The sequence below is a fragment of the Lepidochelys kempii genome, chromosome 9 (assembly GCF_965140285.1).
Source record: "Lepidochelys kempii isolate rLepKem1 chromosome 9, rLepKem1.hap1, whole genome shotgun sequence".
Taxonomy (NCBI): domain Eukaryota; kingdom Metazoa; phylum Chordata; order Testudines; family Cheloniidae; genus Lepidochelys; species Lepidochelys kempii.
Genome location: NC_136388.1, coordinates 28641951 through 28698130, shown reverse-complemented (window position 1 = coordinate 28698130; position 56180 = coordinate 28641951). Strand labels below are relative to the sequence as shown.

At 41.8% G+C, this 56180-nt stretch overlaps 2 protein-coding genes across 2 annotated transcripts; both read left to right on the top strand.

Annotated features, from left to right (window-relative positions):
- Nucleotides 1-9122: 9122 nt before the first annotated feature.
- LOC140917273 (tubulin alpha-3 chain) lies at nucleotides 9123-17335 on the top strand. The gene is made up of 4 exons (XM_073359717.2): nucleotides 9123-9284; nucleotides 13066-13214; nucleotides 13830-14510; nucleotides 17039-17335. Exons 1-4 carry the CDS (start codon nucleotides 9164-9166, stop codon nucleotides 17333-17335), a joined length of 1248 nt encoding a protein of 415 aa, XP_073215818.2. The 5' UTR covers nucleotides 9123-9163.
- A 7469-nt stretch (nucleotides 17336-24804) lies between these two features.
- On the top strand, nucleotides 24805-55931 carry HPS3 (HPS3 biogenesis of lysosomal organelles complex 2 subunit 1). Its single transcript, XM_073359715.2, has 17 exons — nucleotides 24805-25158; nucleotides 27300-27794; nucleotides 28880-29066; nucleotides 33197-33285; nucleotides 35188-35380; nucleotides 35622-35703; nucleotides 39000-39154; nucleotides 40510-40618; nucleotides 40849-41030; nucleotides 41340-41520; nucleotides 42194-42424; nucleotides 44446-44631; nucleotides 46204-46392; nucleotides 47390-47494; nucleotides 48594-48800; nucleotides 51651-51741; nucleotides 54704-55931. The coding sequence occupies exons 1-17, from the start codon at nucleotides 24936-24938 to the stop codon at nucleotides 54829-54831; spliced, it is 3033 nt and encodes a 1010-aa protein (XP_073215816.2). The 5' UTR covers nucleotides 24805-24935; the 3' UTR covers nucleotides 54832-55931.
- The last annotated feature ends 249 nt before the right edge of the window (nucleotides 55932-56180 follow it).

Below are 56180 nucleotides of genomic sequence, written 5' to 3'. Positions count from 1 at the left end.
AGCCAATAATAGGAGAATGACTATAACTAATACATACAAAGAGCTCTATTGCACACAAAGGGCTCTATTGTAACTTGTAATTGGGGCAGACGGGAGAGCTTCTCTGCATTGGCAGATCCCAGAAACAAAATGTGGCTTTCTTAGTGCTGCAGTTTCAGAAACTCCTATTCTTGAGGATATTATGAGTCATTTCTGTCTGCATCAGCCATGTCACTTAGCAAATTGTCAGCTAAAGATTTTTGTGGGCAATAGGGTATTCTTACTTTTAAAAAATTAATGCCTATTTTTATTTTAATTATAGCATTAGAAAACCATATCTTCTTTGAATTTCTTGGGATGACTCTCCAATGTCATAACACTTGTGGGCTCATTTGCATCCTTCAGACTGAATTACTGCTTTCAATGCCTGTACTGGACATTTTCTTTTGAAAACAGTTATAAAAATTAGTCAGATTGCATTCTCCAGGATGAAAATGGGGACTTACAATTGTGATGGTAGAACACAATTGAATTGCCAGAAATAAACTCACAAGAAGGGAAGAAGAGGCCACCAACTCCACAAATTTCAGACAACTAAAAAATAATTTCTAACTATAATCTCCTTCACCCTATCCACTTTATTCCCTGAGAAATCCCATGAGTTCCATCACTCCTCTTTCAGACTGTGTAATTATCTGACAACTTATATTACAATTTAAATAATTTAGCACTCTTTTTAAATAAAACATAACATTTTAAAAGTTACAGTCATAGAACAATATTGATCCTTCTTTTAAAAGTTTTGTTTATTTTGAAAATTAAATTGAGAACCATCTGTTTGAAAATTCTTATTTTGCTTCAAGAAGATCTTTCCTAAGTGTTGCTGGTGTAAGTAGCAAAGATACTGGAGGCTCTTTGTAAGCAGGAACAGCAAAACTGAAGAAAGCCCGTGTTTCTCAGGATAAATAAATAAATAAAATCCTCTGGCAGCCAGGAAGGACAATCTCTGACGCGAAGCCAATGATCAGAGCTACTGCATCTGGTGTCAGAGCCACAGCAGAAGGGTTCTGGTTTGTAGATGATTTTTTTACTTATCACCAGAGCAGCAATACCTGTTAGGCTTAAGTGGGGTAGGTGTACAGATTCAGCAGGCAAAGGAAGGAAATATTTGGTTGCTCTCACAGTTACAGGGAGAATCTTAACTTCCGGAGCTTGCCATCACCAGAAAGAGGACAGGCTGGACATCCATATATTCATACCACTGGCCAGAGAGTCCAGGTTGCACTCGGTCCCCCAAATGCAGATGGAAGTTTGCAGGTTGCAGAAGTCCATAATCAGAGGAGCCTCTTGGGGAGATTAAGAGAACTCTATGTACAAGGATCTGCAAGGATTGTGGTCCTATCTGTAGTGAGAATTCAATTTAATTTTTAAAATTAAAAAAATTATGGAATTCTATGTTTATTGTGTCTGAATGTTTTGCTGATCAGATTTGCTTCATTTATGAATAAAAATATAGTTTTCCTAATTGCTAACTCTACAATTTCAGGGCATGATCTGAAAGTCAGGCAGAGTTATTTCTTTGTTATTCATGATCATCACCAATAAGAAAGATTTTGCTGACCAACAGTACTTTTATATAACTCCCTTGTCTTCAAATTATGTCTTCAATCACACATGTAGATGAAAGCAGAATGTGGCCCCGATTTATTTCAAAATCCATAGTAGTGCTGAGTATTTATGACCAATAGGAGTTTAGAATAGTCAAATCTTTTCATCACTAACTTAAGCAGATCTGGTAGTACTATTCAGCAAGGAGATGCCATTTTTGCATCATCACTTTTCAGAGATGAACTGCACTTTTAGAAAAATAAAATCAAGATCAGTCTTTGTAGCTAAACTTTCAATTTTTTTAGTTATTATTTTGAGTATAGCTTCTTTTAATGTAAATTGTTGTTAATTGTTGAAAAACTTATAAAAAAATAAAATAGAGAAGCTCCAACCCCTGAAATCTACAACTATTTTAAGCATGTCATTTTAATAGAACATATTTTATAAGACGTTTACAGCTCTGTAAAGTTTCAGGGTTTTGTAGTTGTGTGTGAATTTTTTTTTTCTGCTTGAACCCCAGACACACCATTTCCCATTTTGCAGACAGAGACAAACGGAACTGGCTGCCCACAGTAACCGGCTGAGATCAAGACTCACAGAGGCAGACTTCTAAAGTACAAGAATACCTCTTTTGCTCAGCTCAGCAGTCTGAAAATTCGTAAGAAACACTTTTGAATAAACTTTGACATTAAAAACAAAAAAACACACTGGTCTTTCTGAGTCAATGCTTTTTCCCATTTGAACTTTCAGGTTGCTCTGAGCAAAACGAGAAGAGCTTTTTCTTCTAATGTTTATTCCTAACACATTCTGCCATATATAGTCACACTAGGAGCCTAAAATTCTTGGACAACAGAAACTCCCACTAGGGTCCGTGCCAGGTATATTAAGATGTTAATGAGGTATAATCCAGATGAAAAAATCAGGTGATGACAGAAAAAAAGTAAGGACCCATTTAAAATTTCACATTTCAACTCTGCTTTCCCCTGCAATCTTGAATAAAAGTTGATTCAAATAACTAAACACTTTAATAACAGTCTGTATTTGATCTGAATTCTTTTGGATAAGATTACTTCTGGACTCGCTGTGATAATGCTGATGAAAAGCAATTTTATTTGTACCTAGTAGTGTGCTTAATAGATTCATTTACAGATTTTAAGGCGAGAAGGGACCATAATGATTGTTTAGTCTACCACCTGCATGACAGGCCAAAGAATCTCACCCCTTAATTTCTATATCAAACCTTTGTTTGAGCTATAGTATATCTTTTAGGAAGATTTAAAGACTTCAGGAGATGGAGACTCCAACATGTCCCTTGGTTAGTTGTTCCAATGGTTAATTACCCACACTCTTAAAAATGGTTTCAGAGTAGCAGCCATGTTAGTCTGAATTCGCAAAAAGAAAAGGAGTACTTGTGGCACCTTAGAGACTAACAAATTTATTTGAGCATAAGCTTTCATGAGCTAAGCTCACTTCAGCTACAGCTCACTTCATTGATGAAGTGAGCTGTAGCTCATGAAAGCTTATGCTCAAATAAATTTGTTAGTCTCTAAGGTGCCACAAGTACTCCTTTTCTTTTTACTGTTAAAAATGTGTCTTATTTTTAGTTTGAATCTGTCTAGCTTTAGCTTCCAATCCTGCATTTCATTATACCTAGTTCTGGTAAATTTGAGAGCCATCTGCTATCAGAAATCTCTTCCCCTTATTAGTAGTTGTTATACTTAACCTTGTCTTGGATAAATTAAATAAACTGAGCTTCTTCTCTCATAATGAGGCATGTTTTCCAGAGACTGAATAATTTTTAAGCTCTTTTCTGAGCCCTTTCCAATTTTTCACAATCCCTATTGCAGTGTGGATACAAGAGATGAACATAGTATTCCACTAATAGTCTCAATAATGCCATATACACAGGTATTACCACCTCCCTACTCCTACTTACTTATGCAACTAAAGGTCAATTTATGCAACTAAGGGTCATGTTCACCCTCATAGCTACAGTCTGATACTAGGTGCTTGTGTTCAGTTGGTTATCTGTCATGACCCGACCCCCCTCCCCACAAGTCCTTTTCAGTGTCACTTCACTGCATTCCAAGATACAGTCCCCGCATCTTGTAAGTGTGACCTACATTCTTTGTTCCCAGATGTATTACTGTAGCATTTGGCTGTAAAACGTATGTTGTACAAATGAGCCCACCTTTCTCTGTAATCCGGATTGGTCCGTCTCACTGACCTGTTCCCAGCATTATTTACCACTTCACCAGTTTGTTTCATCTTTTACATTTTACCAGCAATGATTTTATATTTTTTCCAAGTCATTGATAAAGATATTTAATAGCATAAGATCAAGAACAGATCCCTGTGGGACCCTACTGGAAGCCCCCCGAATGGATGATGATTCACCATTTACAATGACTTTTTGTGATCTATCAGTTTTTAATCCATTTAAGATGGGCTATATTGATTTTGTATAGTGCTAATTTTTTATATTAGAATGTCATGTGGGAATAAGTCAAATGCCTTACATAAGTCTATTATATCAGCACAGTTACCCTTCTTAACCAAACTTGTGATCCTGACTACCTGACCTCCTCTCCACCCATGTGCCATTCAGCTGAGACACTTTTGCTGACTACTGCTAGATTTGATAATCTGGGGGCAAGGTGTTCTTAGTGGAGGTTCCCTGACTCTAGAACTCACTTCATCAACTGGTCAAAAGAGCCAAAGAGTATTGATCTTCAGAACACAGTGAAAGGACCATCTATTTTCTCAGGTATTTCTATCTGAGGTTGGTTATTGTGTTGAGAGTGTATTGTTAATGGTGGATGACTTCCAATATTGACACTAGTTAACAAGTATTTTTGTGATGGGTGCTTTTACAAGGTAAATAAATATGTATAATGAAAAGGGGCACTGTCGAGTACTTTAGGCCCAAACAAGTGTATATTTTATATATAATGTATTTATATTGCTACATTCCTCTTGTGCTACACCCAATAATCACAACGGGGTGGAGAAGCAGAAAAGTTTATTTGAAGCTTCAAAAAGGTACAGGGAGATTTGAATCTCAAATCCTGTACAACAGAGCAGGAAGTTACACAGGCTTTTATATATCCTTTTTCCCAGCATACTTATCCAATAGCAAGCTGCTCCAAGTATCCATATAGCCAGCCAATCCAGTTCCCAGCTAGTTCCCTGATTCTCTGTATCATTTGTTAAACTATACATAAAGCTGCTTTATTCAGCATTGTTCTTCCATATCTCCCTTGTTTGGCCTTGCTTAGTTTCAGGCAGTCTGACTCTGCAGCATACTGTTGCAGATTCTCAGCATAACTGCTGTGTGTGCCTCCAGGCCGGGGGGCGGGGGCAAGGACACTTGGGCCTAGCACGCAGAGCTGCTGCGAGTGCCTCCAGGCGGGGGGGGGGGGGGGCCAAGGACACCGGGGCCTAGTGCGAGGGGGCTTCATCGACACTCGTGGTCTTCCATCCCCTCGAGTTACCTAGTGGCCATGCCCCAGTGTTCCCAACACTCTCTTCTGTTCCTTAGGCATACAAGTTACATTAATTCTTGTTTTATTAATGCTTAATTCTTAAACTCCCTGCCTGACTCTTCATTTTATGACCATGTAAGTGACTTAATTCCACTATGCAACTCATGTGGTGAAACAGTGTTTTAAGGGAGGATCTAAGTGTGTGTCAAAAGATGGATATCTTTTCCCTACCTAGCATCACAGCATCCTTCAAGCTGAAAGGTGCTATTACAAAGAGAGGTGCTATTTCTGTTGTCTTTGCTCTTTACACAACAATATGAGGAAACCACAGGCACACAGATTGGTTCCAAAGAACCGTGTTTATTAACTCTATACAAACATGCAAGGCCTAGTTATGTGTTTAAGTAATATGCACCTTGGCAACCTTCCAGCAACTTTTAAAATACAGGTTTCAGAGTAACAGCCGTGTTAGTCTGTATTCGCAAAAAGAAAAGGAGTACTTGTGGCACCTTAGAGACTAACCAATTTATTAGAGCATAAGCTTTCGTGAGCTACAGCTCACTTCATCAGATGCATATCGTGGAAACTGCAGCAGACTTTATATATACACAGAGAATATGAACCAATACCTCCTCCCACCCCACTGTCCTGCTGGTAATAGCTTATCTAAAGTGATCATCAGGTGGGCCATTTCCAGCACAAATCCAGGTTTTCTCACCCTCCACCCCCCCACACAAATTCACTCTCCTGCTGGTGATAGCCCATCCTTTCCAGGTGAGAAAACCTGGATTTGTGCTGGAAATGGCCCACCTGATGATCACTTTAGATAAGCTATTACCAGCAGGACAGTGGGGTGGGAGGAGGTATTGGTTCATATTCTCTGTGTATATATAAAGTCTGCTGCAGTTTCCACGATATGCATCTGATGAAGTGAGCTGTAGCTCACGAAAGCTTATGCTCTAATAAATTGGTTAGTCTCTAAGGTGCCACAAGTACTCCTTTTCTTTTTTTAAAATACAGAGTCCAGTTAGTGCCAGTAGAGGGCTCACAACTATTTAAAGGTATACTACCCTGTTCCTACAGCCTACAGCCATTAGAGTGAGAACTGTGGGAAGCCTCCCTTATGAAGAAGGGAAATGTCACCATTACAGAAAACTTGAAAGTGGCTATTATAGAGTGAGGTGAAGAGTAGCTATTGTTACACAGAAAGGGAAAGTGGCCATTACAGTTTGTTGATGATGCCTCCTAGAGCCCAAGGCCTGCAAGGTCACACTATTGCCAACTCTTGCCACTTTGGGGGGAGTGGTTGGATTTCAGAGGGTCTCAGAGCACTTCTGGCAAAGTTCAGCCGTGCTAGAAGCTGGTGCAGTCTCTCCCCTCCACTGGCCAGTCTCACAGGAGGGTTGGGGAGAGGTGCAAGTAAAGGACCTGCAGCTCAGCACAATTTGACCCCTTCCTCCCTTCCTATGAGAAAAACGGAGAGGCTGTCACCCCTGCAACACCCAGCCTAGTGAGAAGCAGAGGGGGTGAAGAGCTTCTTCTGGAGATGCCCCTCCCAGTCTGGGAAAGTGGAGATAGGGCCCTGCTGCAGCCCCCAGGTCTGGAATAGGGGGCTGAAGCACTCCAGAGGTGAGGCTGGGGGGAGGCTGAATTGAGGGGGGGGAGCAGAGTGGTCAGAACTGAGAGGGGGTGAAGTGATGGGAGCACAGAGAGGCTGAATTGAGTGGAGTGGGAAGGGGGGGCAGCTGAACAGATGGGGAGCAGGATTAATACACCTAACCAGCACACGTGGGAGACTGCGCAGCTGTAATTAGTGCGGGCAAGGGCACTTCAAGAATCAAAATGGAAAGACCAAAAACACAACACAGGACTGTTCGGTTTTTTTTCAAAAATCACATCATATTTGGGCCAACGGTCATTCTGAGACATGCTACCAACTGCCTCAGACCCACGTGGCAGAGGAATGCGCCCAGCCAATGAATGGGAAGGGGGCGGGGCACGAGAGACTGGCCGCCAACCAATGGGGTGATACCGCGTGGAGCCAGAAAGCGCGAGGCGAGGGGAAGTGGCGGTTAGCTGTTCACAGTTGGCGCGTCTAGCAAGCAGAGGCGGACGTAGGCAGGCTCGCGGTTTTGAGGCGTCCCCCGTTCACGAGGCACCATGGTGGGGAGCGGGAGCCTCAGGGAAGCGGGGTTTGGACCGCAGGGTGCCGCGGGGGCGGAAACCAGGCAGTCAGCTGGAGGGAGCTGCAGGCGGGGTTGAGGGGATGCGCTGCGTTTAGGGAGTCGCGGCGGCCGTCAGGTACAGCGAGAATGGGGAGGGGAGCAGCTTCCGCGGGCGTGAAGCGCTTGAGAGGAAATTGGGGAAGTATGGGCAGTCAGTGGGACGGTAGCAGAGTACGCAGCCGCGAGAGGAGGCTGTTGGCCTTTGGTGGTTGGCGCCTCGCGCGAGGCAAACGGGGAGTCTGGGTTGTGTGGCGCGCTGCAGCATGGTATGGGAGGACTGAGGCCGGAGCGGAGCACGTGAGGGGGCCACGAGGGCAGAATGAGGGGAAAGTGCGCGTGTACGGATATCTGCGCGCCAACCAAACGCCTGTATTCTGCGCTTCGGGAAAGTGCCCCTTTTCCCTACATGGGGAGGACCGCGCGCGCAGCCAGTCGTGGGAGTCTGCCCGACAGCCAATGGGGTTATTCTACGTGGGGCCTAGTGGCGGTTGGCAACTTGACGCCTCCTGAGGCGCTGGATGAGCACGGTCCCGGGGCAGATTCAGTATTTTGAGACAGAGGTTTTCGCGTCATGGTGGGGAGCCATTAGGGCAGAGGTCGCGAGGACTTGAAGCTGGGCCAGTGGTGTTGAAAAGGGGCTTGGAATAGAGTAGTGAGGGGAGCACTTGAGCATGAAAGCTCTTTGGGGAGTTCAGGAATCTGGAGTGAATGAGGTGGCAACTGGGGTGAAATCAAGGAGAATTTGAAGAGACAATGAAGCTATGGTGGAGCCAGGTGGAGAAGAGGGGCACAGGCACAGTGGAGCCTGCTTTTCTCCCTCCCAAAACCTATGTACTCCGTGATAAAGGGCCCTGGGGCCATTTAGCTGTTGGAGGAGGCTGATTTAAAGGTGTATGGGTGTGTGGCACAGAAGTGAGTTATGAGGTGATAGTTGTAGGATTAAAGGGTGCTCCTGAGCAGGTAAAGTGACATTCAGGGAGCTGAAGGATAACATTTCTAGATAGAGTAAGAGAAGGAGATTTGATGCCCTTTGGGGAGGGGAGAATATTTCTGAGCAAGTAGTGGTAAGCATACATGAGATTTGTTTAGATACAGCACGGAAAGTTAATGGGAGATTAGGCGATTTGTTTCAGGACCCTCAAAGGATCCAGTAGTGGAGCCACAGAATAAAGAATTGCCAGGCAGATGACCAGAAGGAGATTTAGTGTTCATAGTAATTTTGATTAAGCTAAGAAAGGGTAACTTGTTGGGTAGATTCTGATATCCTTTATCTAATGCATCATTAGACAAGAGATTCAAGGTTTTGGGGATCATTAATATAGACATTTCTGCCCTGAGAATATAATATTATTCAATGAAAAAAACATGAAAATTAAAGAAAGGTGTAAAGGAAGCTAACAGGAACACTTATCAATGATAATATGTATGCAGCATGCTGGAGGGGAAAGATGAGATAATTTAGTATTTGTACAGGTAATTTCATTCATAAGGGTTAAAACTGGAAGATGGAGGAAATTTTGCGCAATACTTTATTATTTAACCATTGGACCAACTTACCAAGGTTTATGGTGGATTCTCCATCACTGACAATTTTTAAATCAAGATTGGATGTTTTGTCTAAAATACATGTTTTGGGAATTATTTTGGGGAAGGTCTTTAGCTTGTGCTGTGCTGGAGGTCAGATTAGGTGATCACAGTGGTTCCTTCTGGGCCTCGAGTCTGTGAAATGAATCCGTTTGTTCCCCGTTTTGTCCTCTTTTACAGCGTGAATGTATCTCTATCCATGTTGGTCAAGCTGGTGTTCAGATTGGCAATGCATGCTGGGAATTATATTGTCTTGAACATGGAATCCAGCCTGATGGTCAGATGCCCAGTGACAAAACCATTGGAGGTGGAGATGATTCATTCAATACTTTCTTCAGTGAGACAGGGGCTGGTAAACATGTGCCCAGAGCTGTATTTGTGGACCTTGAACCAACTGTGGTTGGTATGTATATGAAGTTAAGAGATCTCTTACTTAAGAGTACTTCACTATAATTTGTTTTTCCATTTAGTTTTTCAAATGAAATGAGAACAGTCCACCTTTTAGATTGTGATAGTCTTAAATGGACACTGTAAACTTAAAAATACATTTCTGTCTGCATATTTTTACTGTTAAGTTAATAAGACTATTGTATTTAAAAGAGGCTGAAATGTTTTCCCTTTTAATTTGTGTGGATAGCAAAGATGAGAAAACACACTTTTTAAAAAAAAAATTAGGAAAATATGAAAATCCACAAAATATTGGTTGGGGGTTAAGAGGCAGGTATTGTACTGGAAATTATATTGACTGTCCACTAAAGTACTTTCAACTCATGTAGTAAAAAAAATCATGTTTGAAATGCTGTTCTTATGTACTTTTTAGAAACCATATGTCTGAAAATGCTTTTGCTGCAGTGAGTGTTTGCAGTTTATTTTGTCTCAGACATAGCTGGGAAGATACACAGTTGTAAAGACCTTTCATGAATAAGGTCATTTGAAGTGCACTGGTGGCATCTGAGGAGCATGTAAATGATACCTTGTTTATCTGAAGGTGATTACTACAATGCAGTAGTCTCCAAACTTTTTACACCCAAGATCACTTTTTGAATTTCAGGGCAACCCAGGATCTGCCCTGCCCTTTCCCCAAAGCCCTGCCCCACTCACTCCATCCCCCCTCTCTGCATCACTCTCACTCTCCCCTACTCTCACTCACTTTCACTGGGCTGGGGTAGGGTTTTGGGGTTTGGGAGGGGGTGCAGGCTCTGGGCTGGGGCCAAGGGGTTTGCAGTGTGGGAGGGGACTCTGGGCTGAGCCTGGGGTAGGGGCTTGGGGTGCAGGAGGGGGTGAGAGGTGTGAGCTCTTGGAGGGAGTTTGGGTGCGGGAGGGGGCTCTGGGCTGGGGCAGAGTGTTGGGGTGCAGGAGGGAGTACAAGGGGTTGGGTTGCAGGAGGGGGTACAGGGTGTTTGCTCTGGGAGGGGGGTCAGGGCTGGGGCAGAGTGTTGGGGTGCAGGAGTGGGTGGCGGTGCTGGCTCTGGGAGGGGGGTCAGGGCTGGGGTTTGGGGTGCACGAGGGGATATGGGGGCTGGCAGTTGGGGTACAGGCTCTGGGAGAGGAAACAGGGCTGGGGGTTGGGGTGCGGCCTCCTGCCGGACAGCACTTGCCTTCGTGGCTTCCACTAAGACAGGCTCATTGCCTACCCTTGGCCCCATGTCACTCTTGGAAGGGGCCAAAGTGCCCGTGGAGGCAGGGGGAGTGGGTGGAACGAGGCTCCTTGCATGCTGCCCCTCTCTGCACTCACCATGCCCGCAGCTCCCATTGGCCACTGCTCCCTGTTCCTGGCCAATGGGAGCTGCAGGCAGGAGCAACGTGCTGAGGGAGACCCCTGCCCCCCCCCCCCTGCGGGGCCATGCTGGCCACTTCGGAGAGTGGCATGGGGCCGGGGCAGGCAGGGAGCCTTTCCTAGCAGCAGTCCAGCTGTGCTGCTGGAGATTGTGATTGACAGGGAAATCCTCTAGGATCCACCAGCTGATCGCGATTGACTGGTGGGTGACCCCTGCTATAGTGGCTAATAGACCAATTATCAGACCAGATTGTAACTTGAAATAAAAACAGTTTGTATTTTTAATGCATCTTTCATTTGAGGATTTCAGGTTACTTTACAAAAGTGGGTAAGTAGTGGAATCTCCATTTATAGAAGGCTTTCCATCTAAGGCAGGGATGGGCAAACTTTTTGGCCTGAGGGCCACATCTGGAAATAGAATTTGTATGGCGGGTCATGAATGCTCACAAAATTGGGGTTGGGGTGCGGGAGGGGGATCGGGGCTGGGGCAGAGGGTTGGGGTATGGGAAGGGGTGCAGGCTCTGACTGGGGATGTGGGCTCTGGGGTGGGGATGAGGATGAGGAGTAGGATGCTGTAGGCTGAGATTGAGAGGGTGGGAGGGGGATCAGGGCTGGGGCACGGGCTTGGGGAAAGGCTCAGGGGTGCAGGCTGCGGGCAGCGCTTACCTCAAGCAGCTCCCAGAAGCAGCAGTATAGCCCCGCTCCAGCTCCTATGCATAGGGGCAGCCAGGAGACTCAGCTTTCCACACTACCGCCTCCCCAAGTGCCACCGCTGCAGCTCCCATTGGCTGCACTTCCTGGCCAATGGGAGTGACACTGGGGGAGGGGGCAGTGTGCAGAGCGGAGCCTCCAGCTGCCCCTACATGTAGGAGCTGGAGGAGGGCCATGCTGCCGCTTCCGGGAGCTGCCCCCGACCCTGCTGCCCGGCTGGAGCACCGGAGCAGGGCAAACCCCAGATCCCGCTCCCCAGCAGGATCTGGAGGGCCAGATTAAAATGGCTGTCGGGCTGGATCTGGCCCCCAGGCCATAGTTTTCCCACCCCGATCCAAGGCATAGAAAGGAGAAGTGACTAGACTAGGGTCAGACAAGGTTAATGGCTAAATAGGTAGAACTTGTGTGTTACAGGAATGTTATGACCCAGTGCCTTCAGCCTCCTGGGAAGCACACCCTCATCTGGGTTATTTCTCTTGAGCTTGGCTTCCTAATTTTTTTATTTTTATTTTTTTTTTCAATAAAAAAATATTTTTAAGGATCTTTATGGAACACATCCTTTGAAAAAGCAGCTCCTTAGAGCTTGACTGATACAGGAAGCATTGATTTCCTTTTGAAATGTCACTGCTGCTGTTTCTCCTTGCCACAAGATGGAAATCACTACTTCTTAGCTCCTCCCTGGTGCCCTACCCAGCATCAACGCAGTAGTAATATATCGCTTTTAAAATCAGACTGAAATATAGCATTGGGAGCTGTTCTAGGAATCCCAGTTTGCCTTCCTCAGTTATGAAGATTAAGTACAGTGGCCTGGATGAGAGGCAGATGCAGAAGTAGTAAGACAAATATAGAGGCAAATATAATGACCAGTTTTGGATCCCCTTGCTTATATAAATCTTCTAAGATTATCACTTAAAAATAAATATAAAAATCTTCTTTTCCCCTTATCCAAATTACTTCCATCCTTTAAAACAATGTGATTTTTTTAAAAAAATTTTTACTGTTGTCACAGCATTGAATTTCCATGGTTTAATGTATATCTACCGACTCCATCACTTAGCGTAACTATTGTCCTCCATGCTCTCTAAAACGATTACATACTGTTTGAGCCACTTACAAAATAATAATAAAAAAAAACTATTCTTAAAACCCTTCAAACAAATTGAAGTAAAATGTGAGATTTTTCTCTCATTAGAATATGGAGCTGTGTGTGTGAGGGGAAGTACAAAGTAGGTGTACCAGAGTTTGCAGTTGAGAAAAATTGGGCTTTGCATCTCCTATTCATGTTAATAGCATCTTTTTTTGTCCATTTGACATCTATGCTGAGCTGCAGGCAAAGTTCAACTCGGTCTCTATCAGCTCAGTCTCTACCAGCAATCTAAAGACTTGGGATGGCTCCCAGGGTAGGTCCCAGAGTTCCCGGTGGTCACAGGGCACATCTGCCACAACCACCTCTTTGTATGTACATCGTGTCTCCTGAGCAAAGGTACTGAAATTGTCAGGTCTTTACAAGAGGTGTGTATGTATATATGTATGTGTGTTTATAGCAGGGGAGGCTCTTTATGTCCTCTTCCCCTTCCCCACGCCTGTGCACCTACATAAATGTCAAGTAAGACGTAGTGCTGAGGTAGCACACCAAAATTATCCACAGAGAATGGAATAGACCAAATTTACATCTGAATATTTTGTATTTTTGTAGATGAAGTACGTACAGGCACTTACAGGCAACTATTCCATCCTGAACAGCTCATTACTGGGAAAGAGGATGCGGCTAATAATTATGCCAGAGGCCATTACACCATTGGAAAAGAGATTGTTGATCTAGTGCTAGATCGCATTCGCAAGCTGGTAGGAGTTCAAAGAGCAAGATCAGTATTTAAAATATTTGCATCAAATATATCTCTTGCAGTACATAATTGTGAAACTGAAGGTTATGGAAATATGTAAAACTGAAGGTTCTGGTGTGTTTCTTGTACACCCAATCCTTTCTAGTTACAGAGTGTGTGTGTGTGTACAGTCTGGTGAAAAAAATTTCCCTGGAAGCTAACACCTCCCCCCCCCCATTTACATTAATTCTTATGGGGAAATAGGATTCGCTTAACATGGTTTTGCTTGAAGTTGCATTTTTCAGGATCATAACTATATGTTAAGTGAGGAGTTACTGTACATCCGTACACCATCACAAAAAAAGTCTATACTGGCTATCTTTTTCCCCATTTATAGCTGTAAAATCCTTTTGTTTTCAGTAAAGCTGCACAAATGTAACTAAGGGCAGAATTTGGCCTTGCATTTGGGATTGGCTTAATTGTGTTGATATATGCAAGATAGAATAGAATCCATTTACACTCTCATAGCTGTGGGCCATAATTTGCTTTCATTTACATTGGTGCTACTCTGAATCAAATCCTTGGACCTCAGTGACCGTTCCTTCCCATTTTTGTGTGGCTTTTTTTTCTCTTCTAGGCTGATCTGTGCACAGGGCTGCAGGGATTCCTCATCTTCCATAGTTTTGGAGGAGGCACTGGCTCTGGATTTGCATCTCTACTCATGGAAAGGCTTTCTGTTGATTATGGCAAAAAGTCCAAACTAGAGTTTGCAATTTACCCAGCACCACAGGTTTCTACTGCTGTAGTGGAACCCTACAACTCCATCCTAACTACGCACACAACATTGGAGCATTCTGACTGTGCCTTCATGGTAGACAATGAAGCCATTTATGATATATGTCGTCGCAATCTAGACATTGAGCGTCCTACTTACACCAACCTAAATCGACTCATTGGGCAAATTGTCTCATCCATCACAGCTTCACTGCGTTTTGATGGAGCTCTCAATGTAGATCTGACCGAGTTCCAGACCAATCTTGTCCCATACCCACGAATCCATTTCCCACTGGCAACATATGCACCTGTCATCTCTGCTGAAAAAGCATACCATGAGCAGTTGTCTGTGGCTGAAATTACCAATGCTTGTTTTGAGCCAGCCAACCAGATGGTAAAATGTGACCCTCGCCATGGCAAGTATATGGCCTGCTGTATGTTATACAGGGGTGATGTTGTTCCCAAAGATGTTAATGCAGCCATTGCCACTATCAAGACTAAGCGAACAATTCAGTTTGTGGATTGGTGTCCAACTGGATTCAAGGTATTTAGAAACTTGTCACATTGCTTAGTTTAGAAATTGTCAGTAAAACATTTGAAGGTAGTTTTCATACTACAGTGCAGTAATGTGCACATTGTTGTACTATTCATATGTCAGGTCACATTTTAAATATGCACGAGTAAAGCCTGTAAAGAGTAGCTGCTTCTGTAATTTAAATTTGTGATCAGAACTATATTTTTACAGGTTTTTTAAGTCATAACCTACTAATACGGTACTTATCTAAGGAATTACCTAGGAATGTGGCTATTCCTAGGTAATTAACTGATGCACTCAAGTTCATTTTCAAAACAAATGCCAATTGTGTAATTAAGCTAATTGGAGGGATTAACATTCTTAGATCCAAGTTGTTAAAGGAATATACAATAGGACAGGGGTTCTCAAACTTTTTTGTTCTGAGCTCTCACTCCCCCCATGCAATAAAAACTCCCCGGCCCACCTGTGCCACAACAGCTGCTTTTCTGCATACAAAAGCCAGGGCCCCATGACACAGGAACCCCCACAAAGCTATTACATTGCTTAGGCTTTGGCTTCAGCCCCAGGCAGTGGGACTTCTGCTTTCTGCCCTGGGCCCCAGCAAGTCTAATTTTGGCCCTGCTTGGCGGTCCCCCTGAAACCTGCTCGAGGCCCCCTAGGGTGGGCCCCAGGCCCCTGATTGAGAACCACTGCAATAGGAGAATGGTACAAAATACACAACACTCAGTGAATGCAAATACAGGATTTTGATGCACTTTTCTTTTTCACAGGGTTTTAAAAACTTCGCCATTCAATGTATTGAGAAATGTAAATTAACCACAGACCCTCTACCAGCCAAACAAGTAACGTTGCCTGCCCCTCACATACTACTTACTCTAAATAATGCTTCAGAATCACTTTGTCTATTGCCATAAACCACAAGTGTCTTTTTAGTGGATGATTGGTACACACCTCTGGATGATTATGGTGGCTGACTTAATCCTCCTGATAGTGCATAAATTACTTAAGAAATACACTGTGGGCTGGCTATTGCTATTAGGCCAAGATTTCCTAACACCCCCCCGTCCCCCCCAAAAAAATTGGGCTTCTAAATCTATATTTTTGGTTCCTAAATACACGTAGAGTAAGCATTCTGAAAAATCAGAACAACTCTCATTAAATTAATTAAGGACTGCTTGGTACTCAGGATTTTTGAAAATCAGGTCACTTATTTATTCAGGTGCCTGGGTGGTGACTTAGCCTAATAAAAGATAGGATACTATTAAAAAATCTTGCCCTGAGAATTTATCTACTTTAACATTTCAGCTATCAAAGAGATTTTTTTAAAACCATGTCTTTAGGGGAAGCAGATTATGAAATTGTAACATGGTTCCTTACCCAGGTCAGCATCAGGTTCTCAAGCCATGTCTTGGTTTACTTCCTCACCCATGTCAGCTCGCTAGTGGTTCCAACCCAGCACCTGGTGGATGAATATTTAGCTGTCAAGCCAAATCAAGTGTCCATTCATTGCAGGGCATGGAAGACCAAATACAAAAAGAGCCTTCAGCCTTTTTCAGGATTCAATAGTCTTTCAGTCCATCTAGCTTCAGAAGTCTCCTTGGTCCTCCCCAGCCTGTTAGTTGTCTTCCCCACAGGGTCTGTCCTGGTGTCCTCTCCAAAACCCTGCAAACTGAACCTGGTATTTGAAAAGGAAGGTATTCTTTCTGGCTTATGCAGCATCACCTATAGCAAAGAGTCTGCTGACCAAACTACCCTTACTTGTCCTTGACCCAACCCCGTTTTCTTCAGTGGTGTTACACACGTAATAGAATTTGGCCCTGTAATCGGGATTTAGTTGATTCCATTGATGAAGCACAAAACAGCATAAACTAGCTTTTTCACTCATAGCTGTGCTAACACTGCAGGCTAATGAGTAAACAATAGTGACATCGTTATCACAGAGTAAAAAGATAGACTGAGTTCACAAAAGAACCCTGCTGGTGAAATTCATTTACTCAACATCAAATAAGAGTCAAATGATGTGACCCTTACTCAGCATGAGCAAGGGGGCAGAGTCAGGGCTGTGGACAAAATTAGGTATTATGATAAAAATACACATACTGGTTCTCAGAAGCTGAGAAGTTACTTGTGATGACATATTGTGGCCAACTCAAAATGAGGTTGTGTTTAGTGTTTTTCTTAAAGCTCCAGCTGCTGAAATGATATTGAATGAGAATTTCAACTTTCATTTAAAAAAATGTCTAGCCTTTGTGGTTTCAGAGACTAGCTCAAAAATATGAAGCAAGTGCACACTAAAGTCTCAAAATAGGAGGCAGATAAAAATAACTCAACAGTTACAATTTGATTTTTTTTTAAGCCAATCTCATGATTTTCAGAAGCTGGATTTAGGATTTTTGAACATTTAGAGTTGGCAATACTTGCACAGTATTGTCAGTATTGTCCGCGTGTCTTAGTTTGCTGAATAAACTATGAGAAAAATAGAAGAAATGGACACTTTGAAATACTAATTTAAGGTTGCTGTTTTTGTTTCCTCAAAGGTGGGCATTAACTACCAACCTCCCACTGTAGTGCCAGGAGGCGACTTGGCCAAGGTGCAGCGTGCTGTGTGTATGTTGAGTAATACAACTGCTATTGCAGAAGCCTGGGCACGTCTTGACCATAAATTTGATTTGATGTATGCTAAGCGTGCCTTTGTACACTGGTATGTTGGAGAAGGGATGGAGGAAGGAGAATTTTCTGAAGCCCGGGAAGATTTGGCTGCGCTTGAGAAAGATTATGAAGAAGTGGGTGTAGATTCTGTGGAAGCAGAAGCTGAAGAAGGGGAGGAATATTAAAAGAGAGTCTAAAGTCAGAAAATGTTTATGTCAAGAGGGTTTGTTTTTTTTAACTCAGTTCACTTGTTTAGTTTTCAAATAAAAGTTTAAATGTTATAACAGTATTTTTGGTTCAGTGATTATTTACCAAAAAAATTACAAAGCAGGAGTATTTTTAGGCTAAACAGTTAAGTAATAAAAAGTGTACTTCAGAAGTACTTGTCAAGCAACAAGAAAAGGATGTGGCCTGATGGTAACGTGGAGTTTTGTGCCAACTAAAATGGAAATAACCTATAAGGTACATTGAAATGGTGGTTTAGCATGCCCTTTGCTGCTTCTGAAGTAAAAAGCTGTGCATTTACAAACCTCAAAAGATGCAGTTTAGCAACAGCGAAGACCCAGCAAAGTGACAGCTAGAGCTGCAGGCCCTGGCGATCACATTTCAAACATCTGAGGGGGCGAAGTGGAGAGGGTGATAGATAGATTTTTATTTTATTTATTTATTTTTTTAACAGGAAGAGGATGGGGGGCAGAGACCATATTGTTTCATGTAGAAAGGAATCGGGGGCAGAGACCATATTGTGGATCACCACTACTATCCTCATTTCCTTCTGCTGCCTTCATTCAGGTTGGGACAAGAGTTCAAGATGTCCCTAGGTTTGTCTGAACCAGTTTACTCATCTTTCACAAGCACCAAATATCTTGACAGAGGAAGACATGGAAATGTCATAAAAAGAGAAGTGTGGGCCAGACTATGGGTGCCCTATCCATGGGTGTGCAAGAACTTCTGCCCCCAGCTCCCTCGTTCTCCTTGAGCAGAAGCCAGCTGTAGATGCAGTCTCTGCTGGTTATTCCAAGGGAACAGGAAGGAGGGTCAGTGTCCTACTTCCTGTCTGCACACCTTGCCAGTTGCAGAGGGGAATGTATGCTACCTCAAGGATTTTTTTTTTTTTTTAAAGGTTCATTTCCCTTGAGCCTAATATCTGGGCACTCCAGTAGGCAGTTTGTCACCCTGAGGTACAATAGCCGCAACAGCTAAGAACTGAGCTATTGTGCAAGTTAAAGGCTTAGCTATTAAAAACTTGGAAGTTGAGAATGGTGAACAATAAGGCAGAATCTCTCTGGCCTGAGGTGGCATAGGATTCTTACTGTTTCAAATAAATGGGAGATGGCCTTCCTCTCTCAACTAAGGAAACATAGACTAGTGGCTTATGATCAGACCATCCTCCTTCAGCCATGGTATATTTTCCTTTTTTCCTCTTAAATCCTTCTCTTAACTCACTGAACCCTGCACCTGATGTTGGAAATGGGAGGGAATCATTCAAAGCCAGAAGTCATCAATACAGTTGTCTCGAAAGGGGTATTCTAAAAGTAAATCCATATGTGTGCACAGAAATGTGTACATGGAGTCACTTCTCACATATTCCTCCCAAGGCCCAAATTACAGAATTTCATTTCTATTTGTGGATATAAACACAGTAATTACATAGCTAGGTATTTAGTGGGTAATATGTTCAGGGATACAAGTATGGAACGTTGTCCTGTTATGCATGAACACCCTGGTAAGAACATTGAGTAGGTGTTTGTTACTTTGGTTACATATAGAACATTATGGTCTGGATTGTGATGAGCTGCATAGATGTGCATTGGGAAAAAGGATGCAAGAGGCATTCCCTGACTTGCATTTGCTGGGGACAGGAAGAATCTCAGTACTTGCATTACCAGAGTTTGGAACTCCAATGCCATTATAAACTCTCTCCTGTGTAATATACTACCCTAGTTTTGGTTCCCCAAAAGCCTGGGAAAGGCCTCTATAGGTGTTCTGTGATCAGAACTACAGTGGCACTTCACTGAGATCAACAGGCATTGTCTGCACATTTCAGAGCATTACATCCTCTGATCCACTCCACATGCCCCTGACCTGCACAAATTGGCATAATTTGAAACCGCATTTTTCCTGTGTAATGGGAATTCACAGAAGAATCAGAAATGTACATAGTTGGTTAAAAGACCACTGAATAGTACTGTATACAAGTAAATAAGTATTCCATTTTACGTTTCTGCAGTTACTGTAGATGTTGTTACTAGGGCTTTTGAGCGATTAAAAAAATAAATTGTGATTAATTGCACTGTTAAACAATAGAATACCATTTATTTAAATATTTTGGATGATTTCTACATTTTCAAATATATTGAATACTAAGTACAGTACTCACTTTATATTTATTTTTGATTACAAGTATTTGCCTTGTAAAAAACAAAAGAAATTGCATTTTTCAATTCACCTAATACAAGTACTGTAGTAAAATCTCTTTATCATGAAAGTTGAACTTACAAATGTAGAATTATGTACCAAAAACTAACGGAATACTTGTGGTACCTTAGAGACTAACAAATTTATTTGAGCATAAGCTTTCGTGAGCTACAGCTCACTTCATCGGATGCATTCAGTGTACAAAAAATTGCATTAAAAATAAAACAATGTAAAACTTTAGAGCTTACACGTCCACTCAATCCTACTTCTTGTTCAGCCAATTACTCAGACAAAGAAGTTTGTTTGTTTGCAGGAGATAATGCTGCCCGCTTCTTGTTTACAATGTCATCTGAAAGTGAGAACAGGCGTTCACATGACACTTTTGTAGCCAGCATTGCAAGATATTTACGTGCCAGATGCATTAAAGCAGGGGTGGCCAACCTTAGCCTGAGAAAGAGCCAGAATTTACCAATATACATTGCCAAAGAGCCACAGTAATACGTCAACAGTCCCCCATCATTCCCCCTCTCTCCCATTCCCAGCGCCTCCTGCCCACCGGCAGCCCTGCCAATCAGCACCTCCCAATCAGCTGTTTTGTGGTGCGCAGGAGGCTCTGGGGGGAGGAGTGGGGGAGGAGCAAGGGCATGGTATGCTCAGGGGAGGGGGTGGGAAGGGGTGGAGTGGGGGCAGGGCCTGTGGCAGAGCCAGGGGTTGAGCAGTGAGCACCCCCAGGCACATTGGAAAGTTGGCAACTGTAGCTCCAGCCCCAGAGTTGGTGCCCATACAAGGAACCGCATATTAACTTCTGAAGAGCCACAGGTTAGCACCCCTGTATTAAAGATTCATATGTCCCATCATGCTTCAACCACCATTCCAGAGGACATGTGTCCATGCTGATGACAGGTTCTGCTTGATAACAATCCAAAGCGGTGTGGATTGACACACGTTCATTTTCATTATCTGAGTCAGATGCCACCAGCAAAAGGTGGATTTTTCTTTTTTGGTGGTTCGGGTTCTGTAGTTTCCGCATCGGAGTGTTGCTCTTTTAAGACTTCTGAAAACATGCTCCATACCTTGTCCCTCTCAGATTTTGGACGGCACTTCAAATTCTTAAACCTTGGGTTGAATGATGTAGCTATCTTTAGAAATATCACATTGGCACCCTCTTTGCGTTTTGTCAAATCTGCAGGGAAAGTGTTCTTAAAATGATCATGTACTGGGTCATCATCTGAGACTGCTATAACATGAAATATGGCAGAATGCGGGTAAAACAGAGGAGGAGGCATACAATTCTCCCCCCAGGAGTTCAGTCACAAATTTAATTAACACATTATTTTTTTAACGAGCATCATCAGCATGGAAGCATGTCCTCTGGAATGGTGGCTGAAGCATGAAGGGACATACGAATGTTTAGCATATCTGGAACATAAATACCTTGCAATGCCAGCTACAAAAGTGCCATGCAAATACCTGTTCTCACTTTCTGGTGACATTGTAAATAAGAAGAGGCCAGCATTATCTCCTGTAAATGTAAACAAACTTGTTTGTCTTAGTGATTAGCTGAACAAGAAGTAGGACTGAGTGGACTTGTAGTCTCTAAAGTTTTGCATTGTTTTGTTTTTGAGTGCAGTTATGTAACAAAAATAATCTACATTTGTAAATTGCACTTTCACAACAAAGAGACTGAACTACAGTACTTGTATGAGGTGAATTGAAAAATACTATTTCTTTTGTTTATCATTTTTACAGTGCAAATATTTTGTAATCAAAAATAATATACACTTTGATTTCAGTTACAAGTAGAAAAAATCCAAAATATTTAATAAATTTTAATTGATATTCTATTGTTTAACAGTGTGATTAAAACTGTGATTAATCGCGATTAATTTTTTTAGTTAATAGTGTGAGTTAACTGAGATTAATTGACAGCCCTAGAAGTTACAGTCATTAACTAAATTAGCCATTACCAAATTATTTATCAGTGAACTATTCAAATAAAGATTATAACTTTCAAAAGGAAAAAATAGGACAAAAGTGTGTAATGGAAATGTTCTTGGAGTACTGCTTTCTGACCAGCAGATGTCCCTATTGATCTGATTTTCCTTCGATGACAGGCCACTGAAAGATTGCTAGGTTTAAGATGTCCCAGTTTTTAAAATTCCATATTAATTTTTATTATTTTCCCAAAAAAATAAAAGTAGTGAGCCAGTGGTTCTCTCGATGCATTTCTACTAAAGCACACTGAGTAAATGGAAGGGTTTTCTTTTTACTTCTAAAGCCTCAGGTTCAGGACAATAATTCTTTTCCCTCACCAAATGGATCTCTGGGAATGGAGAACCGCAGCCACTTGGAGCTGCAGGGGGCCATGCCTGTGGATGGTCAATGTAAACAAAATGTCTCGCGGCCCACAAGCGGATTACCCTGGTGGGCCGTGTGCCGAAGGTTGCCAACCCTGTTATAGACACTAACTTTTCACATGGTAATTTTTTTTTTTTTTATTAAAGCTAATGTTAAAATTATATAATTCACAGGTTAAGGAAAGAGTGTCTGTACATCTGGGTATAGGGCTTAAATTGTCCAAAAGTACAAAGTTTGATTTAAAAGTCATACAATACATATACTACATAACTTGCAATAACCTAAATTTAGGTTAATAAACTTAACTATACAGTTTAGATATTAGCATCCAAATATTTGGGTACATCACTCATGAAAGGTTATAGAGAGAGTTGCTTGTGGAAAACAAATATAGCAATGAGTGCAGTTTGTCCGTTAGTGATTGAGTCTAACATTTAGGATAGGTTGTCCTTCGGTAGCTACAATCCATCAGAGAAATATTCCAGTTATTTTCTTGACTTCGCTTCTCAACAGTACTTCAGCTCATCACTCCTGGTATTGCTGATGTCCACTGATGTGTTCTAAATAGATATCCCTCGACCATCTGATGGCATCTGATACCATGAGTTGCTACACTGAGTAATCACACTGTTAAAAAATAGAATACCAATTTACATTTATTATAAATATTTGTGGATGTTTTTCTACATTTTCAAATATATTGATTTCAATTACAACACAAAATACGAAGTGTACAGTGCTCAATTTATATTATTTTATTATAAATATTTGCACTGTAAAAAAGATAAAAGAAACAGTATTTTTCAACTCACCTCATGCAAGTACTATAGTGCAATGTCTTTATTGTGAAAGTACAATTTACAAATGTACATTTTTTTCACATAACTGCACTCAAAAACAAAACAATGCAAAACTTTAGAACCTATAAGTCCAGTCAGTCCTACTTCTTGTTCAGCCAATCACTAAGACAAACAAGTTTGTTTACATTTACAGGAGATAATGCTGCCCGCTTATTTACAATGTCATCTGAAAGTGTAAACAGGCATTCACATGGCACTGTTGTAGCAGGCATTGCAAGGTATTTACATACCAGATATGCTAAACGTTCATATACCCCTTCATGCTTCGACCACCATTCCAGAGGACATGCTTCCATGCTGAATTTAATTTGGCATTCTATTATTAACAGTAGGATTAAAACTGCTATTAATAGCGACTATTTTTTAATCTCACAAATGAGGGGTTTTTTAATCGTTTGACAGCCCTAATATTTATCCTTGCCTCCTTTAACTGTTTTCTTTTTTAAAGTGGCTGGAAATACATCATTAGACAAATTAAACTCAGTATTTTTTCATTATACTGAAGTTTGCTTTGCAAAGGGGCTTCATTCAGTTATAATAGGCTTTTCAGATCATATCCCATTAAGGGATTAGAGAAAACTTTTGAAATGTCATGTGAGAGCAAGTGCAATTCATGTTGATTTATAGAGAATGCAAGGATATATAATCATATGACTCTCAGCTGAAGATCCTAGTGACTATCTTGGCTGTAACTGATTCTGTATGCCTGAGGCATTGGAGAAAACAATCTAATCTTTTGTTTCTATAACCAGATTTCTGGCACAAAAGGAAAAGCTTTAAAAGCCAGAGGAGAGAAAACATATTATGGACATATGAAGATGTTTTAGGTTCTATAAGTGTCAGTAAAGCAATTATAAAGCCATCCAAAGGTAAATTAAATGTATTTTAGAGGTACTTGTAAATATTTATTTGCTGAGTACACAAGAGCTAGAACATGCCTAACAAAGAAAAGAATGACTGCACTGAAAAACTTGCCATTTCTTTGCTTTTAAGTTCTAAAATTCTCATCTGTGCTCCTCATTGTCCAGACCTCTGAGTCTAAAGAAAAGTTGGGCTTCTGGAGTGTTTAATTCGTCAATGAGCAGATACAGAATACTTTCTTTCTACTCTATTTTTTTAAAAAATATTTTTGCCTTTCAGTAAAGATCAAATAAACAGCAAGTTTCACACGTGATTCCACTTTTTGAACTCCAGCTAAAGACCTGTGTCTCCACACCTTCATTCATAGAATCATAGAATATCAGTGTTGGAAGGGACCTCAGGAGATCATCTAGTCCAACCCCCCTGCTCAAAGCAGGACCAAGCCCCAGTTTTTGCCCCAGATCCCTCAATGGCCCTCTCAAGGATTGAACTCACAACCCTGGGTTTAGCAGGCCAATGCTCAAACCACTGAGCTACCCCTTCTCCCCCTTCAGCAGCTTTATCTCTGTTTGTTTCAAAAACACTATTTCCAACCCTGCCTCAGACATATCAAAAGTCCTTTTGTGTTTGGCCTATCACTCAGAAGTATGTCTCTCTACATCTGCCTCAGCCAGGGGCCAGATTGATGTGTACCTGTCAAGGCACAGATAAGCACACACTGACAGCTGTGCTAACACAGAGATATACACCCGCGGCCCATGCTGTGATAGGCACACTATAACACCCACACAAATGCGGACACTAAGAGCTGTGCAAGCACACTGGTGCGCACACAGATACACAAACACTGACAGGCACGTTGACACAAGCGAGGGCACTGATATGCACACTAGCACCCGCAGATGTAGATCCACACACGATGTGTGTACTAGCAGCTGTGCGCAAACGCTCACACGGACGCGCATTGCGAACACACATGCACGTGTAACTGATACACCCACAAAAGCGTGCAGCCCCTAGCTGAGCACATCGGGACGCACATATCTACCCTCCCTAGGTCTGTGCTCCAACGCAGATGCTGCCCCTTTGGGAAGCCCCGGCCGGCGCTGCAGGCGCTGACGTCTCTCCCCACCTGACCGGGACAGGGCGGCGCATGTTGCGGAAGGGGCAGTCTGCCCTGCTCTCTCAGGCTGTGCGGGTGGAGTTGGTGTCTGGGGGTCCCCGGGCTGCAGCCTGCCCTGGGCCGTGGAATGCGGGTTGGTTCCGGTGCCCCGCTCAGGAGGGCGCCATGGTGCAGCTCTACAACCTGCACCCGTTCGGCTCGCAGCAGGTGGTGCCCAGCAAGCAGGAGCCGGCGCTGTTCTGCTGCGGCCGGGGTGCGCTGCTGGTGGCCTGCGCGGCGGCCGGCTGCAAGGTGGAGGCGTTTGCTGTGGGCGACCAGGAGCTCTGCGAGCCGCTCGGCTGTTTCAACACGCTGGGCCGGGTGCTGCACATGGCTTACAGCGAGGCGGGTAAGAGCCGGGACTGGGGCGGCACCGGCTCCGTGGGGCAAACTCCGGTGTCCCCACAGGGCCGTCGTGTCCGGCTGTCGCCCTGTGGGGACGCGGCGGGAGGGTGGGGTGGCTCTGCGCAGGGGGCACAAGGTGATATGCCCAAAGCGATGTGGTCCCAGGTTCTGGGTCCTGTGAATGCAGTTTCATCTTGCAAAACTCAGGGTGGTGCTGGAAACGACTGGGCCAGTGGCAACCTGGTGGGGCCGATGGGGAAGTACAGCCCTTCCTCAGCTCTATGCCACTGAAAATGACTTGGTTCTTTTGAGACAAGGAGGCTGAGGTAGCTAGTGTCTTTTATTGGACCAACTGCTGTTGGTGAGAGAGACAAGTTACACAGGCCTCTTCTTCAGGCGTTGTTTCTTCTGTTTGTTCCACCTTCCACTCTCTTGGTTTTTCAGTTGCTTCCCCTGTTCATTGAACAAGCCCCCCCCCCCCCCCCGCAAAAGGATATTGTATGGTTGCATCTGATTCCTCCTTTGTTGAAAATGATGGGGATGGATGGGAGGGGATTTCAGGGGACTCATGGCACAGATCTGATGGCAGGATCAGGGACTGGATGAGCTCTCAAGTGCCATAGAAAGAAAGGTTAGAAAGGACCATTGAATTCTAAGGACTCTACTTTTGCTCTATGAGCTAGAGCTATGGGACCAATGGAGCCATGGGATACAGAACTGAGTGAGCAGTGGATGATTTTGCCTGCAGAGTGTGTGGAAGGAGGCAGGAGTGCTGGAGGAAGTATGCTTAGTGTTCTTACGCCTCTCTTTTTTTTAAGAGGTGAAGTGTGTGTACTTTCCCTAGCTTTCTGAGCATTATATCACATATAGTGGAAGTGTCCTTAGCCAGATCCCAACTTTCCCAGCCATCTTTGAGGTATTAACTCCTGCTGACTTCTCTTCCTGATTTCCTATTGTCTTCACCTAGCGAAGCATTGGCTGGCTGACTCCTAATGAGAGTGCTGGGGGATGGAAAGGGAACCAACTATTAGGTTTTTGTGTCGAGCCCTAAAACTTTGTCTTCATTCCCTTTATTCTTATGGTACTTGGGATGTGCTTCACTCTGGCTAAGAAATGTTCAGCTCAGATTTCTCAGGATTTTAAGCACCATATTTTCACACTATTACCTCTTTTGGAATCTTTCAAACAAGTTTTTGACTCCTCGGAAAACTTCTTGCAGTTCACCATTCAGCCTAAAACATACACCACTGCCATGAACACCTTGATCATTATAAATCTTTGTTTGTAGGGTAAACATATTGTCTGTTAAGTGTGAACCTAAACAGGAGACTTCTTTTTTTTTTTTTTAAAGTGTATGCTGCCTTTGCATAGTCTGCTGAATTTATTTTTAGTAAGAGGACACACACACCCTTTCCCCCCCCCCCCTCTCCAGACTGAACTCTTTCCTCCTAGCTGAGTTTTTCCCATGATTAAAACTAAAGATTGAACTACAGAGTGGTAAGATGATCATCTGCCTGGAAAAGGGCAGAGGTGTTGACTACACTGTTCTTTATTGTAGCCTTGAATTCTGTTTCAAAAGAGGTCTTTGGAAACTTTACTTCTGGTTAGCAAGAAAAAGTAATACTAGATTAGGGAATAAAAGCACTTGATCCTACATTCCTTGTGCACCTACTGAAGTCTAGATTCAATGGTAATTTTTAAAAATTTTCATAACATATGTACTAGTACACTTTCTCTAAAGTTAACTGAGATGCTCCAGATTTATATAAACTTCTCAAGTGCATGCTGGCCTAGATAATTCACATTAAAAGTATTGTACATTTATTATTAAGTACTGCTGACAATAGCACAGAACTCTGGCAAACAAATTGTATTTCTTTGGGGTAGGAATCCTTTACCACTACATTGTTTTTATGATGACGTAGGAGTTTATAAAATTAACTGTGCTTATAGTTTTAACCCTTTTTATTAATGACAATTATCTGGTAACAGGAATAACATTTCAGACAGATTTTACAAATTTGCTTAATTCCATAATTCTTTTAGTCAAAGTGCATTGGATTTAGCAGCAATAGGATGCAAACAGCATAAATTATTTCTCATCTATGGGTTAGTATTACCACAGTATTGTTGCTCTCTTTTCAGGAGATTATTTGGTGACAATAGAGGAGAAAAACAAGGCCACCTTCCTACGAGCTTATTTGAATTGGAGATGCATGTCAACAGGGAACACTCGAGTTTGTGTCCGGATGATGGGTCACAAGATGGAAGAGTCATACAGTGAATCTTCTAAAGTCCAGATGTCAATTGTGGAAATGCCTCTTTCAGATCCACCATTGTGCATTTCGTGTTGTCCTGTAAATGGAGATCTTCTTGTTGGCTGCAAAAATAAACTGGTCATGTTCTGCTTGAAATATCATGTCATAAATCAGGATCTGACTGTACTGGATTTTGAACTCTCCTTAATTTTGCACATCGATAATGTCACCCCTACAGAAGTAGCATTTTGTGCGGGGTACATAGCTCTAACAACAGAGTTGGATGTTTTAATCCTGAAGCTGGAACCTGTTCATAAAGGTGCAGATAATACTGATCTATGTGCAGATAAAGTCAAAGCACCAGAAAAGCTTGTAGATGAAGGTAAATACGGAATTTAATTTTCCTTTTCATAAATCTTGAGATTGACTTGTATTAGTTTCAAAGTGTGCTCAAGGAAGTTGGTTGCTCTAAAAAACTTTTTCAGAACATCTTAGAGGGACACCATCAGTTTAATATTGCATTTGTCTGAAAATTTTATACCTTCTGTATTTACACGGAACACTCAGTCCTGCAAACACTTGCACACATGCTTAGCTGTTCTTCGTTGAGACTACTGATATGCATAAAGGTATGCACTTGCATACATGCTTGCAGGATCAGGGCCTATAACGGAAAGGAGTCAAAGCAAAAGACTGAACTAATATTTTCATATTTGTCAGCACTTTGTGCATAGTCAGCTTCAATGCTTTCCTGTTTAGTCAGTTGCTGAAAAGATCCTATAAACATCAACAGGATGCCCTAAAATCTTTTATTTTAAAAGGAATTTTAAAATACAAATAATTCAGGCTGTATTGCATAAAATTATCAGAAACTAGAATTTTTAAAAATTAAATCATAGTGTGGGGGGCAAAAAGGCAAGTTGACAGGTTTCCCATTTAAATTTCTCATAGCTTGCAAGGGTGGGTTTGAACTTCCTCAGATGACAGGAAGGATGCCTGTAGTTCTTCTGTTACTTACAATTAATTGGCAATTTCAGACCTCTTTCTGGGTCTTTTGAGCACTACTTGCTTGAGCAAAAGTGATGCTAAGACCACATTCAGCATTCCATTCTAGTTGCTTCTCTCAGCTCAGTGTTACTTGTGTTAGGGCAGACACACTTCTGAATGCTCACAGTGTTTATATAAAAATCTACCACTTTCTCCAAAAATCACACTGCTCTTTCTCTATATTGGGAAATATAGTTGTTCTCTGTCATTACCCTGGACTTTTAGGTTCTCTAACATTTAAAGATTGAAAAGAACCAACAGTTTTATTACCAAACCAAAATCCCTACAGTTTGAGGCTGATACGAATTACGTCTCTGCCCTTGAAGTATTTAACTGAACACTCTCTCATCTTATTCTTCTGTTGCTGAGATTTGCATGATACCGGTTTGGAAAACTGATACAATATTTTAATTGTTTAAGGTGTAAAAGATGAAGTTCCTTCAGCCTTTTCTTCCCAGCTTGAGTCGGATGACTTTGTCATCTGTCAGAAGCCCATGGAACTACTTGGGGAGGAAAGCAGACTATGTGGAGTACTGGTAACACTGGAATCAACAGGGTTAGCTAAGGAAGACACAGAATATTTCCAAGTGCGGTACCTCCTATACAGGTAATAAAAATTGCACTTGACACTATATGGCATGTGTGTGCCTATATCGTGTTGATATTTTGCCTTTGGGGGGCATGAAATAAGCCATAGTTCATTTCCTGTACGGCAGAATCCTTTTAAATAGAGCAAAGCCTGAATAAATGGGTTTAGGGGTTTAAGGAAATTGCTCTGAAACACTGAGGGAAGGTATCCTCAAACCCATCCCTGTCTCATTCCTCAGGGCTTTCAAATCCACCTAGCTAGCCTATAGTCAGTTTCTGCAGGGAATGTGGCCTGCTGTTCCATTCCACAATGGAATTGCTGTGTATATAAATCTTCTGGTTGTGTTTCAAATATCCCTACTTCACATCCCGACTCTGTGGGCAGTGTACAGAGCTTCCACAGTAGCTTCTCTTGTGTTATGGAGAAGGGTACTGAGACCCTCCCTGCATTGGCTTTGCATTGTCTCACTGATCCTAGAAATGCATTCTGTCCACAGTGTTGGAACCTTATTCTAGTTTTGGCCCTTTCTTGGTTGAGGCTACATATTCCAATCAACAGGGCACTGCTGTTGACTTGCTGTGTGACCTCAGTCAAGACACTTGGGGCCTGACTTTCAAAGGTGTGGACTATGTTCAGCTTTCATCAACTGCAGCTGGATTTGTATGTGCTCAGTCCCTCTGTTTCCAACCAGAAAAAAGAGACAATTAACCCTGCAGAACGTTCTGAACTCATGGGATTAAAAGCCCTAAGTAAAAGGGCTGCTATTTCATTTTATTAGCTATCAAAGCTATTGGGCAAGCTGAATTATGACAAGAGTTCCTGCTCAACAGTAAATTCCAAAGTAAGACATTGAAGAAAGTGATTGGCAAGCTGGAGAGGAGAAAGAGAAGACTAGAATCTGAGATGGAAAGTACTGGCTGTAGTTCAGATGAATAAAGAAAACAGGGGACTAGTATAGTTAAAATGGGGTGCAAATCCATTGCTATGTCTTGCTTACTTATTTCCCATCTCTGGTACCCAGAGGTTTTGTTGTAAACAAGCAGATAGAAATTATCCTGTTTAGAGGTCTCTTGAGGCTGCTGTCCATATAGTGGTGGAACCTGTGTGTGTCATATAGTTTCCATTATTGTGTCCCCCCTGCTGACAGTTGCTAAGGCTCTGGAGTGGTCTCTTTTTTTCTCAAACTAGCCCTCCATCCAGGTCACTTTAAAGTGTCCTCCCTCCTGGGATATCAACGTCCCAAATGGACAGTATCCAACTTGACACCAGTCATCAATACAACATCTTCTTCCCCTTCAGGTTTCTCTTCCATTCCCCTTTTCTGTCAGAGTAATGGCTCCAGGGCTTCTCCTGGGAATCTTTACCAGACTGAGTTGTTCTGCTGAAGACACCCAGAACTATAAGCCATTTTTCTACCCCGTCTGTCTCAGCAGGTGAGAGCTTTGCTGATGCTAAGCTGTGTGTCAGCTCCCTGACATACCAGCTTGTCTGCCTTTCAAGACTTGATCAGTCTACCTGCTGGGCAGGTAACATACAGTGAACCCCAGTTTCTGTGTTCTCCCAGAGGCATCTCTCTGCAGTGTCACAGTCCCTGTCACTGTGACATAGAAATTAGAGAGTTTGCTGTCTCTAGAGAGACAATGTACACATCAGGTAGATAGGTTAGCTGAAGAGTCACACTTCACTTTAATACACAGCATTGAGCTGGTTTTGTAATAAAACAAGAATAAGTTTATTTATAAGAACAGAGGTTTGAGTGGTACTAAGCAAGAGAAAAAGACAGGTATGGTTACAAACAAAACAAACATGCTCTCTAGTGACTAAAACTTAATTCTAGCAGTTATATATTTGCCTACAACAGTTTCTCACAGCAAGTTATCAGTGACTAAGGCCAAGAGGATCCAACTTTCACAGGATCAGAGTGTGCAGATTCCTCTGTCTCCTAAGTGAAGGAAAATTACATGGTAAATGTTGCTCCATTTATATTACCCAAAGTCCACTGTCTCTGCCTTAAGAGCCATAAAGGTGTCCTGAGGTGCAGATTCTGTCCCCTGATAAGATCACGAAGTTGTCTCCTCTGCTCATTAGCTTTGTTTACCTTTTATATTGTGACAAAGCTCTGTCATTGTCTCCTTGGGTCCCACGTTTCCTGACAGATTTTGCTAGCCTCCGAGGCTCACTGTGACCTTCCACATAGCCCTTCTCTCTCTAGAAGCAAGGGTCACAGCCTACTGAGCCATTTTCATTTCTCCTAAGCCAGCAAGGGAGGTGAGGAGAAGCTACCCTCCCTTGCACAGTCTCTGTTGTCTCCCAGTCTCAGTGATTAATCGGGGGGGGGGCAAAGGGAGGGAGCGTGTGCCCGCCCTCTACTCCGGGCTCTAGCCCAGGGACCCTAATAATATCAGCTATGGTAGCTGACTTTTTAGAAACAGGATGCGTACAATTCCCTGGGCCACTTCCTCAAGATCCACTTCACCCTTACTTCAGGGCCTCCTTCCTTGTGCCTGATATGGTTTGTACTGCTCAGTCTCTCCAACAGTACAACTTCCTCCTACAGCTCCTGACACACGCACCCACCTGACTACCTGGGAGACTTTTAACTAGTTTCATCCAGCCCCTGATTGGCTTCAGGTGTCCCAATCAGCTTAGCTGTCCTCCCTGCCTTCTGGAAAGATCTTAATTGGCCCCAGGTGTCTTAATTGATCTGGAGCTGCCATTTGCTTATCCTGGTAACAGGGATTTGTTTAGCCTGTGGATAATATATCTGTCTCCCATTACTTTATTATAGCCATCTGGCCTTGCCCCGTCACTGTATGTAAATGTACTTTCATTGTCCACTACCTATAGTAAAGCCAGTCGGACAGGCAATCCACACTTGTTTGCCTAGCCTTTGTCCGGTTTGGTGTATTCACTGCCTCTCAAACACATTTTTAAAATCTGTTTCCAGTATACAGACACACACACACACCTGTACACAACACGCAGTGATTTTTCTTCTTATTATTTATTTTTAGGGACCACTGTGTCACCAGTTTACATATGATACCTTACATGATCCCTTTTAGATATAGGTTTTAGAGTAACAGCCGTGTTAGTCTGTATTCGCAAAAAGAAAAGGAGTACTTGTGGCACCTTAGAGACTAACCAATTTATTTGAGCATAAGCTTTCGTGAGCTACAGCTCACTTCATCGGATGCATACTGTGGAAACTGCAGAAGACATTATTGTTTCATGGTCTCTGTGTATATAATGTCTTCTGCAGTTTCCACAGTATGCATCCGATGAAGTGAGCTGTAGCTCACGAAAGCTTATGCTCAAATAAATTTGGTTAGTCTCTAAGGTGCCACAAGTACTTCTTTTCTTTTAGATACAAGTTATGATAACAATGTGGTGTGGGTAGCAGAGTGTCAGGCCTGATATGACTCTCAGTACGGTGAGCCCTCTGTGAGTTGGCACTGAGTGGCTCCCAGGGTCACACAAACTCAAAACCCAAACCAAAAGACATAGAAACTTTTATGCCCCTTTCCCAAAGCTTGAACTTTTAATCCATCCTGGCTCATCCCTAGCTCTTCATTCTTTTGCAGAAAGCCCCTGAGAGTCAGCAATACTTCCTGAAGTCTTGGCCCGAGGCTGGATCCCAAACTCCACTCCACTCTACCCCCCCAAGGCCACCTGCCTATGGGTTGGCCTTCTCTCAGGTCCACTTGCTGCCCTCTCCCATCAGGGCTGGGGTGCAAACTCCCTCCTGCAGCTCCTCTGCTCTCTAGTACTCTGAGAGAGACTACAGCATTCTTCCCCTCTCATGGCAGTCACCGTCTATTCTGAGCATCTTCCCTTTATGGAACCCACCCAGCTCCTCTCCTAGCTGTGACTCCTCTTTGACTGCACCTGCCTATCCTCCAAGGACAATCAGATGTGTTAATTGGGCTCACAGACCCCCATCAACCATTTCACCACCTGTGTGGGGAAACACTCCATCACACTTAGCTATATTAGAAATGTTAGTAGTTGGACGTCTAAGAACATAGTGTTTTTAATAACTAATGAAGTCTTAGAACAACTATATTTTCTACAGTTATTGATGTTTACTTGTCCTAATTAAATGTCTTGCAGTGGTTTCTCATTGATATCCTATGTTTTTTCTCTAGACGTTTTACTCCAGATCTGTCATCTTTCGTCTTCTCTATTGAAGAGTCCAAGTTGCACTCTCTTCAGCTACTGCCTATGTATCAGACAGGTAAGTATCTGCATATACACAGACTGCATGATTTTTTTGCCACAGAAGGTCTAGGAGAAAACGTGCTTTGTATTCTCCTTCTTATACACGTTCTATTTTAGCAGTTACAAACTTTCATGAAAAAATTACTTCCTCCTTTTCAATGACTTGTGCTGAGCTTCCAATAACAAAAGTGGAGCCCCATACTCTCTTTAATGTTGTCCTCCCAAAGTTTATGCAAAATTTAATCTGTAGAGCAGGGGTCGGCAATTTATGGCACGTGTGCCAAAGACGGCACACGAGCCCATTTTTAATGGCACACTGCTGCCTGCCGGGGTTCCTGCCGGGGTTCCGGCAGGCAGCAGCATGCCATTAATAATCCGGCCTGGCCTGGCCTGGCCTGGCCTGCTCTTCTCCGCTCCCCGCCCCCTCCCGCGGGGGCAGGGGGCAGAAGCTTGGTCCTGCCGGCTCCCCTGCCTCTTCCTGCAGTGTGCTGGGTTCCTGCCCCTCCCTGCCAGCCTGCTCGTTGCTCCCAGCGGAGGCAGAGAAAAAGCGGGGGCAGGGCCTTGGGGAAGCGGGGCATATCCCCTCCAGCCCTCTGCCCTGAGCCCCCCTCACACACACCCAGCCCTCTGCCCTGAGCCCTGCAGCCCCGCACGCCCCCAAAGCCCCTGCCCTGAGCCCTGTACCCCCCTCAAACACACCCAGCCCTCTGCTTGACTCCTTCACCTCCCTCCACGATCCCAGCCCTGACTCTGGCACCCCCACACATACCCAGGCCCCCCACACCGCATGCCCTGACACCTGCACCCCCCTCACATGCCCCCAGCCCTCTGCCCTGACTCTTGCACCCCCCCACATACCGAACCCCCCCTCTCCATGCACCTCCCACATCCTGACTCTTGCACCCCTCACATTCCCACCCTGAGCACCAAATGGGAGCTCCTGCACCTCCACCCCCGCCACATTCCCACCTGCACCCCTCCCACCAAATGGGAGCTGCCCAGGTAAGCGCTCCACACCCAAACCTCCTGCCCCAACCCTGAGCCCCCTCCCTCATTCTAGCTTCTGGCCAGACCCTACACCCCAACCCCCAGCCTGCTCCTTTACCCCCAGCCCTGTGCTCAGTGCACTCCCACCCTCAGCTCAGTGCAGAGAGAGAGGAAGAGAATGGCCAGAACCAGGGAGAAGGTAGGTACCCACTGTATGTGGGCAGGGCCAGGACCGCGGGTCCGGCAGCCGGGATCCCAGCTGGCAGGAGCCGGCGAACGGAACCCCTGAGCGGCAGCGGGCTGAGCCGCTCAGCCTGCTGCCAGTCTGGGGTTCTGGCTGCCGGCCCCTTGCCAACCAGGGTCCCGGCCGCAGGCCCCACTCAGCCCACTGCCGGCCTAGGTGAAGGGAACCCCAGATCAGCAGCGGGCTGGCAGTGTAAGATCAACATTTTAATTTAATTTTAAATGAAGCTTCTTAAACATTTTGAAAACCTTGTTTATTTTACAATACAACAATAGTTTAGGTATATATTATATAGACTTACAGAGCGAGAGAGAGAGAGACCTTCTAAAAAACGTTAAAATGTATTACCGGCACATGAACCCTTAAATTAAAGTGAACAAAGGAAGACTCGGCACACCACTTCTGAAAGGTTGCCGACCCCTGCTGTAGAGTATTAATAAAACCATTGATTTAAACTTAATCTTTCTGTGTGGCAAACTGACATTTTGTGGCACAAGAGCGATGCTCACAAAGGTTGTTTAAATTACTGTTAATGTTATGATAAGATGCTAGGCTACCTATAACAAACCGTAGAAACTTCATGTATGTAGTTGTAATGGAGTAAACGTTCCAAAGACCGCTAGATATGAATGTAAAGTACATGGTAAATCAAACATTAGCAATAGTTGTGTTTTTTGTTATGTGCAGGAAGTTCCATGGCAGTCGATGGAAAAACTGCAGCCAAGAAAGAATTGCTGAGTGTCTTCTGTTTTTTCTCCTTGCCGCATGCTGGGTATCTCTATGCCGTTGGGAGCTTAGTAGAGCTGCTTTCTACCTATCAGTACTCGGAAAAATCTCAGCAGGCAGTTCTTACCTCACAATTCCTACATGTTATTACAAGGTACTATGTTATAACTTTGATTCTTATGTTCCCTGATCTTATCTGCTTTTCATCATCTCCCTAAGTAAGTCGTCTTCACACCTTTAAATGCAACTTCCTAGGCTTGCTTATATGACAGTGCTTCTGCTTCCACTCTATGGCTCAAACCACACAAGGGAAACTTTTGAAAACATGTGTACTCTGGCAATAACTAAGCAACCAAATCTTCTTTTTAATCAATATTGTCATTTCTCTGCCTTAGTAACAGCTTGCAGTGTTTCACAGTACGATGCAGTGCAGCAGCAGCTCGTGAGGAGGATCCATACATTGATACAACCATGAAGGTGCGCTCCTAATAGTCTCATGACAGATGCAAAACTTAAAAAGCAAATGTGGGTACCAAAAGGGCATTTATCTTCCTCACACTGCTGTATGCCTTCTCTTTACATCTTACTTAATTGCTTCACCTTATAGAGCCTAGTAACACAAGAAAGCATTAATGGTTTGACTTTAATATTTCACAGTGGTACATTCCTCTGTTCTACTGGGTGTGGAAGTTGTAGCTGAAACATGATCTACTATTGCTCCTTAAAATCCTAAATCATTAACAGAATATTTATGAAGGCTTTACAAATGTGTATTTATTTATTGTAACTTTTAACTAATAATAATAATGGAATGTAAGTGCCTACTTTCCTGCCAAGACCTGAATTCCGGTTCAAAGTTCACCTTGTGGCAGCTGATTACTTTTCTGAAGCCTAAAGTGATGTAGAAAATATACCCGGAAGCCCTCTCTTCTCAGCTGTTTTTTTGAGGTGTCCTCAGCTGTTGTAGGAGAAACATAGGCCTCTGAGTTTGAGTCTTTGCAAGTAAGGTTTTCAATCCATTAGAGGCTTAGACTTCCCATTCTTCAAATTGTTTCAGTTATAAATTGTTGAATTATGCAGGACTGAATTAATATCTATATGTTTATTATTAGGGCAGAAAGGTTGAAGCATGTTTTAAGCATATTTTTGGGGACTTTCCTATATGCTTTTAACATATATTGGTTGGCGTGTAGGTTGCTGAGAGAGGGAAGTTGTAGAGCTCTGAACAGGCACTATACTAGGGATCGGCAACCTTTGGCACGCGGCCCTCCAGGGTAAGTCCCCTGGCGGGCTGGGCCAGTTTGTTTACTTGCTGCATCCGCAGGTTCGGCCAATTGCGGCTTCCGCTGGCCGCAGTTCGCCACTCCAGGCCAATGGACTGCGGGAAGTAGTGGACAGCACATCCCTCAGCCTGTGCCGTTTCTTGCAGCCCCCATTGGCCCAGAGCGGCGAACCACGACCAGTGGGAGCTGCGATTGGCCGAACCTGCGGATGCGGCAAGTAAACAAACTGGCCCGGCCCACCAGGGGGCTTACCCTGGTGGGCTGCGGGCCAAAGGTTGCTGATCCCTGCACTATCCCGTGAAATAGAAGGTGTCTTTCAATATGAGAGTGTCTTTCATATAAATGGTGTATGCGAGTCTGAACTGTGTGTGTGTGTGTGTGTGACTAAAATAACCTAGTAAAAATCTTGGCAATTTCTCCAAGAAGCACATAATCTACTTGATTGATAGTCAATATAACCAGATATAGTTGCTTGACTAAGTGGATTCACTTTATGCCTATTTAATCCTTTGGGAATACGCCATCTTCTCATTCTCCTGAAACTGTTCATCCAAAATGCTGTTCAGGCAGAGTCATTTTGCCTTAGGCCCAATATATAGGATAAAATGGTGCTTAAATGATAGGTACAAACCAGTTTAAGAGTTTAGCGAATCAGGAATTAAGTGTTTATATTACAGAATATTGTGTGTAATGTAAGTGTTTTTGTTAGTTTATACACTGTAGGCATCTCATGTTGGGTTCCTATAGTTAAGGTTGCCTGACACTTTCTGTTATAAGACCCTGTTGTCCAGGGTGGATTGTTGTATTTGTGGTGGGTTTTTGTTTGTTTTGTTTTTTTTAAATCACTGATTTTAATCACAATTTAAATCAGCAAGCAGGAAACTTACTTATGTAATCAGTTTTAATCTTGTTTTGCATTTGTTCTCATTGATGGGTACAACCATGAAAGCATGTTGATTTGAAGCTAATACAGCCTTTACACTAAATTTGGTACTTTTTGCTAATCAGGCAGATGCACAGTATCTATACATATTTCTTTAAGCAGTTTATATAGCTGAATAAATGCATGTTAAATCTTAATGTTTGCATTTTTATTATGTTAGAAAATAGCGAATGATGCACTTATTTACTACATGATGATTTCCCCCTTCAGGACTTGTGTTAATCTACAATTGGATGAGAATTGGAATTGCATTAAAGTTTCACAAAACCAATATTTTAAAATGTGCTAGTTACATCAAGCTACCTTAAATGTGCGGGGTACACAAGAAAAAGTATGTTTATCAAAAAATGTTTTTGCATTTAAAAAACTGATTTAGTAAACAGTTAATAATTTTCTTTGTAATTAGTTAATGGACTGTTTCTGGTTGCCATGGGCCAGATTTTCAAGCTATTTTGGGCACATAGTAGTGTTTTTCAAAAATGTCTAAGCAGATTACACACCTAACTGTCATTGGAAGCGGTGTAACTTAGGCCTTTTTGAAAATACTACTAGGTGCCTAAATATCTCTGAAAATCTGGCCTCCTGTCCTTCAAATTCTAAGATTTAGTAGATCTGCCCTTTTTCTTCACGGATTTTATTCAAACTGAAAGAGGAAAACAAGTTTTCCTGCTTTTTTTCAGCTAGTCTAAATGAAGAAAATATTCTGTCTGGTAAATAAACTGAAACCAAAAATAATTAAAATCAAAATCTTTCCTCAACAAAAACTGAAAATATTTACATTTAGAAAATTGTAATACCAGTATTTGCTCCACTGTAAAGACCGAACATAACATAAATACTTTCTTCAGTACATGCCATTGTGACATATTCATGAAGCTTGAGTTGACTTCAAAAGTTAGATGTCTTCCCCTGATTCGATATATGATTAAAAAGGCAGTACCCTTTAACTAATTAAAAAAATTGAGGCAGTCTCATTGATATTAACTTTTTTAATTTGAATGATAAATAGTTTTATAGTGAGCTTAGTCCTTAACATAGGCTGTCCTAAATTTCAAATGTATTTTTTATTTAGGTTTATTTTGAAATAATAAACCTCTTTAAAAGTCATATTTTAATGTTGTATACACCCTGTTGCTTTCAGTGCCTTGTATCTTTGCCAAATTTAAGCCCCATTCAGGCTGCAATTTTCTATGTGGGGTGCCTCAGGCTGACTTTTTTTGGGACGCTTCAGCTAAACCTGTTCAGCTAATTCTAAGAATAAGGTTAGGGAAATAAATGTTTTCCCAATGTTTTTAAAAAGGGTTGGTTTGTTTGTTTTTACAACCCTCACTCTATTAGCAACCATAATTCTGGCATTTCCTAACTTTTGAGTTCTTGGCTTTGTAACAATAATGTTCTTTTAATTTAGTTTTTTATCTAATTTTAAATACATAAACTGTTAAACTGTTTAAAGTGTAACCCTACCTATGAATTCAGATTTTTGTTTCTATCTTGTTAATTATTGACCCTTGGGTTCTTTAACCCTGAAGTAATTCTTTCCTTTACAGGCTTGCCCACCTGTGTCTCTAGATGTCTGTGCATTAAGAATGCAGCTTTTTATAGGGCTGAAAGCTATTTGTCACTTCAACAACCATGTAATTCTTCTGACTAAGGCAGATAGTGAAGATATTACTGAAAGAAGAAAGCCTCCAAGAAGGGTCCTGTAAGTGCCGTATTTCAGTGTTCCATTTCATGAAAGAGGCAATTTTGGCTTGTTAGGGTAAGGAGTGTATATGAAAGGGCGGTTGAAAATATAATTAGTCTCAGGATGAGAATAGTAATCAAGATTATAAATTTTTATTGAGCCTTAACACACCAGATGAAATGGTCCTTATTCTAATGGATTGTCTTGTAAAATTGTGGAAAGGGTAGAGGAAGGCTTACAAATGTCTGTAGCCTAGTGTATAAATTACTCAAGATGCTGAAAAATTTAGTACCCTCCAAAGAGGCAGTGTGTTACGATATGAGAAATAAATATGCTTTTTATCCCTACTTTCTTTATCTTAAATACACATTATAGATATATTTGTGTTTCTGCATGACAAATGCTAGAATGCTGAGATAGATGTATCACAGCACAGAACAAGGTGTAGTTCTCATACAGGTTTTGGGGGCATATATTGCCAAAGATTGGGATGTATTCTGAGGAGGACCGTGTATTTCTGTCCCAGAGAACAAAGTCTAATGCATCATTGTAGTGAGGTATAGCAAAAATAGCAGAAGTCATTGGGCCAAAATATGCTCGGTTGCACATATGAAGTCATTAGGGTTGCAAGGTTCTAACTGAAAGCGCAATATGATATACTACTTTCTATATTGCAGGGGCTCTTACTAGAGTTCTCTGCCACAGCTATCTGAACTACACATTTATCAATCAAATTGACTCAGACATGTAACTCTGTATTTCAGCAGCTATAGTCAGTTGAAAAGAAAGGTGTCTAAATGACTTCACATCATATCACATAAGAAAATGGCATAAGTACAACTATCCAAAAATAGCGAACTAAGTTGTGACCTCCCAGAATACTAGAACTTCAAAATATTAGGGACCTTGCCAATACCTGAGATGAAAAAATTAATTTTCAAGGGTTTTTTTGACCCCTGTAAAAGTTACTAAAGTGGTAGAAGAGTGCTGAATGCTGTGTGAGATGCATGTAAAATCACAGGTACAGATCCTCAGCTTATATAAATCTTTAGCTCCGCTGAAGTCAGTGATGTAAATTGTACAGCTAAGGATCTGTCCAGCAGTTCCTGCCCACAAGACCTTATAGCCTATGGACTTGTCTACACATGGAGTTATTTAGGGATAGCTATTGTACTCCCTACCTTTATCCAAATTAACTTTCAGATGTAGACAAGATCTAAAAGATATCTATGCATGTGTGTGAGTTGTTTCTGATGCTGTTCGCTTCATGCAGATATTAGTTTAGTGAGTCAGTGATATAAAGCTTTTATGTTCAGTCACATAATTTTTATTTGGACAGCAATGGCTCCATTCTTTTCCTTCTCTCATTTCAGTTCCAGAAAGGCTGACAGTGTCAAACTCAAGACTCCACCCGAGTCTGAACCTGGCTGGAATTTATATATTGTGAACACTATTTCAACCATTCAGCTTTATAAAGAAATGGTATTGCTCAATTCCTGTTTGATTATTGGTGATAAAAGCATCATGTTGTGGATTAGATATCTGAAATACTTCTTTGCTCAAGATATCCTATCATGTATTCATGCATATACATGTATTCATGAAGCATGTAATCTATCATGATTTAAAATTGCTTCTGCCAACTTTAAAACTGTTTATAAACATTCTGCCTTGTGGGCTAAAGACCTAAGTATTTATTTAATTTGTTTTAGGTAGACTACAGTAAGACATATGAAAATGTAAGAACAGAGAGTTGCATCCATCTTCTAAGTGAGGCTCACTTGTTAGTCAGAGCAGCTCTAATGGACCCCAGTCTGATAGACTCAGAAGAGAAAGAGAAGCTCCTGGCAGCATTCAGAGAAAGTTGTGCTCACCTAGGAGACTGTTACAGCAGGTTTGTATTTTGAAAGGTGTTAATTTTGGGTTTCCCAGGATGGCCTCCTAGGTCAATTTTAAGAATTTTGGGATCGCTTGTTTTCTTCACCATTTTACACTTGCACTGCATATACAATCTCTGGGCTGACGGTAAAGATTTTCATCTCAGTTTGGTTTCTCATTCATTAGACTTGTAGTCTTAGCTTAAGTATGGAGTAGAAATATGTAGCAGCCTGAAACACTTTACAGATCAGGGTGAAATCCTTTTTTTTTCTGTAAGATTATTGCTGCAAAGATCCCCAATTCTTTTTTCCCCCATTGCTTTCAGGTTTGACATAAAGGATTCCCATCTTGCCCTGCCTTACTACAAGATGTCTGGCTTATCCATAACTGAAGTTTTGAAGAGAATAGACTCAGTGGTAGAGGGTGGAACACAGAAATACGAAAAAGGATTTATCTTTTACTTAAATCATTCTCTTTATGAAGATTTAAATGAAGAGTTAAGCAAAGTAAGAATAGGAACTTTCTCTTTAATCTACTGCTTATTTCCTATTCCGAGGAACTTGGGACATTTATAAAGGAAGCATTGCTTAAATTTTGAAATCTCCATATCTGTTGGTTCATGATTATTCTCCTTTGCGTGTGAGAGGCACAAGGGGGATCCATCTTAGTTTTGCCGACCAAATATAAACAAGACATAATTTCTGTAAACACAAAGAGATTACCAATGACATTTCCTGTTCAGGACTCTCCTCAGAAGAATGTATTGTAGTTTTTGTGGTCATGATGCGTAAACATTTGCTCGAGACAGGGTTCCAACCAAGGCTGGGGATACTAACATGCTAGGAAAGTCTCGGTCCAAACTTTTTTTGCTACCCCATCAATGTAATGAACCGAGCCCAAGCCACATCTCCAAATGACACCTTTAAAGGGTGCTGAAACTCTATGCCTGCTCTCCCAGCCCTGCAGAGGAATTTTGGTCGAGTTGACAGAATGTCTCTGGGGACATGTTGTCAGGTAGAGTTTCTTTCCCCTACCGCTGTGGCTTACCAACTACAGTATGCCCCTATGTTTGAAAGCAAGTCTGTACCATTTCTGCACATCAGCAGTTAGATTTTATTTATTAATTCCAATGTATATTCAGGAGGCTAAGATTATTTTAAATGGCTTTTATTTTAATAGGAATCAGCAGCCAAAGTGCTCCAAATATTCTATCTCGCTGAACCAAACCAGCTGCCCCATGTGCTCTGCAGTTCCTGCATGAAGAATGTATGTCCCTTGATGGCAATGGAGCTTTTGCAGAAAGTGGAACTGATTGTGCCATCAGTGGTATTGACGCTAACCAAAGCTGCCATGGCTCTGAAAAAGGGAGACCTAGAGGCATATAAAAATGAGATGGACTGTTTTACAGAGGTACAGAATGCTGCTCATGTAGTCCGCTTCCCATTTAGTACCAGATTCTCTGTTAACCGAAACCAGCTGAGTTGGGTCTCTCATGGCAGAGGGAAATCTTGCTCTTCCCCCAGTCACTTAATGGTCTTTATTGGGCATCTGGGAGGATGTGGGTTGAGGGGTTATGTGTTGGGTTTGTTTAGGTTGTGCTCCAGGGAAGCTAGAATTCCCATTAATATACACATGGGCATATAATTAAACTATTACTTTAATATTAAATATTATTAAAATTGAAATATTTAATCACAAAACACGTAAGTGTTTCTAAATCAAAGTACAGTAAATAAATTAAATATTCGTTGGAGCATAGTAGCTTCTGCAGCCCCTGTGCTCCCCCCACCCACCCGCCCTCCGTGGAGCAGAGGTTGCATAGTTCCACCTGACCCTTGGTTTGCACACCAAAAGTCCTTGGTGTTTGTGTGTGAAGAGCTGTGGGCAGGATCTCCATGTCATGGCTGTAGAGTTTCCTGTATCCAGTCCACTGCTCTCCTCTGTTTGACTGTAGTCAAGGCACTTTGTCCTTATTAAGAGAGGAGGAGAATGTGCTTTGGTGCAGTTACAGTAGGAATCCTGTTTAACGGAAGAAAATGTAGTGCAGCACGGCTTGATATCAGTCGTCGTCGGTATGGATTTACAGACACTTTGAAGGGAGGTCATTATACTCTGACTAAATCTGACCCTGATGTCAATGTTTCAGTCCAAATCACCATGTGTGAGGTTAAATGCCACAAACTAGTAGTTGTTAGGGTTGGTCAGGGCACTTAAAGACGAGTATTGCAAGAGAGCAAGAGAGATTGGACTGTGTCAGGCTCTTGAGTGAGCTCATCCCTTTTGTTTTTTTAAATCCGGTTTAAAAATGGCTTTGGAAGGGAAGTCAAAGTGTCTAATTTTGGGGAGAAAATAAGGCCACGGGTGCATCACAGCCTGGGGTTGATGCCAGAACCATCACTAAGTACATGCTCAGCCTTGATTTCTGAACTGCAGAGTATGGAGGTTAGGATATGTTAAACATCAGCTATAGTGTTGTTCAGCACCACCTGCTGTCTCTTCCGCAGCAAAGCATGATCATCAGTACTTTTGCATCCAGTTAGAAAGAGATGAAATAATATAAATGAGGAACAAGGTAGGTCCTAGAGAGTAAAGAGAGCCTCAGACCCTAGGTTAATCTATGATAATTTATGTTTGCTGCATAAACAGCAGCAGCTGATGAATAAAAAGTACTTTTCCTGAATCTGTCTGAGTTGCAAAGATGCCTACTCTTTGACTCTCTGAAAGCCTTCTATTGGAAAGTGCAAGCCCGTTTAAGCCCCCTGGAAGCAAGGGGTATTACAATATATACTGCTGCAAATTAATTTTTATTATTCATGGGTAGTATTTTCAAAAGTACCTTATTGATTTGGGAGCACAAGTCTCATTGAAGGCCATTTGGGTGAGGTTTTCAAAAGCGCCTAATGCATTGGTTTTGGTTTACAGTCAAATCTAGTTTTCTCTGTGTGTGTGTGTGTGTGTGTGGTGAGTAAAGTTCAGACTCGTGGAACTGGAAGATCCCTAAGATGGAGCAAGAACAAAGGGAATAAAGTCTTACAACATTAAGGGTAAATTATGGAGGACCAGTGCAAAGTCCTTGTGCCATATAAGGCACATGATGGGCCTGCAACCCCGGCACACCTTGGATGTCAGCCATGTATAGGGCAGCACTGTGGGCTACACATGGCTGAGATCCAAGATTCTACAGACCCAGTGGCCTAAGTGTCCACGCAAGTGATGCAGAGTATCTGCAGCCATTTCTCCTGTGCATAGCTTCAAGTAGCAGCTTTTGGGAGCTGCACTACAGCCCCATGGTTTGGCCCAGTGAGAAGGAATGTAGTCCACTCCCCATATCCTCCCTGCACTTCACCTACATAAGCCAGACTGCTTGAGTAAGCCCTCAGTTTGGGAAGGATTGAATTCTTTGCCTAACTTGTAAATGGCTGTGTCTGTAGATGAGACTGGCATATGGCTTTATTGGGGAACCAAGACTTCTGAGGCAGCAGAGAGAAGGGCGGATTGTTCCAACCGAACTTGCTGTTTACTTGAAGGAGACGCGGCCTGGGTTGCTGGTGGCTTCGATGTTGGCTTTACATGAAAACAGTAAAGTTGAATTGGAAGAAGCAGACTCTTACTTTGAGGTTTGTCTGTTTGCAGGGTTGTTGCTTTTTTTTTTTTTTTTTAGCTTCTACAAAGCCCATGCCTGGTGTTAACAACTAGAGATGACCAAAACAATCAGAGTGGTCCTCAGAGTTACAACAGGAAAAATGTTATGAAAGCTCAGCTTGACCAAGCTTGACAGAAATTTTAACTGGAGTAAGAAACTGGGTTTTTTGTGAACCGCCCAGCCATTAAATTTAGCCAAACAAATACATTAAATTCGTCTTTATGTTCTGCAACCATCAGTTCAACGAAGCACACATTGATCTTGGAGACTGGGATTTTCAAAGGCAGCTAAGGGAGGTAGGCATCCAGCGCCTATCAAAATTTAATAGGAATTGGGTAAATAACTCCCTTGGGCCCCTTCTGAAAATTGCAGCCAGGATTAATAACATAGCATACAAATCCTTTTCTAAAGGATATCAAATCAGATGTGACGCTACATAATCTTCTATGTACGTATTCAAAACCACTTTACAAATGAAGTATTAGTCCTCGTAAACCTAAGGGAGGCTGGCCTATCCTCACATTACAGATGGAAAAACTAGAACAAGTGGCTTATTCCTGGCCTCAAAAGAGACTGTGTCAAAGCAGAAATTAGAATTAAGGAGTTATTGCTCCACAGATCTTGACTACTCTTCATTATAAGGGGTTTCGCTCATTTTAGAGCCAAATTACCTCCATCTCAACCACACCTCCAGGCCTTTTATGATCTCACTTCTATCATTCTAAATATTCATCATATGTAGTCACTCATGAAATTAAAGATGTAGCTAGTGTAGTTAAGGTTAATGTAGTTGGTTTCAAGTTTAGGGGTTCAGTGTAAATGCAGTAATCAAGGTTCCCAACCTGTCCGGCCAGCATTTAAAAGCCCATGGAAAGGTTCAATGGTGATGGGGTCCCCCTTGGTGCAGTCCTCCAAACTCCTCACAGAGCCCTATGATTAGCTCCCACTGCCAAGTGAACTGGGGAGTGCTTCCTTTAAGGTAGCCCCAACTCTCTGATTAGAATGACTCTTCAAAAGGGACTTGCTTAGGTGTGGATATATTTTAGATGGCTCCAGCATTTTGGCTCTTTAAACATTTTACAGTGTGACCACCATTGATAGCAGAATAAAAACTCATGAAGGAATGTGTTTCTTGCATACCAAACCTATTCATTACGGAATCAAGAGTTTAAATATGTTGCACGCACTTCTGCATTGTGCATCGCCACAGTATCTGGGATCACATGTACTAGAAATACATCAGGATTACACAAAAGCAGGAGCACACTCAACTATGACGCGTAGAGGGAAACTTAATCTTGTCCATTGAAACTTTTTTTCATTCGGACTTCTGTTGCTGTTGCTATTATCTTACCTTAGCACCTAGGAGCCCTAGTTATGGACCGGGACCCCATTGGGGTAGGTACAAACACAGAACAAAGATGGCCCCCTGCCCCAAGGAGCTTACAATATAAGACATGACCAACAAGGGAGTACAGGTAAACAATGAGACAATGTAATAGTCATCTTGATTTTCATTAATATTTGAATCTTCTGTGGTGCTCAGATGCTTTGTGGGAAGAATGAAGATACTACCCCTCAGCTCTTAGTAGACTTCTGGGAAGCCCTCCTTGTAGCAGGCTCTGAGAAAGAAATACTCCAGGAGGTCTTATTCAAGCTTACTTCACAGTACATTTGGAGACTATCGAGGAAGCAGCTTCCTGATACCAAACCACTGAAAACAACAGAGGATCTGGTAATTATACACTGCATATACATTCGAACGAGACAGACAGTGCATGTAAGGTTTCAGAGTAACAGCCGTGTTAGTCTGTATTCGCAAAAAGAAAAGGAGTACTTGTGAGACTAACCTTAGAGACTAACCAATTTGTTTGAGCATAAGCTTTCGTGAGCTACAGCTCACTGTGAGCTGTAGCTCACGAAAGCTTTTGCTCAAATGCATGTAAGGGAATATTCAGTCACAAAACCATCTTGCAATGCTTTATTTCTGGACAAATTGTCTTTAAAAGTAGTGAGAATGTAAGCAGATAAACTTACATGTTGATAAACTTACCAAATGTTAATTCTTGCAAAGAACTGCTGGCTTAATGCTGCTGTTGTGGGGGTTTCAAAATGACAAATATGCATACATTTTCCACAAGACAGTTCCAGTTCCTGACATCAAGGGGCACTGACATGAAACTAGATTACCTGTAGTTTGACACTTCAGTCTTTCAAGGATGAACTTGACCCAGAACACAGAGAATTGATACATGTAAATTACTTTAGAAGATTTAGAACTTTGAGTTCTGAAAAAATCCCATGGATTTTGATCATCTGGAGTTAAATGAGAGACCTAACTTCAGGAGAACTTGGATTTCCCAGCCCTTTTGGGTGGAAAATTGAACATAGTTTTAGATGCATTGTCTGAAAAACGAGAGGGGAAGGTGCCAGCTGAACTGCTCACATAGTAATTTTAACTGGCTAATAATGGAGTAACAGAGGCATTGGGTGAACAGTTAAAGCCTTGCATTGTTTGATGTGTGGTAGGAGAGGCTTCTAACTAACAAATGTGAAATAAATCATTGGACCGCATTAGGCTTCAAGGCATACTTAATTCACCTACTCTAGTTTGAATATTTACCCAAGATAGAAACTAGCTACTTTTCTAAAATGGCACCCTTTATTCAGAGATTTCCTTCACTGGAATGGGTTTCATATGTGACCATATTGATTTGAAATTTTTTTTCTAGATAAACTCCTGTAATCATTATGGGTTAATTTTCCCTTGGGTGACCTTCATAATGTCATTGGGACCTGCATGTGATAAGTATCCTGAAGATCTTTCAAAACTACAGGTATGAAGGGGGCAGTCAGGGGCAGGGGTTCCAGGGGCAGTCAGGGGACAGGGAGAAGGGGTGGTTGGATGGAGCAGGAGTTCTGGGGGGGCAGTGAGGAAGTGGGGGGGTTGGATGGGGCAGTCAGGGGCAAGGGTTCTGGGGGCAGTCAGGGGACAGGGAGAAGGGGTGGTTGGATGGGGCAGGGGTCCCGGGGGGACCATCAGGGAACGGGGGGGTTGGATGGGGCAGGAGTCCCAGGGGGGGCGCATCAGGGGGCGAGAAGCAGGGGTGGGGGGCAGACAGGGGATGGGCCATGCCTCGCTGTTTGGGGAGGCACAGCCTCCCCTAACCAGCCCTCGGTACGATTTCCGAAACCCGATGCGGCCCTCAGGCCAAAATTTTTGCACACCTCCCCCGCCCCAGCTTGAGGAGCTTGAAACATCGTGGGGATCCAGAGTAGCAAGGGTTTGTATTCCCCTCAGAGCAGTCCTAGTGGGTAGCTGCTGGGGATGGTGCTCGCTAGGATCTGTGACAGAGGACCACATAATAAATTGAGTAATATCTCCGCTGTAGGGAGAAAACTAGTTTTAAATCAAGAGGGATTGGGGTGAACTGTCAATACCAAGGCTGTGTACTTTCTTGTAGAGCAATGGCAGCTCGGGTGACTGAGTACAGGAACTACACCAGGTTTAGTGGAGGCCTTGTTTACAATAATCAAACAATCCAGCATAAGTTCTTAGGTGATTCTGGTTCTTAGGGTGGGCAGAATTTAGTTCGCATTGAGTCTACATGAAGTAAGACAGTTTAAACCTCTTGCTAAACAGTCCAGCGTGTTACTGATGAATATAGATGTAAAGCTGTTGTTAAAACAATACCTCTGTCAGTCAAACTGAACTATGAAAGAGGAATGGTGCAAATGATGGGAGAGAAAATAATCAAAGAATTATGTAAATAATGGTCATGTATACTTACATTCTACTCAGTATTTTTGGCCTAATTGTTTAACCAAGCAATATCAGAAAGACTTAAAACTATTTCTTTTTAAATTAATTTTGTGTGCGTGTGAGCATTTTGTCTGTTTTGACATCCAAATGGCAAGTTTTCCTCTTCTCCTCAGTCTCTTTTATGTGGTCCATCAATCGACATAGCTTCAGTTCTGCCGTTCTTGGAGCCATTATCAGAAGACAGTAATGCTGGTCTCAGTGTCCATGTTCTTTGCACTACGGGGGTAGGAGACTATGAGAAATCCATTGACAAGCTCCTAGAGAAGTGTCCTGAAGCACTCATACCCTATGCCCAGCATGAGCTGAAAGATGAAAATCGGGTGAGCTTTTAAAATGCTAATCTAGTAATTTATTGTAGTCTTTCTTTCTCTTTCTTTTCAGTAGTTGTTAGCTGTGCATAGGAGAACTTGAACTACACTGCAGAGATAATCAAATGGCACAGATTTCTATTAAAGTTGAAACTCCCATCCTCAACTCACTCTGAACCTGAAACTGCTTGCATTGAATTTTATGGCCAAATTCCCATTAATGGGAGCAGGGTTGGACCGTCTTTTCCCAAGTGTTACAGCACCGAAGGTCATAAATACCTGTTGCTTAGATACTTGCAGTGCACAAGTTTAATGAGACAAGATAGGAGTTTCATCCTTACCCTTAAAATTCATAGATTTCATTGACTGAGTTCAAGACACATTCATATAAATATCCCATTTTTGCTTTTGTGTTTTTATGAGGGTAGTTCTTACTGCAGATGCTCCTGGTCAAAGTTACTTAGAAATATGGATTATATATGACATTTTATTATAGGCCCTCTTTCTGAAAAACTCTTTGGGCTGAGGTTTTCCAGACTGGTTTCATCCTGAAGTTGTGATATTTTATTTTATATTAAGGTTGTGGAAAAAATGTTCAGATGGCTGAGTTACTTGCTAGCAGAGAGGGGAATAATACACTGATCTGCTGTAAACAGAGAGAGCTGAGTATATTTTAGCTTACAAGTAACTCAGAAGTAGCTGAACTTTTCATGTGAAACTTGCCACAATAAAAAGAAAAAAATTATTATTAATGTCTGAAAATGCCATGATTAAGTATGTTCCCTGCTCCCTAATAACATCTGAACTGTATACTTATTGCCTAATATTCCCCTGTGGCCTATAATATTTGAGGAAGAGCTTGATCTCTCCAATTCTGGTCAAGGCTCCAGAAGTACTGCCATGGTTTTCCCCAACTCCCTGCCAATTAACTGCTAACATAAGACTAGCCATACTGGGTAAGACTAATGGTCCATCTAGCCCAGTATACAGTCTTCTAACAGTGTCTGGTACCAGATGCTTCAGAGGGAACAGAAGAGGGCCATTATCGAGTGATCTATCCCTTGTTGTCCAGTCCCAGGTTCTAGCACAGAGGTTTGGGGACACCCAGAGGATAGGGTTGCATCCCTGACCATCTTGGCTAACAGCCATTGATGCGCCTATCCTCCTTGAGCTTGTCTATTCTTTTTTTAACACAGTTATATTTTTTGGCCTTCACAACATCCCCTTTCTATGAGTTCCACAGGTTAACTGTGTTGTAGGAAGAAGTACTTCCTTGTGTTTGTATTAAATCTGCTGCCTATTAATTTCATTGGGTGACCTGTGGTTCTTGTGTTATGTGAAAGGATAAATAATACTTCCTCATTCACTTTCTCTACACCATTCATGATTTTATAGACATCGATCATATCCCTCCTTAGTCGTCTTTTCTAAGCTAAACCATCCCAGTCTTTTTAATATCTCCTCATCTGGAAGCTGTTCTGTACCTCTAGTAACTTTTGTTGCCCCTCTTGTTACTTTTTCCAATTCTAATATGTACTTTTTTTGAGATGGGATAACCAGAACTGCATGCAGTATTCAAGGTGTGGGCGTAGCATGAAGTTATATAGTGGCATTATGATATTTTCTGTCTTATTATCTGTCCCTTTCCTAATGTGTCCTAACACTGTTAGCTTTAACTGCCACTACACCATGAACAGATGTTTTCAGAGAACTATTCATAATGACGCCAAGATCTTTCTTGAGTGATAACAGCTAATTGAGACCCCATCATTTTGTATGTATAGTTGGGTTATGTTTTCCAATGTGCATTACTTTGTACTTATCAACACTGAATTTCGTCTGCCATTTTGTTGCCCAGTCCCCCAGTTTTGTGAGATGCCTTTGTAACTCTTCACAGTCAGCTTTTCGACTTCACTATCTTGAGTAATTTTGTATCTGCAAACTTTGCCACTTTGCTGTTTACCCCCTTTTCTAGATCATTTATGAATATGTTGAGCAGCACTTGTCCCAGTACAGATCCTTGGGGGTCTATTTGCCTCCCTTCACTAAGGCAATAGTTCAGTTAATAGTGGACATAACTTAAGGCGGAGACACTCCAGCAAGTGGAAATGCCGGAACCCCAGTCACTACAGTACAGCTGGGGCTCATGTGTGCTCCCTTTTGGCCCTTGATCAAGAAGTGAAACGGAGAAAACCAATATCTGGGATAATTGTAGCCTTGCAATACTGCAGGCAAAGACTAAGGGGAGAAGAGAAAGAGACCACAAAGTTTGAAGAGAGATGGATAGTGTTTTCTTTCCTCCTCTCAGTCTTTGTAAACATAAAATTAATAGCTTTTTGCATTATTAAAATTTAAATTGTGTATTCATGCAACATTAAGATTATTGGCGGTGGAAGGGGTATGTCAAGAAACATAAAAGCACAAAGTTCTCCTAGAACACTTTTTTATCCACACTGCACAGGGCTATAAAGAGAGACTTACCTTATTTGTTAAATCCATAACCATAATACTGCATTAACTTTTTTCCCCTGCACTAATTATGTATGTTTGTAGTTTGTCTGAACCACATGCACAGCCTGTCAGAAACAGGCATAGCCTTATCTTCAGCGGCTAGGGGGTGCTATCATCACTCTAATTTGCTGGGTTAAAAAGGATCACACTGAAGTCTGAAAACATTGCATTTCAAAGCACTGTGCAAACGAATTAATTACTAGGCCCATCTCAACTTACACCACTGTTTTTTGTACCATCTTTGATGTATGTTCAAAGTACTTATTAAAAATAAATTTGTGTTCACCACCTACTATTCATAGTCACCACTAACTTATTTTTCTTCTGTGGGTTTATTTTTGGACGAATTAGGCTCTCTGGTGGAACAAACTGCTTCCTGAACTTTGTAAACGAACCAGATATGTTGGAGATGACTACTCCATTCTCATCTCATCGCTGAAAGGTAAAGAACTTGATTTACAACTGAAGGCCATACACGAAAGCCTTTGAACTGCATCTAAAGTATTTGAAAGCCGTTTCCTCCAGAAACTGCTGCGGCATGGTATTTTACCATCGTTCAGTTTGGGGAGGAAGATCTTTCTCTACATATAATGTAACTCAGCAGAGAGTAGCAGAGCAGTACTGTGAAATGTGCAGTAAGCTTTTGCACACATCCTTATTGTTTTAACTAGGGCTGTCAATTAATTGCAGTTAGCTCACGTAATTAACTAAAATTAATTACGATTAAAAAAATTAATCGTGATTAATCGCAGTTTTAATCACACTGTTAAACAATTTATTAAATATTTTTGACGTTTTTTACATTTTCATATATATTGTATTCTGTATTGTAATTGAAATCGGTGTATATTTTTGATTACAAATATTTGCACTGTAAAAATGATAAATAAAAGAAATAGTATTTTTCAATTCACCTCATACATGTACTGTAATGCAATCTCTTTGCCATGAAAGTGCAACTTACAAATGTAGGGGTTTTTTGTTACATAGCTGTACTCAAAAACAAAACAATGTAAAACTTCAGAGCCTACAAGTCCACTCAGTCCTACTTCTTGTTCAGCCAATGGCTAAAACAAACATGTACGTTTACATTTACAGGAGATAATCTGCTGCCTTCTTGTTTACAATGTCACCAGAAAGTGAGAACAGGCGTTTGCATGGCACTTTTGTAGCTGGCGTTGCAAGGTATTTGTGTGCCAGATGCGCTAAACATTCATATGCCCCTTCATGCTTCAGCCACCATTCCAGAGGACATGTTTCCATGCTGATGACGCTCATTAAAAAAAAATGTTAATTAAATTTTGACTGAACTCCTTGAAATGTATGTCCCCCGCTTTGTTTTACCCGCATTCTGCCATATATTTCATGTTATAGCAGTCTCAGATGATGACCCCAGTACATGTTATTCATTTTAAGAACACTTTTTCACTGTAGATTTGACAAAACGCAAAGAAGGTACCAATGTAGCTATCTTTAGAAATCTCACAGCACTCAACCCAAGGTTTATGAATCTGAAGTGCCTTCCAAAATCTGAGAGGGATGGGGTGTGGAGCATGCTTTCAGAAGTCCTAAAAGAGCAACATTCCAATGTGGAAACTACAGAACCCAAACCACTAAAAAAGAAAATCAACCTTCTGTTGGTGGCATCTGACTCAGATAATGAAAATGAACATATATCGGTCTGCATTGCTTTGGATTGTAATCAAGCAGAACCCATCATCAGCATGGACACATGTCCCCTGGAATGGTGGTTGAAGCGTGAAGGGACATATGAATCTTTAGCACATCTGGCATGTAAATATCTTGCAATGCCGGCTACAACAGTGCCATGCAAGTGCCTGTTCTCACTTTCAGGTGACATTGTAAGCAAGAAGCGCGCAGCATTATCTCCTGCAAATGTAAACAAACTTGTTTGCCTGAGCAATTGGCTGAACAAGAAGTAGGACTGAGTGGACTTGTAGGCTCTAAAGTTTTACTTTTTTTTTATGCAGTTATTTTTTGTACATAATTCTACATTTGTAAGTTCAACTTTCATGATAAAGAGATTGCACTACAGTACTTATATTAGGTGAATTGAAAAATACTATTTTTTTTACAGTGCAAATATTTGTAATCAAAAGTAAATATAAAGTGAGCACTGTATTTGTATTCTGTTTTGTAATTGAAAACAATATATTGGAAAATGTAGAAAACATCCAAAAATATTTAAATAAATGGTATTTTATTGTTGTTTAACAGCGCGATTAATCATGATTAATTTTTTTAATCGTTTGACAGCCCTACTAATTATGCATGACAGGAATTAAAGATTATTACAGATATAAATACAGGTAAAGATATCACAGAATTATCCGTTGAAAGTAATGTGTAATTACTCATTTCCATAGCCAAACCAGGTGAAAGGAATGCTTGGGGAAATAACTGCCTGGCTTGTATTGAGAACTGTACTGGTGTGCAGAGACTCTAACGACAGTAAGGATGTCATAGCTGGACTCTTGGCTGAGGGAAGCCATGGTGTTGCTTGTGGTCACTGGGATTACACAAGAGGAAGCAGTCAAGTGTTTGTTCTGGGGGATTTGGATCCTTAGCCAAAGGAAGTGACTTGTCTAAATGTTTGATTTTCCTCTTTTCCTGAGACTGGAACTTTTTTTCCCTTTTCCTCTGGAAACTTGGCTGAAGGGCAGTGACCAACCATGGCAGCTGCCATGGTCCCCTTACTCATTGTTATGGAGGAAATAAAAATTAGACTAGTGGTTTGACTCTTTCATAGCCAGTTCAGAATGATGAATAAAATTAGTCATTTTTTTTCTATGACCAGACCTTTTACAACATCTGCACAATGTGTGACTAGAGGAGTGTCACCACTGGGTTGCCATAGAGTGCATGGCAGCAATCACTGTTAGAAGTGGTATACAAGTGGTAAACTTCTGTTGTCAGATGCTCATTGTGTGACCATTATCCTCTCATCGTAATGGATATTAATTGGCCCAGGAGAGCCTACAATCAGATAGCTTTGTCTCATGGGCTGCTCCCAAAGTACCAACTACTGTGTTACACCGTCAGCTCCATTTTAATGCTTCCTTTCAATTTTATACAGCACTGAAGGTGCTAGATGAGCCCCACCTAGGATTTGGTGTTGTACGTTGAGGTGATTAGTTCAGACAGACGTTATAATGGGGTGTGTCTCAATACTTCATCCATAAACAACCCTGAATTGCTACCCTCACTTCTCAAACTGTTCCCCAGTTGCCAAATGTATCTGCTGCTATTTGGGTCTTTCTCTTAAATCTACTGTAATCACAGTATTTAACTATTTTGCTGATTTAGTGACGTTAAAGATCAGCTCTATAGTGCGTTGCACTTATACTATGTTTAAAATCATCTATATTTCTTTCCCTGTGCAGAAACTTTATCAGTGGTTGCCATGGAACTGGATCTAAGGGATTTCCTTAATGTTCTACCAGAGGATGGGACTGCAGCATTTTTCCTGCCACATCTACTTCAGTGCAGCAAAAGGAAATTGGTGACTTAAACACAATGAAAAATGTGGACTTGAAAGCACTGGAATAAATAGGCAAAACTAAATGGTGGAATTGTACATGAAGTATTGTGGGAGTCCATCTACTTGCAAACTACCTGGGTATATTGTAAAAACTGGCCTTATATTGTATAATAAGAAGACAATCACTACTTGAGGTAGAGTATCAATTTTGTAAATGAAAGAAAAGCGTTCCCAGTGATAAAATGTCACTGATACTGGCAAATGGAAAGAATCCCTGTTTATCCTATGGAACTGAATATTGTGTTATTCAGCAAAATAGTTGACGAAGTTCAGACATTTCCTGAGTGAGAATGTATATTCTTAATGGAGAAAAATATAGCCAGAAGGAATATTGTACTACTTAAAGTTGCACAAAATTCTATCCCACTATAGTGTTCATGTAAAAGGTGAAGCAGGGAATGGAAGCTGTCACTCCTGGATCCCATGTCTTCAGCTAGTTAGGCCCCAATCCACAAAATACGTAAGCTCATGGGTGTCTTTAAGCATGTGCGTAGTCTTATTGACTTGTTCTTCCAACTGGAATTTCTGGAGACTTGTCATGGATTTATAGATATGCACGTGCTTGAGTAGTTCAATTGAATTCAGGTTGGAAGAACAAGTTAAGGGGACTGCTTGCATGCTTAGAGTTCTGCACGTGGACAAGACTTTGCTGGATCAAGTCTTATTCATCAAATGTGTAGAAAGTGGTTCCCAAGAGAAATAACTATCTTTCTGTAAGTAGGTCACAGATGTTTTCTGCTGTTCATTTCCCCTTCTCCCATCACTATATTCAGTCTCTAATGGACAACAAGCATCTTCACCTCTGGTTCACTTCTTTCCAGCTACATTATTTTCTAGATGGCCCACCAAACTAGCTGTCTTATGTCTTTGTTTTTACCATGTATTTTGAAAAGGGGTCTCTCAATTACAGAGTCATTTTTTCCCCTCTGTTCTGAGTCGAAAGACCAAGAAGGCATTTCAACTGCAATACAATTGGGGAAAAAAACTACTGTCATAATGATTGTATGAACAGTGATAATTAAGGTTGAGTATTTCATTTTCATTGTATTAAACTGTTTTCCAATATTCAATGGTAAGAGAAGAGTTCTTTTATACAATGTTACTAACAACTCTATTCTAAACAGCTGTGAGCTAATTGCAGTCAGACTATCACAATAGGGATCAACCATCTGAGAATCTAATTAGCTGACTAATTGGATTTCATATTGCAGTAGAGAGAGCCTGGAGTGCTGGGCCTGATGCAAGATTTGAGGCCTAATCCAGAAGCTGTGAACCAGTCAGGCCACATATTAAAGCAGATGCTTACAAGTCCACTGTCC

Coding starts and splice junctions, on each gene's coding strand:
- LOC140917273 (XM_073359717.2), top strand. CDS start 9,164: ATGCCCAGTGACAAAACCATTGGAGGTGGAGATGATTCATTCAATACT. Junction 9,285..13,065: donor CCTTGAACCAACTGTGGTTG/GTATGTATATGA, acceptor GTATTTTTGTAG/ATGAAGTACGTACAGGCACT. Junction 13,215..13,829: donor TAGATCGCATTCGCAAGCTG/GTAGGAGTTCAA, acceptor TTTCTCTTCTAG/GCTGATCTGTGCACAGGGCT.
- HPS3 (XM_073359715.2), top strand. CDS start 24,936: ATGGTGCAGCTCTACAACCTGCACCCGTTCGGCTCGCAGCAGGTGGTG. Junction 25,159..27,299: donor CATGGCTTACAGCGAGGCGG/GTAAGAGCCGGG, acceptor CTCTCTTTTCAG/GAGATTATTTGGTGACAATA. Junction 41,521..42,193: donor TAAATGAAGAGTTAAGCAAA/GTAAGAATAGGA, acceptor TTATTTTAATAG/GAATCAGCAGCCAAAGTGCT.